Raw genomic sequence first — 72,089 nt, 5'->3', positions numbered from 1 at the left:
ATCCTCAACAGGATTTACATAGATAAGATTTGAAAGAAAGAAAAAACATTTAATTGTGACATCATTACACAAAATACTATAGGTAACCTATACAATTAAACTAAGAAATACTAATCACGGTCACGAAATGGTCCCGAATCAGCATAATGCCGCCCGTGCGAACGGCGCTGGTCTTCCTTTGGGACCGTGGACTGCATACATTTTACAAAAAAAACCGGACAAGTGCGAGTCGGACTCGCGCACCGAGGGTTTCGTACACATTTATAGGTAAGTAAGTAGACGGGAATCGTGTCTTGAAGATATTTCTCGCTTTTTCCGAGTGATTTAATAATCCAGTGTATGCAGAGCCCTACTCTACTAAGCAAAATATTGGTCATTGATATACAGACAGACGCCGCACGCCTTCGACCGTAAAAAAGGCGGCAGTCAGCGACACTCGGTTTTGTAAAATAAATATTAATTGCGATTATAGACATTGTAAATATTTTTGTGTGCAAATATTAACAAACTTTATTCGCCTTAAAACTAGCTAGTGAAGTGGCGGTGCAGACTATTGCGGCTTTAGGGACTTTAGCGAGCGTCATACATCAAAGTCAGGTTCATTGAGGAATGTTGTTCATGAATTGCTCTCTAGACATAATGTTGCACAGAAGAGCAAATAAGCCACGGCCTTGGTAACAGTCGCTATTCGACGGTTTAAGTAAAAGTCTGTATTATTGTTTTTTTTGACGCATACTGTCATATGTGGCTTTAAACGGCTAAAAAGGGGCTATAACAGAAGGGCCTGCCTATAGGAGCCCCGAAATGGTTAATCCGGTCCTGTTTCTGGTATTAGACCACAATACTTGACCTATCATCTAGAAGGTCGAGTTGCCGTACTAGATTGTTATAGTATAGTTACGTTATGTGTTCACTTAGTGATCAACCGCTGCCATAGACGTTATCCAAAGAATGGTTGCTCGGCGAACGACCATGTATTTATATTTTATACTAACTAGGAAAAATCTTGCCAGCGCGAGACAGAATTATAAAATTTTCAATACAGTGACATCTATTGGCATATAAAATCACCCTACAACCACCTTACATAACCAGCATTGGTAAGGGCCATATTATTTACCAAATAAACTAATTTTCCTAAAAAAACTAAAAATAAACCAAAATTTCCGATACCTAAATTGACGGTAAAAGTGATCAATTACATAATTAAAACTGGTTTTAAATAGGAGATATTTGGCCCTTTCCAGTCCTGGTTATGTAAGATAGTTATCTACATCGGGAATAAAGTCCAAATCGACACCACACTTCGTCCAACATCGTAACAACATTTCGCTGCTACACATTTACCGTTAGGTTTTTGTAGCCCTGTGTTTACCCACATGCTCTATTTTCTTGGCTTATGAACAATGCCTTGCCAACATTAATAATAGAAATAGGTCTAACATTGTTACTATTTCTTATAACAAGTAAGTGAAATATTATGCTTTTGCAATATTTGTCGAAGAATAGCGGATTCCTTTCCTAAAAGGTTACAACAGAAAATACCTCTATTCATTTGTAACGCCTTTTAGTAAGTTTGGCAAAATGTTAAAAATATGACTTTACTAGAGTTTACGCGTGGCTTCGTACGCGTAAATCATCAGATAGAGGAGTTGAATTTAAATTCCGAGATTCTACAAAATTCCCTTGGGAATTCCCGAAAATTACATCGTAGTTTTCATTGACATTGCATTAAAAGCCACTATTTGTCAAAAACTAAGCCCAATGGTTGTTATTTCGAGATTTTAACCCTATCCGTGGTAATATCGGGATAAAAAGTAGCCATGTGTTATTTTAGATTTCCAACTATCTACATACTAAATTTCATCCAAATTCATACAGCCGTTTTAGCGTGAAGGAGTAACAAACATAAGTACACACACACAAGCTTTCGCATTTATAATATAAGTAGGAATTCTCGTATTTATTTCTTCCTTGTATTTATTGTCATAGCATCATTTACCATCTACCGTTGTCATACTTTTTGGTTTCCACCCATCATTATCATCATCAGCCGGAAGACGTGCACTGCACTGTTGAATTAAGCTTCCCCCTTAGAACGTCATAATGAATGACAACACGCCACTTGCATTCATCGGTTGCCCGCACGGCAGCTCACGTGATGTCGTCAGTCCACCCAGTGGGAGGTCTGCCAACGATTCGTCTTCCGGTTCGTGGTCGCCACTCGAGAATTTTTCTCCCCCATCGGTTATCTGTTCTTCACTAGCCCACTCATTGTTTGGCAAATTTATTTTTAGGTCTCTACCCAAACTCTGAATAATTTAGATGTGCGAGCCCGGGTCAAATCACATGATCTGCTTGACCTTACGACAAACCATCTTCGATTGCAGAAGTCATCAGTTCCCACCAACTATTACCATATTAGCAAGCAAGGCAGCCCCGCAAACCAGTTTAATCTATACGGGAGCTATGCAGAGCGTGTCATGTGACATGGGCTGATTGTAATCCGTCTACAGTGACCATAGACAAGCGAATAGACTAGTAATCGAGATCGTGCCTTAGCCTAATTAATTAAGCTAGAACGTGTGAATCTAGAATGTCTATTTGTAGGGAAAGTGGAATTGCATTTGTGCTTGTATTCTGTTTAGTATTTGTTTCATCAGTCAACTACGGGTTGAAAAAAGCGGCCAAGTGCGAGTCGGACTCGCGCACGAAGGGTTCCGTACCATTATCTATACAACATTAGACATTACGCATTGTGTTAGACATTAGCAAAAAAACGGCAAAAAAATCAAGTTTGTTGTATGGGAGCCCCCTTAAATATTTTCTTTTATTTTATTATTTTTAATTTCAAAGTGATTATACAACTAAAGATTCTGTGAATAATTTTAAAGTGTCGACCTGATGCCGTTTTTAGTATCAAGCAAAAAACGGCAAACAATGACGTTTGTTGTATGGGAGCCTCCCTTAAATATTTATTTTATTCTGTTTTTGTCTGTTTTTGTTATAGCAGCTATAGTAATACATAATCTGTGAAAATTTCAAACGTCTAAATATTACGACTCCAGAGTTAGAGCCCTCTGACAGATGGCCGGACAGACAGACAGCGGTGTCTCAGTAATAGGTTTCCGTTGGCACCCTTTGGGTACAGAACCCTAAAAAGGAGACGGGGCAACTTATGTTGGTTAGAAAAGTTAAAGTAGCCTAAATCATAATAAATCAAAATATTATTTAAAGACCATATCCAAGTTTTTGAGTTAACATTGAGCGGCATAAGCAGATATTGCAATCAAAATATATGTACCTAAACATAGTAGTCGTGGAACATAAGGTGACCCGGGGCTATTGTAGCTTGGGGGATATTGTATCTGAGACGTCTGATGGCGTCTTTACGACGCTATATTCTTCTCGGCCATTTTACGTTGTGTTCGCCAGAAGACTGTCTACACAATACACATGAACATGGCGAACTTGGCGTCCTAAGGACGCCATCAGACGGCTCAGATACAATATCCCCCCAGCTACAATAGCCCCGGGTCACCTTAAAAAATACCTACTATATTATCTACTTTAAGTGAACATAGGTACCGTAAACTGCTTCAACTTTGCCCTCTGGCCCCAACATTGCCTTATTCGATTTAGAGTCGATAACTTTTAGCACTCTTATAGGTTTTAAACTTTTATATACACGGGAATTATTATTACGGGGGGGATAAAAGTTTAAAAAACTAGAAAGGTGCTAGTTATTGACTCTAAATTGAATTAGGCAATGTTGGGGCCAGAGGGCAAAGTTGAAGCAGTTTACGGTATGTATTTATTTTAGTTTCTGAATCGTCTACATCGTAATTGCTTGGATGCCTGCAAAAAGTAGGCCCTTGTTTTCTTTATCTTGTTTAGCTTTTATTCGTATCTTGTGTTCACTTCATTATAATGGGATTTCAAGGGTTCCAATTGAACATCCGAAGTTAAACAACGTTAATGTGTAAATATTTATTTATTTCAAAAAGTTTCGAAGTTTTTTTCGTGAATGGGCATGAATAATTTGAGGTTATCTATTATATTTATTGCACACAAAACAAATTATAAACATACTAGCTTTTGCCCGCGGCTTCACCCGCGTAGAATTCGGTTATCACGCGCTGTTCCATCGGGAACTGTGCATTTTTTTCGGGATAAAAAGTAGCCTATGTCACTTTCTGGCCAATAAACTATCTCTATGCCAACTCCGTGCTGCTCCGTTTCGACGTGAAAGATGGACAAACATACATACAAACACACAAACTTTCGCATTTATAATATTAGTATGGAGTATGGATGGTACGGTAAATCTAATCCTTACTTCTGTCTATTGTAAAGATTGCCTGGAAGAGATCACTCTGAAGCGATAAGGCCGCCTATTGCTTACCTTGGAAAATCTCTATATACCTGTGTTTTCTGTACTGCGTACTATGTCTTGGTAAATAAAGAGTCATTGTATTGTATTGTATTGTACATTTATGAGATGTCAGGCAAAAGGTCATTTTACTGTTCAAAACTATGTATGTGTACACAACATAAAAAGAGTGATTTAGAGAATAGCGTCAATGTTATGTATTTAGAGAGCGTGTATGTAAACTTGTGCGTCCTCAATTTTTTTCTCTTAAATCATTTCCCGTTGCAAACCTTTGCTGAGACCTTTTTACTTTAAACAGTTACAAAGGCACATGTAAGTGTTAAAAAGGCTTCGGAAGGCCTTCACGCATGATTGTGCCCGATATTGAATGAATTTATTCCATCTGCCCCATTTCTTTTGGTAACCATTCTGTTCAACCCTTGGAAAATAAATTGATTTTATTGCCAATTTAAAAGAAAAAATAACGCGTTTACATATTTTTTATTCTATAAGGGAAAGGGTTGGAAATTAAGTTGTTGACCATGTTTCTAGCCTTTCTAGAGTAAGTAAAAAAATGGACAGTGACCTTTTTGTCTACCACAGTGATCACCGTCCTTTTGGTGGGATTCAAAAGTTCTATATCGTAATCATTATCAATCATCAAAATCATAACCGCTACGCGGACGGAATCGCGGGTAATGAGCTAGTTTGAAATAAGTATGTATGTTAGCGATTTGGATGCTGTCCTAATTCCGATTTAGATCCGACTTTTTCCGATGTAAATACATTATTCCATTAATCATAACCTATATGCGTCCAACTGCGCATGTGCGCACATGCCTTATCTCAGAATAAGAAATATGTACATCAATATAAAAGAAAGTCAAAGTCAAAATAGCTATAACAAGCTCTTATGAAAAACTCTATCTGCCACACTACTCGCACAAGCTCTGTCTTTTACCAACTAACAAAATCACTAACATACTACGAAACGCAGTACTACGCCAGAACGATACAGAACTGTGAGGAAAGAGTTACGCATAGTTTCTTTCTCGATGCTAACATATTAGTTTGTAGCCAACAAAGTGCAAAATTCGAACTTCGTATCTTGCAGACCCGCTGACGCTTAGGTATATGATTTAATACGAGAATGAGAGGGTCGGTAGGTACGATACGAACTTCGATTTTCGATTTTCATAGTAGCCGCCCTAGCCCTGAAATCACACTTTAGAAAAAATACCATTAAACTAATATTAAGAAGAATATAAATATCATGCGAACTAAAAGCCTGAAGCACCTATCTGGCTGAAACGCCAGGTATGACGCACTAACTTCCAAACATGAGATTCTTCGAGTAAAATAATATTGTATCCTGACTCAACCACTAGGAGATTTTAAGGTTTTACTGATCAGTGTGTCTCCCATGAAAATGGGCGTTTTAAAAAAAAAGTGTACCTTTTCCTTTTTTTTGAATTTTTGGAAAAATGTGGTTTTTCCTACTCCGAATCAAGAGTATGAAAGTACTAAGTACTAAGTAAAGATACTACGTAAGTGTATGAAAAAAACGTCGCAAAACTGTATTTTTTTTAGGTACATTTTTTTTAACTATCGGAATCGATTGTGCTCTTAATTCTGAGTAGGAAAAACCATATTTTTCCAAAATTTCAAAAACAATGAAAGGGTATACTTACACTTGTTTTTGAAAATGCCCAAATATAAAAAGAAAAATAAGCCTTTGTGTTCTGATATCTAATTGGCGCGGCCATTGTGATCAAAAATATCGAAACATGAACTCTAATACACCCTTTTACAATAGAGTGCATATTATGTTGTATAGATTCAGGCGTTACTTTGCGGAGGTCCATGTTCAAATAAATGGAATATCTGTCTTGCTCCTCCGCCAAGTAGTAAGACCAAGTCGTGCGAAACAGCTACGTTTGAGTTGGAAAAAATGTTTTTTTTCATGCAATTTAACCCGCCCTCCCTCCGCATAAAAAACGTAAATAATCAACGCAAACGTAACTGAACCCACCACAAAAAGAACCACCACCACCACAACTATAAACAAGATCCCGAACACGTGTTTCGCTTCTCTCCGAAGCATCATCAGCGGTTGTTGACCCTACGACGCTTGGTTTGGTGATTGGTTGGTTTTGATTTTTCGACCAAGCGTTGTTGCTGACCAAGCAAGACAGATATTCCATTCATTTTAGAGTGCATATGCTTTTAATCACCTTGGCCACTCCGAAATTTCTGATGGCGGCTGTACAGCAGTAGCCTGACGTCGAATTAACTTTATTTTTAAGTATTTTACAAGACGTCAGTGCTTACAGACATGGTAAAGCTTCTGTGTACTAATTTCAAGTAGTTCTATTCGAAGACATACCTAACTCGCGCTTCTGTCACTCTCCGATTTACCAACGAAAATATTCAATTCACGCCACTGACACATAGACATACAAACTTTCGCTTTTATGATAAATCTAATCTAAAGAACTCGCTGCGAGCAGAAATTAAGGTTATAAAATATTTTGTTTATACTCGTCTCGCTTCTAAATAAAAGTTCCAAATATAAAACCAGACGAAATAATCATCGCTTAAAAATAATTCAAACGTTATTACGCAGCATTTTTTTGTATTTATCGCTCCAAACCTTTCATAAACAGTCATAAATGGAACGAATTTTATTACAAATCTCAATTGGGTTCTGTTTTATTTCAATGCAGCGAATTTCATTAAGCGTTAATTACTTTTCGTTTGTCACGACAAATTATCAACGCAATTAATTATCTCATTGTCGTGGTTACATCTCGACTGTTATCTGAATAAATGAAAACAAACTTTAGCTACGATTTATGTGAAAAAATAAAACACTTTTCTGGGCCAGGCGAGTAAAAAGATATGACAGCCTTGTTTGGTCTATTTCCTCTAAAGCTAAGATTGTAAGGTTTGAACCTGGTTTCAATTTTCAATAGAAGCTTAGGCCAATTGAAATAGGTATATCCTGAGCTTTTTGATGAAAAAACATCATGACTAAGCTCTCGCACACGCATGGTAAACGAAACCGAGTCCATATGTAAATAATAAATAGTTAAAAAACCTAAAAAACATGCTGTAATAGTAAACATTTCTTGACTGTTCTATTATAAAGCCCTGGATACATTATTCATCAAAATACATCCAACCTCTCTCACCCTCTGTTGTGTTTCGGCGTAGAGAATAAGACAGCCGGTGAAATTACTAGCACTTGAGGTATCCCATCTTAGGCCTCTAGGTTGGCAACGCGTCTGCAATACCCCTGGTGTTGCAGATTTTTATGGGCGGCAGTAATCTCTTACCATCAGGAAACCCACTTGCTCGTTTGCCATCCAGTCAAATAAAGCAAATATATATATAATTAATAGTCGCGTAGACTCGCAAAATAATATACCAATAATGTAACTTAACGCGCTCTGTATATAAAATAACGTTCAGGGGGCCTACCATGATCTTTTCATAAACGATCCAAACGCAGAGCAGTGCATGAAAGACCGATATTGTCTCTGTTCCGAAACTGAAACGCTAAGTCGCGAAAGGGATGCCGCTATATGCAAACCAAATATTGTATACTAAAACCTCTTTATTTTGGAAAACCATAACTCTATGTCATTCCGTGTTCTTAGCAACCGTTGTGTTGATTACAAATAAAATGTTTACGCTGTCACTAATCCACGAGTCTCTTTTCTCACTAAAAAATTAGTTTTATCAATGAAGAGTTAAGAAGCACAATGTCGTGAGGTACCTATGAAAAATTATAAAACTTGAATAAAAGTTTTAAAGTTATGTAAATTTAAAAATATTCCAAGTAAAACACTTAAAATTCCAAAAGAATTGACAGAATGAGTAACTTATACTGAATCGCTAAATTTGACACTGAAGCGATTCAATTCCCACTCAAGTTAAGCGTCATGGTACGAAAACCGCTTGAAGTAAGTGAATGAAAATGTCTGTATCGCTGTCGCTGAACCGTGCTTGAACAGAATCGCAAAAGTAACGTCGTGGTACGAAATAGCGATGCAGTTCAGTTTAGAGCCTAAACTGAATCGTATTAAGAGAGCGTGGTAAGCCCCCAGGTATTTTCTTCACAGGTTTCGAGCTTATTGCCGTTTCCCAGGTCTCTACCCCTCTAAGAAACTAAATAATAGGAAGATTTTCGTGACACCTCGGACATTTTCGCAAAGGCCGAACGTGTCATCTGCAAACAATAGATGGCGTTTCAAGCATATTGTTAGTCAGGAGACACAGTTAAGAAATTCTTTGAAGAAAGGTTATTTCGTAAAATCAGGCAACTGAATACTGACCGATGCGATTTATGATAATTTTAACAAGCCTATTTCTTACATGACTGTGCATACAAAAGAGTGTTTAGTGCATTTAACTGATACTCGTATGTTGTACATAAGTAAAATATTGCAAGCTAAATTAACCATATAGTGATACGCAACATAATATCTAAAATTCTTAATACCGAAAGCTATGAAATGGCAATATCCAATATACCGGAATGGTAAAAACTAATTTCAGACGACCTAAAGGACAAAATCCAGAGAATTAAAAAGTCTAGTAATTAAATATATGTAACATGTCTTTAGGTATATTGATTACTAATTATCGAGATTATAGATTTTGGATATAATTATGCTTTTGTTCAAACAAACTTTCGAATTTTTAATTTTCCTTCAAATAAACATAAACATTTGGCGTTTCAATATTCGTACTTTTGTTCAATTGGTCTCGTGAAGTTTGGTATTATGGCGCGTACTATTCAAATTACAAATCATTTATTCAGTAAATAGGCCGCAATGGGCACTTTTACACGTCACTTATTGAACTATCAGCGCTTTCGCAAATACCATGATTGCCAAGAAGAATGCGCCGCAAGAAACTTGGCAGAAAGTCATTTTTTCATAATAAAATAATTACAAATAAAATACTTAAAAACTGCAGTACTTATACAATTAGAGAAAAAATTACAAAAAATAATAATAATAATGTATGGGGTCCCTTAGTTACAAAACTAAACACTAACTATAATATCTACGTTCAGTGGAAGTGTAGAATGCTTCCATCGTGATAAATTAAAAATAATAATAATAATAATTTAGTTCTGAAATATACATTTCAGGTCAAGTAACCATTAAGCTTTTGGATTCCGAAGGCAAGCTCACGTCTGCCGCCCCCATAGTTAGCTCACACGCACTCATATCATGCTCTGAAAGCAGATAAAACCCACCTTCGCACCTTCAAGTAAATAGGTATGTATGTGTATATTGGGCGACAATGTAAGTCATTGAAAAGAACGTTTAAAAAAGCTTGTATTATTGAATTCAAAAGATGTCTCATTACAAAAAAAAAGAATGTTTTGGTTGAATAATTACGTAAATATTAATAGTATACAAATATTAAAATTTCAGCAGCTACTTATAGTTAACGCAAAAAGTATTTATTCAATCAAATATGAAATAAGTAATCCAAAAACTACACAAACAACATACTACTAAAACGATAACCTTCTCCACTTCTCCTATAGAGCAAATGTCCCAGAAACCACTACATTTATAAGCGTAAGATTTTCCTTTGTATGAAAACTTTTATTGACTGTACGGCAAAGACGTGTCCCTTAGGATGACTAGCGTTATCCAAACTATTCGAGCTTATCCCTCATTAATGGTCACGCGTCGACTTGGCTTCTCCATCTCTTACTATCACAGTAGTTAGTTGCTGTAGGAGTGAGACGTAAACTTGGAATCGATAAGAAACTTGGGAAGAGAATGAATTCTAAGTCGTTGGGAAGGTAAGGTTGAATAAACATTGCGTTCCTTGGGGCACTTCTTGCTTCGTTCTAAGTTTTATGCACCACCCGCCATATATAGCATGTTCATTTCTAATCCGCTTTTAGCAATCTGTAGCTAGTCTTATAAGGAACCCTCATAATAGTTTGATTCGTCATGTTTATTTGATCGTCCATTTACGGCTTAGCATAGAGACTGCTAGTGCTAGAAAGCAGTAATTTTGTGAATGTATTTCATATAACTAACTTAAGAAGAAAACTAGCACGCTGAGTTGTTTTTTTTAATAGTTGATCAAAATTTAGTATTGAATATTTGCCTCATCTTAGTGTACAGAACCCATCACTCCGCGTGGCGCGACACGCTCTTAGCCAATTATATGGTATTTTTTACTTTCTAGATAGAAAGGATTTGGGTTGATAAAGGAAAACAGATGTAGGTACCTACTATAAAAAATATATTCTAAAGTGAGAATGAAATGAAACTGAAAATATTATTACCGCTACAAAAACTTAGCTAAAAGACCACTAAGCTTCTAAAAGTTTTCTATGAACGTTGTTTTCTAAGCTTATGATTGATGCAGGAAATTTGGTACTTGCGCGAGATAATATTACTATACTTCATTTTAGATACCCAATCCAGCTGAGAACATTTTTATCTGACGCTTACTTGTTACGTTATTTAGGGTTGCGACGTCGAATTTTTCTGTTAAACTGTTATCAGCATTTGGATCATATTCTAATCCTATTCTAAGCAATCGCGGAAAAATATCTTTTTCAAATTGCCTCGTCGTGATCGTCAATAGTAGAACATTACAGATCTTTGTACTTGGTGGTAAAAACAAAACTAAGCATTACTGAATCAAAAAGTTCAATTTCAAATATTAAAGATTGCTCACAAAATTAAATAGTCTTCTTGAAAATAAAAGTAAACAATGTATATTGAAAGAACTTCTAATAAATTTGAGTACATGTATAAATATATTATTCTGCTCGTAAAGTTTTACTTCTAACTTTTTTATGAGTATTATGCCAGTAATTTTTTAAACATCCGTTTTAAGCGCTTTAATATACTTGAACAAAAAAAAATTACTTAACTCACCCACGACCTTAGATAGCTAAGTTTATGCAAGATCTGCGTGTTCATGCAGTTCCTCCACCTCCACACTGTAAGAACACACACAAATCACACAAACCCATCTATCACCACACCAGCACAATACACTGACGCGTATCGAACTCAACCAGAGGTCATTTTCAGAGCAACACAACTGTACACCATACTACCACATGTTAGCCAGATGTTAGATTACCAGTTTTTCGGAAATTGGTAATAGTTTTCTCTGAATCGTATTTAATCTGTAACATATTTTTTCTGTTTCCTTTTCATATTTTGTTACCGGCTCCAGTTGTACTATAATTAACAGTTTATGACTAAAAAAGTCTGTTTTATTGAGGCGTTTAGATACCAATTATTAAGAACCGTCAAACAATTGAACTCTCATATAAAATAAAAATAATCTTGTAGCGTACCTACATACTGTTTCCTTGTGTCGCTTAGCTGGAAAAGTTCTAACTGAACTTTTAACCATGTTGTGGCCAGTTACTCACATATATACTTACAGTTCAGATTCATAGTTTAAAGAAAAACTATCCAAACCATAATTTCATTTAAAGCCTGTTCAAGGCCACTGTTACTGAACTAGTAAGCTACATCTACGGCATCGCTACTGGCAAAACGTTAAAAAGGGAAATTAAACGTAAAGTCTACCAAAAACAGAGTCCTCAAGCATGGAGTCGGTAACACATTAATAAACAATATTAGCAACCGTTTTAAAAAAGCTTTATTTAACAGACATACGATATGTTTTCTTTTCATTGAATCATCATAACCCAGAAAAACATTGTGAGAACTCCCTGACCCAGTCTGCATTTCCTGGGTGGTTTGCGCTTGAAATGGCAATGAAAATCATTAGATAATATTCTGGCGGAACCCAATATTATTTTATTCTCATTATATTAAACAGAACATGAGCACTGCGTGAGGTTCCGTGTGTTCCGATTCACTTGACCATTAGTTTTCGAGCGATTGAGCTCGAGAAGGCTAGCTCGAATATACCTTAACGAGGTCGTAATGTTTGGCTCACGATCTCTTTTCCGCTATAAATATATTGTTGAAAGATGTGTTATAAATATTAAACGTGAAAGACGTTTTTTTTTAGTCTACATTTCAGGTAAAAATACGTTTATTTTTGCATTCACGTGTAGAGAATTAGGACATCTTGTAGCTAATACGGGCTTTATTGTAAATTAGGTTAAAACGTATTGTGTCTAATTGTATACGATAGCGCCATCTGTTATGCACTGCCTTAACCTCTATGAAGTCATCAACTTAAACCATACATTACTATTGATCTGTATCGTTCCATTTGTAAGCCTGCGAGTTAGTTTTTGATCTTTAACACAGATAGCGTTATTATATGTAGATATAAGTAGAATTTCATGTACCGGTGAACTCAGTTATATTAAATTCCCGAACAAACCAACAAGCTTTCTTTAATCATCTCCATCATCTCTGCCGCCGCTTCCACGAAGAAACAGTAAGTGTTATTATGTGTTGATAAATTAATTGAAGTAATACCATTAAGGTTCATCCTTGAATAGCCTAAATATATTCAATTAAATATCATTACAAATCCAACGTTCCATATATTTTCGTTTCATCGACAATTCATTTCACCGAACATACGGCCGATTTTTAATTAGTTGATGTGTCAGTTTGGGGGTGGATTATAATACGACATGTACTATCGAACCAGCTGAGTCGTCACGCACTGTGGAGCCTTTTCGTAGAAAAAGTCATAGTGACAATGGATTGCTTGACAAGGGAATTCATTCAATCATTTACTGTGAGAATGTTCTACGGTGGGTCAGGAATCAAATGGTTCGACTGGACGTGGCATAATTTATAACTATTTAAAATCACATAACACATAAAGTATACACATGTAAATACGTCTCGATAGGTATGTAATATACTTCAGCGAAGAATTTTTTTTAATGCATACTATTTTCAAGGCTAACGTTTTCTTTTTCGCACGGTATTATTCTACTGATTTGATAAAAAATATAGTTTGTGAAGATGTTTATCGACCACGCAATAATGCCTTAAATTAAATAAAACTTAGTGTACAGATATAGACAAAGACCTGGATGGAGATACAAGATACTTAATATCCCAGTAATGAGTTCCGGTGAACTATAAATAACACTAGGTACTCGTACAGTAATTCAATTCGCTCCTGTCGTCTGTACTCGTCTGTAAAGATGGATAAAACCCTGGAGTTCTTCAAGCTAAAACGTGTAGGCTGTTACAGAACCAAATGCTATACACCTTTGGCCTAATCTGCACTTTCCATCAGATGATAGGGGGCAATCACGGGTCGGATTTATGTAAAAAAATACACACACAGATTTTGGCATTTATGACACCTATATTAATGTAGCAACATCGATATATTGAGAATTGCGACCAATCGGTAGATGCAAGTAGCGAGTAGTCGTTCATTGTGATGTTCTTAGTGGAGGCATTTGTTCAGCAGTGATGATGATGATCATGATGATGATGAAGGAAAAAAGTAAATAAGCTAAGCTAACACATCTCAGTAGCCCAGCAGACCAGCGCCGTTCGCAAGAACGGCAGATTGCTGACTTAGGACCATTTTGTGAGATGTACAACTATTTTATTTTTTATTTTTTATTCATTCTTCCCGTATTTTTACGAGTAAAAATGTTTTCTTTCTTTCATTATTAAAAACAATATTAACCCAAAAAGGTATATATCCCTGCCAGTCCATGCATCAGAGGCCCTCGGTTAAGATGAGCCTTCTTTATAGGGCATCCTAACGAGAGAGCCAAACGGACCGTGAAGGCCCCGTTCTACACAAATTCATATTCATATAATATAAGTTTTTTTTATGAATCCCGAGTCGGGCTTCTTGTAGCGTTCAATTGTTTTCTTATGATTGCTGGCAGCATATTTGTGACTTCGCAATGAGGTTACGATCTCTATTTAATTTGATCTACTAAATCATATTAAGAAAATTAAATTTTACTTCCAATATTTTTGTGAGAAAAACCCTAAGAAAGAACAATCAACAAAAAGCTTAATCATTGATGATTAGTGATGACTAAGCAGACTACTATCAATTAATAGATCTTGATTGTCTGAATAAATATAAATAAATAAATATTTAAATTAAATATAATTAATATGTTAAAATATATACGACCGAATGACGACCGGATGGCCAAGTGGTTGGAGAACCTAACTACGAAGCTTGAGGTCCCGGGTTTGATTCCCGGCCGGGGCAGATATTTGTGTGAATAACACGAATGTTTGTTCTCGGGTCTTGGATGTTTAATATGTATTTATCTATATAATTATGTTTATCCGTTGCCTAGTATCCATAGTACAAGCTTTGCTCAAACTGAAAGCAAAGCAAATTTGTTGAGAGAGAAGAGAGAAACCAACTGAATCGCGACCCACTGTGTGTGTGTGTGTGTGTGTGTGTGTGTGTGTGTGTGTGTGTGTGTGTGTGTGTGTGTGTGTGTGTGTGTGTGTGTGTGTGTGTGTGTGTGTACTGTGGTACCTTTTCGTAGAAAAAGCCAAAGTGACTCGCATTGCTTGACAAGGGAATTTATTATGACACTTTCTGTGAAAACGTTCTGCGGTGGGTCCAAAATCAAATGGATCGACTGTACTCCCCAGTCATTGGTGGTGTTAGATTTTGAAATTATGACGGTCGCAGTTACAGTTGCAATTAAATATTTCACACGTTACCTAGAATGCTAAACGATATACAAAACTTAGCTTATAAACATCTACTATATGGACACGTCTTTTTCTCCAACATACCAGTATCGAAAAAATCGTAGGTACAGTCGCGGAATGAAAAGGTTGACCACGTTAAGGTCTGTTTTTTCTCGCTCAGTGCTTCATCGACCGAGTATGAGATATTCCATCATGATGTCATTCAAAAAGGTAACATATGCCTGCAACGTGTCAACGAATTTCTTTGAAAACTGGTCAACCTTTTCACGCCGCTGTACCTTACTTTTAAAATCACTTCTCTTTCAGTAACTTTCAATTACACGACACTATTAAAAGTAACATGCTTCCACAAGAACTGAGAGAGGAAAATCAATTGCCGTTAAACAATATCCCGATCACTTTCTATTCAATATTGCCAGGACAGGACCGTAGGTGTAATTGAGAGAGCTGGATTAATTGAAGCAGAAACGTATTATGAGTGCAGGATGGTGGCGCAAAGCTACGCAGGCGCGGTACGCGTGACACATCGCAGTGTTGGCTCTACGGACGTGAAAGTAACCCGCAACCATCACCTCCGTACCCACGAGTTCTGCTAGCCATTTACGAAAAAAACTCGTGTTTTTACCATTTCGTTTTTCGTGCCAGTGTTCCGAGTTCCAAACTTGAAAGGCAAACAAAAGACTTCTCGGCCGTTCCTTTGTTTCTGTTATCTTTTGTGAAGTGTTCTGTTTTGTCGCTGAAGTGTTGATAAGAAATTAAAACCTCTGGAGTGTGAGGCCGAAGATTGACGCTATGGTAATTACCGACCTCGATCTTTGCCGTTTTTGTTTTTCAATGTCTCAAGCTTTTTGAGAGCGTTGATTTTGTCTCGAGTTGTAAAAGTTGGGCCTTTTCAATTTCTTTTGACTTACGATGACTTTATAATTACTTGATGCTTTAAAATTGAGGTTAAACTGTCCTGTAAGAGGATGAAATTGATCAGATATAATAAACTTTGTTTAAAGCATGCCAATCAACGTTTGTGCTAGCCCAACGCATAAAAAAATTAACCCAAAACGTAACTTTCTGTGTATTTCTCAAACCCGCTATTTTTTTTCTTATGAGATAAGTCAAGACGAGACCAAAGCTTTTCCACACTCCACCAACTGCTGAAATTGCGATGTGAAACTTTGCAGAGAGTACTTGAAACTTCTATTTGGAACGGAAGGAGCTGTTGTAGCGAAGGAACGTATGAGCAACTTCATTAGTGAGGTTTTGTTCTAGAAATACCTACCTACCTACATTTTTGTAAACCCCCGACACAAAAAGAGGGGTGTTATAAGATTGATCACTATGTGTGTCTGTCTGTATATCTGTGTTTCTGTTTGTGGCACCGTAGCTCTTAAAAGGGTGGACCCATTTGAATGCGGTTTTTTTACTATTTTAAATCAGATTTTCTAGGAATGGTTCTTAGACATGTTTAATCAAATTTGGTTCAGCCGTTTTTGAGATATTGAACTTTGAAGTGACAAAGTCGAGGGTTTTCCAGCTTTTTGTTGATTAAGTTATGATTTTTAACTTTAATCTTGCATTTTACATTTTAATCCTATTTTTAAACCCCGGCGCAAAAAGAGGGGTGTTATATATTCGGGTATCGTAGCTCTCAAACGGATGGGCTTGCGATTCTTAGTTATGTTTCTTTAACATTTTATCGTTTTTGTTTGATTCAGATATAAGGTAAACTTTGAAATGACAATATCGGGAGTTTTTCAACTTTTCTAAACTGGCTAGGTTAGTTTATTCATTCTTTGGATACATCATTAATTTATCACAAATTAACCCTTCGTCTATGTTTGAAAAGGATCAGTTCTGAAATTTGCAGAATTAGTACTTATTAAAACAAAAGAGACTAGAATGCAGTATTTTTATTTTCCGCAGACAAGGGGTTAAAATGGTTTTCAGAATAATTGTTTTATCTCAAAGAAAATATACGAACTAAGATTTTTAAAGAAAAATCTAGTGTTCGTTATCGTTAATTTTTAGGGTTCCGGAGCCAAAATGGCAAAAAGGAAACCCTAACAGCCTTATTCATAAAAAATCCTTAATTGAGTTTGATCGGTCTGTTACTTAGCAGACTGATTAAGCTTGTTAGACGGTTGTCAAGAAGTATGATTCATAAATGCTTGCTAGCAGTCTGCTAGTTGTTGAGCTGCTGATAGACGGATTAGACTCGTTATGTTGGCAATCTTGACAAATCAAAGACAAAAAATGGCCTCATCGATAATTAAAAAAAAAATTGACAGCAGTGACAGCAAATTAGCAGGAAAAAAAAGCGAGATGTTTGTTTTCCCGCCATTTTCGATCCGCATGTTTATGTTTAAGTGCAAAAAGCCGTAATAATGTTAATCATCCTAATTTTTTTTTTCATATTTATTGTTTTTAAAGTAGCAGTAATTTTAGAGGATTTTTAAATACAAATTCCTGAAAATAAATTTTCCTGGTTTTTTTTAATCTTTGCGTAACTTCACCCTTCACTAAAAATATCTTCGGTATGGTTTTTTGCTCTTGTCAAAGTCAGCTGTTCAAACTTGTGGCGGCCATTTTGTGACTTAGCAGGGAGATATGGAGGGTCTGACTACGGTCCTCTAACTTTAGCAGAGCCTTGATCGACTGATTAGCGCTAACAGACGTTTATATGAATCACGTTTTTTAGCATCGGGCCTTCAAGGAGCCTTAGAGGAGGCTCTAACTTTTTATGAATAAGGCTGTTATAGTTTCGCCATGTCTGTCTCTATCTATCTGTCTGTCTGTCCGTCCGTCCGCGGCTTTTCTCAGGAATCAATGCTAGAAAGCTGTAATTTTGCACGAATATTTATGTAAACTATACCGACTAAATGGTATAATAAAAATAAAAAAAAAAAAATTGTGTATCTTCCATATACGTAAAGTGGGGGTGATTTTTTTTCTCATCCAACCTTGTAGTGTGGGGTATTCTTGGATAGGTCTTTTAAAATCATTAAGGGGTTGCAAAAACGATTTTTCGATTCAGTGATTTGATTGCAAAATATTCAACTTTAAAGTGCAAATTTTCATTAAAATCGAGCGTCTCCCCCCCCCTCTAAAATCTAAACCGGTGGGTGGAAAATTTTGAAAAAATTTAGAATGATAGTAAGTATATCAAACTTTCAAGGAAAACTATAACGGCTAAGTTTTCTTGAGAATTATTAGTAGTTTATAGTTGTAAATAGCAGCCTAAGGTATAAAATATACCTAAACTTGGATGATTCCGTATAAAATACGAAATCCTTAGAAAAATATTACTTATTTTTTTCGTAATGGCTACGGAACACACGACACGCTCTTGGCCAGTTTTTTAGGTTTTCGTATCTCAAAAAGAAAAATGGAACTTATAGGACCACATTGGTGTCAGTCTGTCTGTTCGTCCATTTGTCAAGACCAGTTTTCTCGAGACACTCATACACGCTTAGCCGGTTTTTTACATTTTTTATTTATTTATTCTGCCATAATATTTCCTCGTAGAGATCCGTAAGATCTGAATTAAAGTAACGTGAGACACATACATTATTATTAAAAATAGGTAAGGTCCATGAAACACGCTGACGTATGTCCGATATGCTTCGAACCAGTCCATTGTTCTTTTTTAAGGTGAAATAGAAATAAATTGATGTTCTATAGTGATATTAAGAGAAGTCTCTTCGTTCCATTCTCCATACATACGTATTCCCAGTCTCATTTGAAAACTAGGCAACAGAAGTAGATGAAATTATGTAAGTATGGACTAGACGTAATTATCTATGCCTGTGGTTTTTCAGATAATATCAGAATTACAGGAGCTCAAAAGTCGACAAAAAAAAAAGATGTCAACTTTGCACGAGAATTACAGACTAATAAAGCATTGTTACAAAAATCGAAAAAACCACAGGCATAGAAAATATAATGAATATCTTGATTCTAAAATATCATTGATTTCTGTGCTATACTTTTCGTATAATATGAGAACAACGAAACCCAAAATTCAACCGTCCAAATCTTGAAAAGCCTACAGCTATCTCGATATAAATTACGGACGTCGTTACGGAAGACATGGGGGGGGGGGGGGCTGCGAGCGCTTATGTCACGAGCGATAAAGTCAGCCAGCAATATCCCAAACGAATACATAACGCGGCCGCGCGGCCGGCAGGGAAACTTCTCTTAATAATCTCACATATGTGGCGGTGAAGTAGCAAGTTAAAAAAATATAATACATCAATGATGATCCTGATAAATCCAAATATCAGATCCATTCGCAAAATAATTACTGATCAAGGTATACACAAAGCTTAAACTCACGAGCATTTTCAAACATTGATAATTTAATTAAATTATGCTAATTTATGTTCACCATTTTAAACCAGAATCGCTAATTAGTTAAATTTGCATTCTAACGTTCATCAATTTAAAGGTTTCAAACGTGAGCGATTGTTTGTGGTAATTTAATATTATTTCGAATAACGTTCAGCAAATTCGGATTTAGCTGAATTTCTATTCAAATGTTATTTCGGATTGAGTGAGAATTGTTACTTTAAGAATTAATTAAAGAATTATTATTCTAAAAAGTTTCTAAGAATTACGTACATTTTTTCATGGTTAATAATGTGTCTTTTGTGATTTTTACAGGCCTTTATTTAACTTGCAATGTTTGTTTGCATGGATCAAATCTTGTTAGTCAAATTTCACTCCCATTTTTAGTGATCGGATCAACCTGGAAATTGATACGGATAGGAGGTTTGGATGACAATGCATGTACAGTCAGCAAATATTTTTTAACAATTTTAATATTTTTTTTTGCCATCGCATGTTAAAGCTCTGTCAATTAAGTCAAAAGGACAGCTTGTATCAAAAACGGCCGGATGGTTAAGTGGTTAGAGAACCTGACTACGAAGCTTGAGGTCCCGGGTTCGAATCCCGGCCGGGGCAGATATTTGTATGAATAATATGAATGTTTGTTCTCGGGTCTTGGATGTTTAATAGATTAGATTATATTTATTTATTACCTTTTGAAAAAATACATTATAAACACATGTCAGTTAATTACAAGAAATTCACAAAAGGATCGTCAAATGTATACAAAAAAATAAGTCTTATTACAATAATTGTCAGCCAGAATAAAAAATAAAAAATTGAATTTATTTTTAATTAATATGTATTTAAGTATGTATTTATCCATTAATCTAGTGTCCATAGTAAGAGTTTTGCTTAGTTTGGGACAAGGTCAATTGGTGTCAAGTGTTCCATGATATTTATTTATTTCATTTAAATGCTGAATCTCTGTAACGTAAAACAATAAGTAATTCAAAAGCTATGTCACAAAATCTCCCTTATATAGCAACCACAATTTGCATTGAACATTGCATAAGCTACAACGTACTTTCAGCATTGAATCAATTCATAATTTTACATCCAAAAATAACTAACGATTCAAACAGATACAAAAGAGCCAAGAATATGACTAGCAAAACCTCATGTCCATTGTTCAAATCTTGGCACCCCGCTAAAGCGCTACGCGGGACTCGCTCCAAGACTCTTAAATATACATAAAATACATAAAACTATTCCAGATAACATCAAGAACGCATTACAGGGGTATGTAATAGCACTATGAATACGAACGATAAGAGTGCAGTGTAGACGATGGGTCAATATTTTGTAAAGAAATTTACGCAACTGGCAGCGCAGTTTTTTTTTGCATAAATTACAGACGAAAGTCCTTGGTATATCCTTTTATTTAATGATTTATCCTATTCTACGCCAAGCTTTAAGGCGATGGAAATCTGCACAATCCTGTGAAGAAATTCAATGGTGTGTGAGGAGATCCCAATTCGCACTGGGCCCGCGCGGGAACCACGGCCCAAGCCCTCTCATTTCAAGAAGAGGCCTGTGTCCAGCAGTGAGACACATAGAGACTGGGATGGTGATTTTATGGTTTCGTACCTTAAAAGGGAAAAAAACCCTTATTAGATATGAAGAATGACTTCATTGTCTATGAGTTTGTCGAGTCCCTTTCTCTGGTTTTATTTTCAAAGAAAAGTGGTTTATTGAATCAGGCGTTACTTTGCGGAGCTCCATATCAATGCACTAAAAGAATTTCTTTGCTCACCCGCGATCCAGCGGGTTCAAAGAAAAGTAGGTAAGTAATCAAAGCGATTAAGCTCAAAGCATAACATAACGCAAACGGCCAAAACACGAAAAACCTACTTAATTCCCTTAGAGACAGCTCTAAATTCTATAAAATGAGTCAAGAAACTTGCAAAGCGCGACACTAAAAAGGTCTATCACACAAAACAAACTATTTGCTATCTGCTAAAGCTAACAATCCATTTTCCAAAGCGAAGCCAACTATAACAACACTTGGCTCACTACATAAGTGTTCTTAATGAATTGCCTGAAGCTACACAAGACAAAAGTCAAACAGTTCTCAAGGCTGTATGTATAATTGAAGAGGATGTTAATTATTCACTGGATGACCCTTTAGTTCGAAGAAATCCTATCCTACTAATTGTACTTATATTATCCTACTAATCCTTCCTACTAATATTATAAACGCGAAAGTTTGTGAGTGAGTATGTTATACTATTTAATTTTAAGTTCTCATAATGTGTGAATTGTAAATTCTTAATGAGAATAAATGATCTTTAAGCCAAACCATTATACACTTACCTTAAATTTGATTCTGTCAAATAAACTGGAATGTTCTACTGTACACTATTATATTATCATGTTTGCTTTCGGATACTAAACAAGTCTTACTTATGCCTTTAAGAGGGTAAGATTACACGTAATTAAGATAGGTCCACAAAATGATTAAAAGTAATGTCTTCAATAGTAGATTGTACAACAAGAGCATAAATCAAAACGATCCACTTTACCCAAGACGTTCATATACTGGGTGTGGCCTGTAATATGAGCAAAAAATTAAACATAGATCGTCCTCGTCAATCTGAACAACATTCAGCAACTTTTAAAAATAATGGAGTCTTTAAATTTTCTTTTTTTCATACAAATTAAATACTGCTATCAATGTACGCCATCCTAGAACACAACTGACGTCGCCTATCACGCTACAAACTTCAAGCATTTTGCTTTACATTACTTCTTCGAATAAACTTAAAAGTGTAATAAAAATTAAAAAACTAATTATTTTTAAAAGTCGCTGAACTAATGTTGTTCAGTTTGACGAGTATGATCTATGTTTTCATTATTTGCTCATATTACAAGGCCACACCCGGTATAGCCACCCGAGCCGGCACGGCGAGGTTGGATAGAGATTCGAGGGGAAAATGGGTTTAATGCTCGAGTTTTAGACTTTGTTTTTCACTTCGATTGCGAGGATATGAAATAGCAACAGTGGAAATAATTTTTCACTTACTATGTAACCTTTTATTTTTTATGCATTTCTTAGTTTTAAAAATGATTCAAAAATATGTAGAAACTTTTTTAGTAGTAGCTGTTGACACCTTAACCTTGGTCTTAGAGAAAGATTTTACTTTATGCACTTGAGCAAAAAAAACTCATTTTATGTCGCCTACATCGAGCATAAACACGAACTTTACGAGCATGAGAAGTGAAAAATAAGTAACAGGATATTAAAATTGATTTTTGGAATGAACTAGTTTTACGTGTAGGCACTATTACTTTTTTATTTAGTTACGACTAAAATTAATAAGTACAAATTAAAATTAAGTACCAACAATCTCATCTATCAATGTTTTTACTAGGATAAGTCTAAGCTATTCATAAAAAAATCGTTCAACATTACGACTTGACCGAATAACACTAGACTGTTTTTTTTTCTCACTCAAACATTTGCTAAGTCCTTTATACCGCCCATTAGGACTCCCCTAGAACATAGAAGAAATTAACGACCGAGCGCAAACAAGACAGATTATTTCCACCGCGATCCATCATGTTTGTGGCCGTTCTTATAAATAGAAACGTAGTAATCAATTTGTCCTTTCTCGGCAATTAGGGAACACTAGCTTTTGTAAGCGTTTGCTTTTAGTTAATTATGTGTGTATGTTTTTTGCTATTTTACTAAGCTATTTCCTACAATATATACTAATATAAAAGCAGCTTAACTTAATCAGGATGTTGACTATAAAGTAATGAAATTTGTACTTTATTTATTACTTAATATTATAAATGGAAAAATACGCTTCAACCGCTGATCTGAATTAGATAGAATTTGGTATGGAGGTTTTTAACATTTTGGGAAGGTTAAAGGTTATACCTATACTTAATTTTTTTTGGCATTAGAAATAAGATAAGCGATATTGACGTGTTTTTTTATTAAAAAAGCACTCTTGAAAAATAAGTCACAGCAAATATGTATGTAACAATTAGCAAGGACATTAAATGCTAAGGCTACAAAAACCGTGTCGGACACGCCCAGGATAGGGTTTTGTAGCCATCACGAAAAAATCAAGTAATATTTTTCTAATGATTTCCTATTGTGTACGGTATGTGTGTGTGTGTGTGTGTGTGTGTGTGTGTGTGTGTGTGTGTGTGTGTGTAGGTATGTTTTATACCTTAGGCCACTATTTACTTTTAAACTACTAATAACTCTTAAGCAATCTTAGCCGCTATAATTTTCCTTGTAAATTTGATATATTTACTACCACTTTGATTTTTTTCAAATTTTTCCACACAATTAATGAAAAATTAAAATTGAATATTTCCCAAACAGGTAACTGACTGATATGTAAATATATTCATGCCAAATTACAGTTTTCTAGTACTAACGGTTTCTGAGCTTAGCCGCGGACAGACAGACAGACAGACGGACAGACATGGCTAAACTATAAGGGTTCCTAGTTGACTACCGAACCCTAAAAACGAAGTATAGAATAGTTTTTATCTCGAAAAGCCTGGCTTATGAATTCACGAGGACTTGAATTTTGATACCCGGTCACATTTCTCTCCCCTTTCGCAGTGTGTTCTAATTACAGATATAAAATAATTTCATTTATTCTTGTTATGCGAGGATTTTTTAAATTGTGCTAGCTATTTTTGCATTTTACTGCAGTGGCAGATTTCATGGTTTTTCTCTTTCTTTTTCGCTTTCTCTCCCTGTCGTCAATACTCAACTGAATCACCTATGCTAGATACTTGACAACTCCTGGATTTACCATATTCCACAGGGTCACTGGTAATTCGACCTATTCTTTAAAAGGCGTCATTCTATATTGGCAATGTTTTTAGCTTATTTAATCAGGGGTCGAAATTCAGTAAGTAGTTTTCGAGTTATTCGGAATTGAAGTTTTTTTTTTGCGAAGAAGCAGCCTTCCGACCTAAAAGCTGCTATTGTAAAAAAGTACAATACAAATTAGGACAGCAAATTTTTTTTTCAAGTAGCTCTACTTACTCACAAGAAATTATCTCAAAAATTTAGTAGGCTTTAGAATAAAATGTTAATAAATCACAAGTTATCAAATTAAGGAATATGTCCAGTCACCCCGTATACCTACAATTGTTATGAAAATTTCAATATACCGCAAATGTTTAGCGAATAAAAAAATAATTCCGTTGAAAATTTAATTTATAGTGAATTAAAGAAATATATTCCGTTGAAAACACTGTGCTATGCAGTTGTATACTTGCGTGTGACATCCGTCACATTTTGTGACTTTTCTGTCTAATCTTGAATTTCAAACATTTAAATTTGTTATCTGTGAAGGTAGTTAAAAAAAATGATTTTCCGTTCTATTACACGCATTAGCAAATTTAGATTTATAAAATAAATAACAAACAGTCAAATACTGTTGTATCGTATGTCCATTGTAACTGTTTTGTGGGTAATGTGTCCAAAGAACTTGAGTATTCACGATCTCAGATTAAGGTAAACGTACGAGTGCTCGTCGCTGTCCCAGTAGTTGGCATCTTTAGTCTTATGTCATTATCAATTAGAGATGACAGCAGGGTGTCATCTATAGGGCATTAGCGTGTCGAGCAGTCGGACGTTTACGTTACATATACTTAATTAAATAAGAAACTTTAGTCTCACTATAAAAGTTCTTATAAGATATAGTTTGTTTTAGTTCCTAACAGTAATAATTATTCTCCAGCAAATACAGCAGTGCGGTAATGCAAGCGCAAACAAAAAACAACTTAGTAAACACTTTACTAAGGCTGTCTTTACTGACTGTGGTTGGACAACTAGACGGTAGAGATCCCTTAAAGGGATAAGTTTGCCTTTGTACATATAAAATATCTCATTGTTTGTTAATTGTGTTTGTTTACTTATTTTGTACAATTATGAGTTTCCATACATACATAAACTTTAATAGGGTTTTATGATTTAAATTCGGGTTTTGTTCCGCGTACCTTGATTTTAGAGAAGCTCGATATTTCGGCACAGTTGCATGCGCCATGATCACGACACGAGACGACTCAATGACGAGTCGACTCGACGAGTCCCGACGAGTCGTCTCGTGTTCATCGCGCATGCAACTGTGCCGAATTATCGAGCTTCTGTAAAATCAAAGTACGCCGAACAAAACTCGAATATAAATCATAAAATTAGTATTTAATGACTTTAATAGTGTTTTTGTTTTAAAAGTTAAACGGGAGGGTATTAAATAATATGAAATAGTGACGTTTTCTTCAATTTTCTTTTAAAGAATGAGAATGTAACACAGGACGATTCGAGAGACGTGAGCAAGACCAAGTTTACACACTCAGTAATTGATAATAAATCGTTTTCAATCATATTTAAGTAAAATTCCCACACTTTTAACTGCATATTGACCATGCAGGCGAAGTCGCAGGCAACAGCTAGTAAATATTCACACCCCTTTAATAATACTCATTAATAATAATAAATATTATATTTTATTGCATGCCATTTTTTCACGTAGCCAACACAACTGAAACAAAAAATGTGTCTATCATTCTTGTTTACAGAAAATGTTGTCAAATTCCGTTGCATAGTAGCAGTAAAATAGTATTAACTATATTAATATAATATTAAACAGGGTATTTATTTAGGGCAACATGATAAATTACAGACTAAAAAACTAACATTGACTATTAAATTTTAATTTTGCAATTTCCTGGAAGTAAACGTCAGTTAACAGCCAATATTAAAGTTAACGCTAAATTAAAATGCCGGGTGTTTGCGTGCTATTATAAAAATGTGATGCATGTCGTTTAAAAAAATAGTTTAATGATCGGTTTCAGAACAATGCACGACATTACAATAGAACTATGAGCGCACTACAACAGCTATATATGCATAGTTTTCCAACCTCCATATTTTGCCGAGTTCCTACTCCTAGTTTCAAAAACAATAAAACCTATTATTAGACTAATAAAAAGAAAATAAGGGCCACTTGAGTTTTATTGGTAAAATTAAATCAAAAGCATATTTGCTTTTTCATCTGAATACATTTCGTTGTACGAAAAGTACCTTTGTGTATTGTGCAATGTTGTATTATGTACTTAAACTTTTTTTTAGACCAGGAATGTTCTTAAATCACTGGAATTTATTAGTATTTTCGTTTTACCAATGAAACTCGCATTTGGCTCCCATTTTGTTAGAAAGTATATTTTTATTAGCCTTTAATCCACAATTTCACTAGAATAGACAAGAGATAAGTAGATTTTAGTGGGGGAACGCTCTATTTTTATGAAAATTTGCACTTTAAAGTTCAATATTTCGCAAACAAATCACTGAATCGAAAAATCGTCCATACAACGATACCCCACACTATAGGATTGGATGAGAAAAAAAAATCACCACTTTACGTCTATGGGAGGTACCCTAAAAAAAATTTTTTTTTAGTTTTTATTGCACTATTTTGTCGGCATAGTTTACATATACGAGTATATCCGTGCAAAATTACAGCTTTCTAGCATTGATAGTCCTTGAGCAAAGCCGCGGTTGGACGGACAGACAGACAGACAGACATGGCGATACTTTAAGGGTTCCGTTTTTGCCATTTTGGCTCCGGTACCCTAAAAACTACGCATAATTGCTAAGTTTTGTATCAGTTGTGTTTGTGTTTTGTAAGAAGTGGGTGCAAATCAAGTTGAAAGTTTCCTTTACATTCATTGTTAGTTACATGTAAAAAGATAGTAAAACGTGTCAAAAAGTATCTTATGCGTTTTATCCGTAATCTATTTATCTGTTTACCAATTTTATCCAAATTTATGATAGAGTAACAAACCTGTTTGTAATCAGATGAAACAACGTAATTCTGGGCAAGCCGTTAACCATTTTACTGGCCATTGCCATTGGCCTTTTCTTAACATTTGTTAAATTCTCACAGTCAAAGATCTTCATGAATTAAATTCAGGTTTTCTTACACGTACCTTCATTTAAGAATTGCTCGTCATGGCGCATGCAATTTAATTCATAAAATTAGTATAGTTCTTAATATAGTCAAAGATCTTATTTTCTTTTTTATCACCCCAAAAGACATAAACAAAATCTAAAGTGATCGATCAACACAAAAACTCACTGAATTCCAAAGAAGACTCGCCGAGGAGTAATAAGCCTCGAAGCAGTAGCTACGCATGTTTTCAAAGTAATTCCGATACTCAGTAATTGAACAGCAAACATACGAGCTCGCAGTTCGGCGGTGCCGAACATTACCGAATGAGGAAGTCCCGAGCCAATCTTCAAAAAGGTTTTCTCTATACAAATTTCACTTTATGTGGGACTTACTTAAGTTAGATGCAGATGGGTTGCGTTCAAATAATGACTAGGCAGAAAATAAGTTGAAATTTTGTTTTTTTTTCGCTGCCTCGTTAACTACTGTCTTTGAATCTATCTCTTTTTAATAATTAGGTCGCTATTTTGTGTGACTTATGAATAATTCACTACTCGGCAAAGCCTTAGAAATCGAAAGGGGTTGCAGTTCCCACAAAGACCTAATGTGGATTGGCAAAGTGATGAAGCGCTGGTAATTTACAAAAATGACGTATAAAAGAGCCCATTTCAGCCTATTTACAGAATTAATGGTTTGAATTTGAATTTGATTCTTAAATAGATAATTTTCATTAAGTATTCTGGCTGGAATATCATCGATATCATTTAAATCCCATTTTAACCCTATTACGGTATAGCGTTTTGTACATGAGCTCAGACGCCCTTTTGAATGAAAACGTATGACTATATTGTCAATACTGTAAATAACTGCCTCATGTCATGTATTCTCGGTATAGGTAAAAAACTAATATTATAGTAATATAATGTTGTAGTATGTAGATATAGATAAAAGTCGACGTTCCATATTCGAAAAATAACTTAAGTCTCGTATCAATTAATTCTATACCTAGACGTGGCTTTTAATTGAACCGCTATTGACTCTAAACCGGCATTTTATATCCTTCTACATCCATCTCATCACTACGAGTGTGACGGCATAAAGAATGTTAGTAAAACTTAATATTTAGCACAATGAATTCCGTGCTCCATTGCAAATTTTTATCGTGGTCAAAGTCCCCTTCCCCATCTTTTCAGTGCAGTAGCTTAACGGTGGGCTTAAAATTTAAATAAACATTTGACGGTAATAATAATTATGTAATTCTGTGTATAATTAAACCATCACAGCTTGGTGGACTTTAGAAGTTTACGAGTAATAGAAAGAAAGAAAGAAAATGTTTATTCGGCGGCATATAAAAAAAACAGTCAATCAAAACATAATAGGTAGTTACTGAATTTTTACCGCGTATCAGTACGGCACATTGTGTGATTCGATACAAACTTGGACGCTTTTTACAAGTTTGATGCGTTATCTTTACATTATTATAAAATAAAATCATTGCCCGCCGTTTGTTTGCTTAGATCTTTTAAACTAAGCGGATGGATGCGGAGTTAAATTCATCATCAGTTACATAATTTTTCACGGATGATTTGTAAATATGATACATAAACGCGCTCCGGCTTTGCCCGGGTGTAATTTTTAAGAAATAGCGCTGAAAAATGTGAAGTACTAGAAAACTTTGATTTTTTTTTTCCTAGCAATGTCATCCACCTCGATTTTGCTAGTATTACATAAACTGTTTGTCTTTTTATTACTTTCTACAATATTTATTTAATTATAACTTCAATTTCTTAACAAAAGATCTCTAAGAAGCTTCACAAACACATGTACAAGTTTCGCCAGGAAGTAAAACCCGGGAGTCCAAGCGGTGAAGCGAAACAAGTGAAGTTCTAAACTTCCCTTGCCCAGGAGTCTTAAAACTTTAACAAGTATTTGAGGTTGAAGAAATACCTGGCCGATAACACACTGAGGCTGTCTTAGAAGTTGGTGAATAAAAAAGTTCTTAGCTGTTTTAACGTGTGGTGCGTCGGAGAAAAAAAACAAGGTTTCGAAGTGATTCTTGAGTGCAAGATCTTTAAGACTTTTTTCAATTAGTTTACTTTAGGTACCGTTCATTAATCGAAAAATAGTTGTTTACAACTTGCCTTGCATACAATGGTAAATTTACATGATCCTGGAAAAATATTATGCTCGTAGCTAGGTAATATTCCCTGATACTATATTATAGCTTTCTGAGGCGATAGAAATTTACAATCGATTTTTTACTTTTTGAATTGGTTATAAGAAATTTACACCTCTAAAACTACAATGACATAATTATCGGAAATACAAACTGAGACATGGATGCACAGAAAAACCAGAAAAAGAGACCAGTCGTTTTTCACGGGATACCCGTAAAAGTAACAAATTTGGAGTTGAAATAAAAAATACAAAAAGACTGGAGTTTGGAAAAGCAATCATAATGACATAATTTTTTTTTTTTTTCAAAAAAAAAATACCTGATTGAGAGAGAACTGTTGAAAATCCACATCACATTTATTTCGAAAAGATGAAAATTTGAATATACGAGTACGTCAGTGTTAAAGAATAAATATTTAGTACTTATTTGTAAAATTTGCACCATTAATAAAACTATTAAACGGTGCTAATTCTACAAAAAAAATCATTGTTTTTTTCTCTCTCTTATATACTCGTATGTATTAACTCACAAATAGACTAACTAATAAAAGTGAACACAAGCCCCATGGTGTTGTATTATTCACTTACCTCATATAATACAAAACTGTTTTAATTTTTACATTAATTTATGGATACGATGGTAAGAATGTTTGAGTCATAAAAAATAAGTATTTTTCAGACATAAATTCTATTGTTGTCCTCAAAATCTTAAGACTGTCTGTTACTGAAAACCTTTTCGACTAATCCTGTATTAGGTATATTACTAAAAGGATTCCAGACAAAAACTATTTTAAGATAGTGTAATACATCTGACAGGAATAGCAAAAATGTACCTACTTTTTCGAACCTAAAATACGCGGCCTAAAATTTTCCAGAGGTTTTGCAGAAAACCATTTTCTAGAGGTCAGACCTTCACCTTAAATTAAGTATGCTGAAAATTGTTCAATGACTTTGAAATCACAAGGGTAGAAGTTCAATGTTAAGTATTCTGAGTTAATTTATGCTCTTGTTCGAATATTAGTAAAATGGGGAACAATATACTATACACCTAAAAGTTCAAACGTTATTTCATTTATCTAATTGATAGATAGATTCAGGCATTTCTTTGTGGAAGTCCAATTGATGAACTACCAGCTATCAATTGTTTTGCTTCCGCTACCAGTTTTAACCCCTGACCCAAGAGAGGGGTGTTATAAGTTTGACGCCAATGTCTGTCTGTCTGTGGCAGTGATTAATTTCGATGCAGTTTTTAGCTATGTTTCATTACAATCGGCTCAGCCGTTTTTGAGATTTTGTACCTTGAAATAATAATGTCGGGGATTTTCAACTTGTCTAAGTTGGTTCGATTATTCAAGTCTAATAATTAAATAACTCAAATATCTTTAATTTTTTAAGAGCAATGTGAACTTGACATAATTTTCACATAAACGTAAAATATGAAGTCAGGTACTTTTCCACTAACGTGCTGAACGAACATACGCATTAAAATAAGCATTTTCTTCTCAACGCGGTAAATGCAATGCTCTTTGTCTTAACTCATCAAAAATAAGCTTATGTCACAACAAAATCCCGCCTACGTTGACTCCGAACCACTTCCTTTCATTACTGCCATGTTTAAAAACCGGCCAAGTGCGAATAGGGCTCGCACACGAAGGGTTTCTTACTTAAGTATTATAATAGGTACTTCACTCGTCAGAATAGACATTTTTCCAATAACACCGATTTCAGTAATAATACTTAAGTGACCAATAATAATATAATAAAGTTCAAAAAAATGTCGAAAAACATTTATTTTCTATGGTTTGAATTTTGATTTGAATCTCATATGTAGACTTCTTTGTCTCGGGATATTACAAAGAAGTTTACTCAAGGGAATCAATCACCGAAGCGGAACTCAGACAAAAATTAGAAGAAAGCAAAAGGACAATAAAAAAAATAGAGATGCATTCCCGAGACTAGGAGCGAACTTTTTAAGGAGATGTAGACTATGTATCGAAGTTGACGGCCGAATATTTGAAAATCTAATATGAATAATTAAAGTGTGTTGTTTTATTTTTTGATCCACGAACATTCACTACCTTAGTACGTTTGAAAGTCGAATCCAGCATTAAAACGTAATAAGTGTCACTTTTTGTATTATTCTGAAAGTTTTTAAAATTACTTCTGGTCATTGAATTCTGAGATTTTTAGGTTTTTTTTACAAAATCAAACTTTCACTTGCGGTCACTTTTATTGTAACTTGCGTCGAGGTTGGGAAGCTGATTATTATATGTGTAAAAGTGCAGTTTATGAGGATAATGTCACAAAAAAGTTACATGATGATAAACTGCTCGGCCCGAAAATTCTTAAAAAAATAAATAAAAATTAATTACTCGAAAACTACAAAAAATCGGCTAACATACATGGGGTATATTCGGATAGCCCAGATGTGAGGCATCTCAATTTTTTTTAGATGTCAGTCTTTGTGCCACCCTGTAAAAATGTGTGTATACATGTATGTTTGTTACTCCTTCGTACTAAAACTAACGGGTTTGGATGAAACTTAGTAGGTATATAAGGACGTTGAACACATAGGCTATTTTTAACCCGATATTCCCACGGAAATGGGATAAATTTGTCGAAGTCACCACTGTTCGGTTTAAAGTCATGAAATTTGGCATAGTTGTTTTTAATGCAATGCCGATGAAAATAACGATGTACCTACTTAATTTTTGGGAACTTCCATTAAAAATTATTCCACCTCAAGTGCCAGTAATTTCACCGGCTGTCTTACTCTCCACACCGAAACACAACAGTGCACGCACTGCTGCTTCACGGCAGGATTAGCGAGCAAGATGGTGGTAGCAATCCGGGCGACCTTGCACAAGGTCCTACCACCTGCAAAACATCACTAGTATGAAATGATACACTTAGTAATGAAAATACGTAGCAGACGCTAAGTACGTTTCAAAAGATACCACCCTGTGACAAACGGACGAACAGGCAGCGGAGCCATCGTAAATAGAATCCCTATGGAACCATTTACAAACGGAACTCTAAAAAGGGGTTATTAAAAGATCCTTTTGTTTCAGGTTCAATGACCCCGCTCCGACGATGGCGCGAATCATGGCTGTCTACCTCTTTACAGTCCATTTTCTCTCGTACATTATAGGTGAGTGTCTTGACAGATTGATAAGTGTTTTGTAAGCGCCTCAAACGATTTGAAGCTTTATGAACCCTGATTGCACGTACTTGACCTAAATTGTTGTTGAAAGTGTGAAAGGGTGACGGAACTGAATGAATGGCTGATGGATGAAATAGAATACAATACTTTTGTATTTATGGAAAATGATTGAGTGCCTGTGTGAATTGAATTTCAGAATTTGAGAGCGACTTTTATATTCAAAACGGTTGTATGGGAAAATTTTAGTTTGAAATAGATAGATATGGTATTATGTTTCCGTTAACTTGGACTAAGTTTGAATAAGTTTTTGGCCAAATCGTTTCTTTTTTCCATTATTTGCATTCTTTCTTAAACAGTCTGACATGCTCGTACAGTATGAGAAAATTGTTTCCGGCCAGCCAACTTACACTTTATTACTAAACCACAAAGCATGAAATTGAATGGTATTATACCTACTCTTAACAACAACAGCGATACAAACAGATAAAGTTGCCAAGTAACGAGTAGGAAGTAGAATACTCCATAATAAAGATAGTAATAACATTAGTCAGACATTAACTAAATTATGAGTGTATGGAGAACGAGGTTTATTACGTAGGTCGTTAAATTTCGCAAAACACGTGGCAAAGTGTCCGTAAACGTAGATAGGGGTGGCGAAGGAAAGGTCATTGTGGAGTTCTTGGGAGAGGCATGGTCCAGCAGTGGACGTCTTATCAGCTGACGACGACGATGACGATGATGATGATGATGATGATGATGGTGATGATAATGTAGTATAAATGGTTTTTGACTCTTAACAAAAGGTCACCCTAATAAAAACAGATAAAACTGCCAAGTAACGAGTAGAAAGTAGAATATTCTATGATAAAGAGATTAAGATCAGTCAGACATAAACAAAATTATGGGTCTATGGAGCACGAGGTTTATTACGTTGGACATAAAATTTTGCAAAACGCGTGGGTTGACATAAAACGGTGTTGTAAAGCCTTCCGTCCACGGGACAAAGCGAGGATCATAATTTAAATTTTAACACTTAATCAAGCTTTGGCTGACAATCAAGATTTACGTCTCCACTGGGAGCGTTTCATTTTCCGCACCATTTCTTTGAGCTGCTCTTTAAGCAGATAACGCGATTAATTTTTAATCTGTTCGTCGCGACCATTAATCTAGTCACTGACGCTTTTCAATTGTGCGCGGATTCCAATCGATGGAGGTTTTGATAGGAATGATTATGAAATTCGGAATCTTATTCAGTTCCAAGACGTAAACACATCACGGACATCACGGTACGAGTAGAATCGAAATTTACTGCGCGTAATGTTCGTGTTTTATCAAAAGGAAATAAGTAAAGCTAAAATGAAATAAGACCGCTTACTTAAACATACTAAAGCTCAGCCTGCTATTTTATAAATTTGTCATTTAAAATCTCGTTGTAAGTACCTACCTATAGCAAGTAGGCTATGTCTTAAATGGCCGTTATATTTTTTTATTTTAATTTCATTATTAATTTAGTATTAAAGTTAGTTTCATAAAAAATGAAAATTAAATTGAGGTAAAATCTTAATCTACAAACTTAATGTAATATTTCTAAGTTTGTGAACTATTTTTTAAAAAATAAAGAGAATAATTTACAGGCCAACTTTGAATGAATGAGCGCTCTTTATTCTCTACAGTGTAGTTTCTAGAATAGTTAGAAGTTTTGGGTAGAGCCAATGTAGTCTAAACAAGCTATCGAAGTCATAACAAACAGATGTCGAACTATCGATACATTGAGTAAAGTTTTGGATAAGTTCTTTGACTTTGAATCTTTGAAGAATCTTGCGGTCATTTTGAAATAGCAATATTTATCTAAATATATAGTTGAATTTAAGTTCAAACGAAATTGATTTGCTTTTGCCCCCAAATTGATGTCCTCTAACTCTGTGCCCCCGGAAATTTTGCCTTTTTGCCGGGTTATAAGTAACCTTTGAAAATTAGTATGGTGATGGTGCTGGTGTTGTAATAAGTACCTAGATAAATATTTTCTAAATCATTTTACTAGTTTCATGATAAGGTTTTTCTGCATTCAAAAAAGAATGGATACTGAAAATGAAAACAACGAACGAAATGAATCGATGTAGGAGCAATGCTATTCTATTAGGTACTTATTACAAACACACTAATTCTTAAATGAAAACAAAAATTGATAAAAATTACCGATAAAATACAAAGAGCGCAACAAGAGTAAAGGATTATTTTGATCTACCCCAAAAAGACGTTCATAAGGAGTTGAACGCGTTACAAATATTTTAACATTTCAATTTCAGAGAATAACAAGCTCGTGACAAGCTTCCCCTTTTTCCAGATGAATGAAGTTATCGTTTTGTTTATAGTAGACTCGGAATATTCACAATTACGCGTGATTTACGATTACGTTTACTTAACGAACAAAAGCGAGTTTAACTCAAGTTAATTTCGTTATCAAGTTTCGTACGAATTTAATGTTCACCGCTCTTTTGATAGCGTTACAATGTTCGACGCCGCTGATTTCAAATGAATATAGGTACCTATCTTGTTTAAATATTTTAAATTGATAGGTACTCCTTTTTTGAAGGTCCCCTAAATGAATAAAAAAAACCCTTATAATAACTACTTTGCTAATAACAAAACAAATACTTAATTTTGTTTTATTTTTGCCTTTTGGCCATGGATCTGTCCTGAGATCTCAGAGTTTTTAATAAAATACAGTAGCTACATTTTTTACGCTCTATCCATCTCCACTACCTCTGAAAATCAAGATCTTTAATGTAAAAAATTATTAATAATTTATGAATTTTTAATTGAATAGTTTATTATGTTTGAGAGAAAAAAATCTGGAATTATGCAAAAAGTAAAATAATATTGTCCCGCGCGTGTTGCAGCAGCCGCCGAGTCGCGTTGCTCCTAAGAAGAAGGGCTACGGATTAGCCCGAAACATGTCGAGCTAAACTCGATTTAAGACGTGAGTTATTCGGGACAATATTATTTAATATGAGTGAGTCTCACGGTAGTTTCATTTTGAAAATTATGACAAATGCTAAAATTTCTCGGAAAACTTTTTCCCGGTCTTTAAAATTTTTCATATGGTAACACCATGAGTAAAAAACCTTACCCCGCGCCTCGATGCAGTTGAACATTTGAAAACAAAACACATAACGAAACTTTTTTTTTCCAGTCTGCCGCCAAGATAGCGGTAACAACAAGCCAAGGGATCAGAGCACAGTATCGGAGTCTTCCAGAAGGTTCCGAACAGAGTTCTTAGAAGACTGGCCGCAAGTCCCTGGGGCGCCATACTTCGACCCTAGCACGCCTGACAATGTTACCGGCCTAGTGGGATACCCCGTCACTCTGCTGTGTAAAGTGAAGAATCTTCAGAATAGAACCGTTCGTACAACTACCTATAACAATAACAAATGAATCCCTGTTTCCATAGTCACGCACTTGAATAGAACTTTACCTACCAATTTTACACATTTTTTTATTTCTAATACTTTGCAAAAGGTTTTTACAGAAAAATAAAATGAGAAAGTTGCCCGGAAAATCAGAAAATTTAAGAAAACTTTTATATAGTAACTTTTCTAATGAAACCTTGGAGTATTAGTGCTGTTTTTCATGCTACCTTAATGAAATTCAAGATGTATTTTTTGAAAATTCTCACGGGAACTCTTGAAACCTTCCGAAATTTTGAACGAAGTTTGGTAAGATAGCTGAAAGTCTGGAATACCATATAGGCTACTTTATATACCAACATTTCTACAGGGTTTCCAAAATTTCAATTGATTACAGACATGAAATACTTCAGTAAGAAATACTAAGAAAACATACAATGCTTTTGAAATCTTTCTTTGAACTGTTGTTATAAGATAAATAAATCTAGAAATTCTCAATAAAATTTTATAAGCATTCCAATGTCTGACTCAAAGTTCATAAATAACTGAACACTTTATCGCAGCAAATAACAATGCTAGGGCAGTTTGAGCTGTTTGGAATTACTGAAAGTAGCAAGATATTAAACTGTTCACGTTATTTTTATCTTAACTGTATCCAAATAACGTTTAACTAATTTTTATTAAATACTCCAAGTTATAACAAACTCTTAACAGGTGATTTAAAAGCGAAAATGTAAAATTACGATTTTCGAACTGTTGAAAGTATGTGAGGTAAAAGTTTGTAGTGTTTAATACGCTATAATGGACGAGACACTGCTTTCACTTCTGTTGCTAATAACATAAACAATATGCTTTTAAAGTTAAAACAGTTCCCGCAAACTAATATCCCCTTTTTATATGACAAAAATGGAGCTCATAAGTTTTAATTGCACCAAATTTTGCACCAAAACCGAGTGTGAAAACGTTACATGCTGAAACAGTTCAATCTCCGCTCCATAAGCGTTTAAATTTGAGCGTAGAACGTTCCAGAACATTCCACGGTACGAAATACGCTCAAAGTTTCAATTTCATAAACTCTATGATTACATTATGTTTGGGAGCGCTCACACGTATTTAGAAATTAAGTTGCTTACTTGTTTTGCTTTTTGTCTTCCGACGGGACGAGTTGTAAGTAATTTGATTTACATGTTTTACGGAATTTTTGAATCGATCGTTAGCTTTGTTAAGTATATCGTGAATTGTAAAAAAAAGCAACAATTATTATTCAGTGGTATGACGAAATATGACAATACCATCTAGTATCACTGGTGGGGTGGAACAAGTTGGTGGTACTACGAGGAAAAAGGGCAAAAAATAATTATGTTTTTAAATCGAGCTTATATAAGACAGAATAGAAATAGATATACCATTTTATACTTACTTTTCAAAAATATTGGTAATCTTTTACTTTATTTAAATAAAAGAAAGAAAGAAAATACAAAATTTAAGACGCCACCACTTCAATAAAGTCAACTTATTAAAAAGTTCCGCCATATATTTGTTTTAAAATAAATTGACGTCTCAAAAATGTTAACTTTTTCGTTCATAAGCAGGCTTTGTTTACATTGTAATATACATTGTAGATTATGATTAAATTTACTGATGTAGTTCCATCGTATTTTTGCGAAAAGTTGTTATTTATCGTGGTCTCTCAATAAGCTTCAGAACCGTACATTTTTATGGTTCCGGAGCCAAAATGACAAAAACGGAACCCTTATAGTTTCGCCATGTCTGTCTATCTGTCTGTCCGTCCGCGGCTTTGCTCAGGGACTATCAATGCTAGAAAGCTGTAATTTTGCACGAATATGTATGTAAACTATGCCGACGAAATGGTGTAATAGAAAGTTTCAAAAAAGTTTTTTTTGGTGTACCTCCCATGGACGTAAAATGGGGTGTTTTTTTTTTCTCATCCAACCTTGTAGTGTGGGGTATCGTTGGATAGGCCTTAAAATCATTAAGGGGTTGCAAAAACGGTTTTTCGATTCAGTGATTTGTTCGCAAAATATTCAACTTTAAAGTGCAAACTTTCATTATAATTGAGCGTCCCCCCCCCACTAAAATCTAAACCGGTGGGTGGAAAAATTGGAAAAAAATCAGAATGGTGGTAAGTATATCAAACTTTCAAGGAAAACTATAACGGCTAAGTTGGCTTGAGATTTATTAGTAGTTTAAAAGTAAATAGCAGCCTAAGGTATAAAATATACCTAAACTTGGAAGATTTTAGAAAAATATTACTTATTTTTTCGTAATGGCTACGGAACCCTATTTTGGGCGTTTCCTACACGCTCTTGGCCGGTTTTCATTTTATTTGACGCTGAATAATAAATTTTTCATATTAATACGAAATTATCACTCATTTAGTAGAATAATGATTGGTTGCCACTTCGGGTGTCGTCGTATCGGATTGAGATCCGACTTTTCCCGATGGAAAACCAAACTTTTCGACTAGGTACTTTATCCCAGAAAATAAGATAAGGGGCTTTTTCACCACCCATTGTTTAACTTTATTTGAAGGATAAATGTGATGCCGTCTCCGTCTATTCAAACAAAACAATCAGGACGGCATCACATTTATCCGTCAGATAATTTTAACCCCCTGTATTTGCATGCCAGTTGTATTTTTTGCTCATAAGCACTAATACTAATGACCATTTTTTGCCATATTATTTACTAGCTGTTGCCCGCGACTCCGATTGCTATCCTGAGGTAACTATGCAATTTTAAAAAAAAAATAATTTCCTTCCCCGGCACTCAAAATATCTGTATACCAAATTTCACCCAAATAGGTTGGACGATTTTGACGTGAAGTGGTAAAAAACAAATGAACAGACAGATTTAGTGGGATTTCATTGTCAAATTTTGTTTTGTTGTCCAGGTGTCATGGGTTCGTCACCGCGACATCCACCTGCTGACAGTGGGCCGCTACACGTACACCTCGGACCAGCGCTTCGAGGCGCAGCACAAGCCGCGCTCCGAGGAGTGGGCGCTGCGCATCCGCAGCCCGCAGCGCCGCGACTCCGGCCAGTACGAGTGCCAGATCTCCACCACGCCGCCTGTCGGGCACGCTGTCTTCCTCAACATCGTCGGTGAGACAATATTTAGGTAGACCATCAAAGCTGTACCTACAGCGAAGAGAGTCTGTCTTGTTTGAGTGCCAGACCTTCCACGCCACCTGCCGGGCACGCTATCTTCCTCAACATTGTCGGTAAGACATGTCTAGTTAGACTTATATGAGTGCCAAATCTCCACCACGCCGCCTGTTGATCACATTGTCTTCCTCAATATCAATGGTAAGACCTTTTATTAGTTAGACCACAACCTGCTCTATAGTGAAGATAGTAATTTTCCTGCCCTTCCCCTGTTGGAAAAATACAAAAAATAACGCAAACGCACTTAACCCCCAACTAAAACCACTGATAAAAATAGTCCATATAAGTGTCTCACCTCTCTTCGAGGTATCATCAGCAGATCTTTATACGCCGACAGTCAATCGGCCGTTTAAAACATACAACATACTATCTATGTAGTTTAACCATTACTTAACATACAGTTAGAAACATCCTACGCGTAACAATGTAATTTTATTCACAAGTTTAAATAATCCAACTAAATCATAAGTGTGACAAGTTACACGGATATCAAGTGGCGAGCTTACTGCAAACGCCGGCTTAACTGGAACGAGCTAGTGCAAACCGGATACGACTCCAATTAGAAGGTCGTCAAGTTCGGTGAAGCGCCTGTCAGAGCTCCATTGCTCAGAACAGTGTCGTTTTAATCAATGGACTGGCAGTACGACTTAGCATGGCTTAGCTTAGACGATCTCATGGCTATAGTGCAAACAAGTCAAGAAAAGGAAATTGAATGGAAATGGTTTTATCCTTCGCCGTTATAAAGTATTTTATTGACATTATTAGGCAGGCACTGTCTGATTTATGTAGAAAAAAAAACTGAAAAATGCAAGTCAAATTCGTTTAGAGAGGGTTCCGTCAGAAAAATATTTTAATATGTTATGTATTTTTAATTGTGCCCCTAAATTAAACCACATTATTTCTTAGGAGTTTTCCTGTAATCTTTTGGCAACGAACTCATCATAGTATTTTTTTTCAAAATTTTGAACCCAGTAGGTAGTATCCGAAATATGGGGGGAGGGACGACAAATTTTCGCCATTGTATTATCGTCAATTAAAAAATATATTTTTCACACCTCTCCTTCAGAAAAGTAACTTTTCCTCCCTGACGAGAGGAAGCAAAGTACAACTTTTCTGTTCAAGGCTTTTCTAAGTGTTTTATTGCAAATGCCATTTTTTGAAGGTGATAATTGTAAAGCTACGCCATTTTCTATGCTGGTTGTTCTTTAATAATATTTAGAATTTATTTTTCTCAAGTTTCTTAATGCTCGGTGTGAAAAGTTGTATGAGCGACTCGGGAGCAAAATTATTTTCATCTTGGGCGTTAACACTTGAATCCCTCATTACGCTCAGGATTCTACTTTAGAATCCCTCGCTACGCTCAGGATTCTATTGCAGTATCCTTCGCTACATTCTGGATTCAATGTACGCCCTCACCGTAAATACACCATTTTGCTCCCTTGTGACACAAATAACTATATGTATAACTTCAAAACGAATTGACGTTTTAAACTATCGTTATTTTCACTCATAGTCAAAATACTACAAACGGGACTTATCACGCTAACACACACTCGTGACCACGGCCAATGTATGTTGCCAAAACGTCGAGGTAAATATTACTCGTCTGTGTTAGCGTGGTTATTCATTTTGAAGTTATTAAAAATCTCAGATGCTCACAATATTCCTTTTTATTTAATACAAATCTACTTTCTGTATATATCGGCTGTAACAGACAGACAGACGCGCAAGCCGCACAGTTCCATTTTTTCGTTTAGGTACAGGAGCAGGTAAAAAAATGTGATTGAGATTTTTAAAAACATACACAAAAGCGCGAAATAGCTGGAGCAACTATCTCTTATGTCCTTAATTTATTCCCTTATCAAAAACCTTTGTTAAAAACATCTTATATGAAACATTAAACATCACCTATTTTATATTATTTATCTGCAAAGATTCAAGACGTAGCGTGGATTATGTTTCGCAGTCGTTCATACGTCAAAGGGAAAAGTGGAGCGAAAAATTGAAGGGAAAGTAATTCCTTAATGCCTTCGTAATGTACTAGAGGCGAAGTTAAATGGGACGCTTTACCCGACAGGGCATTGTTTGCTTCCACTCTGTCACCAACATGCCGTGTTTGCCTATGCGCTCGTGTCAAAGAGCTAATCTTACATTTGGTGTTTGCTCGGAAAGATTGCAGATTTTATTTAAACGTAGCAACTTAGTATGTTGAGTTAGATTTGAGTAACTTAATTTATTTATTTGATTCTTAGGCTTCACGGAAAACCAGCGTTGCTGCACATATTCAAGGTCAAAGTCAAAGTCAAAATATCTTTATTCAATTTAGGCTATAACAAGCACTTATGAATGTCAAAAAAATGTACCACCGGTTCGGAAAAACCTCTGTTGAGAAGGATCCGGCAAGAAACTCATCGAGGTATATATTTTTTACTAAATCCTAATTAGCTTGAATTAGCAATATTGTATGGTAGGTACTGTTATTAACTTGTGTCATAATAGAGATAATTTAATTTTTTACTGATTCACGGTACCGTCAATTAAATTATCATTAAAAAAACACACAGAACTTGTCGAGCTATTCATCATTTTTTGTTGTGTCGACAAAAGAAAAATGACGTGTTCAATATTTTGTATAATTTTAATAATGTAGCCTAACACATTAGAGAAATACGTCTTACATTTTTTTGTTCCACACTCCACAGTATACACTCGTGTGTTTGTTCTCAGCACCAGAAACGGAAATCCTAGGTGGACCAGACTTGTTCATCTACGCGGGTTCAACGATAAATCTTACGTGTATAGTGAAGCACACTCCGGAACCCCCCAGCACGATTAATTGGACCCACAGAGGGAAGGTAAGGGTTAAGATATCTTTGTCAATTTAACAACTACTCGTATGTCGCTTTAAAAACGTTTAGCTCCTAGTTTTTGCAACTAGAATCAGTGAGATACACACCTTTATCATCTGCACTTTATATCACATAGGGGTCAATCATGGAGAGTTTTAGTTGAAAAAAAAAATAGCTGTACGCGTGTTACAACTGCATTGGAACTGCAATAGTCTGTCTCTCGTATTATGGTAGGTATTGAGCCTTCGAAGGAAAAGGTCGTGGGTTTGAGCCTGGACTCGCACCTTTAAGTTTTCGGGATTTATGAGCGTAATTATATTTGAAATTTACCACGAGCTTTACACAGTGAAGGAAACATTGTGAGGAATGCATACGCATGCGAAGAAATTCAATGAAGTTTCCAATATATACTGGGCCCTCTTCTTCCTCGCTCTTTTCATTGCCGTGCAGTGCAGTGGGGCATTATGTTGGTATACAAAGATGATTATTACAGAGTTATGTAACCATCTGTATTTACTTCTCATGACCTACTGAATTGCTATTATTGTTTGTGAAAAGCATTAATTTATTTGAAACTTCAATTTACGTATTTCAAAGGAGCAAATATCTAACATCCTAAAGTATACTCGGAAGGCAGAACCGAGCTGACAATGGTTTATTCCACCGCGATTCAAGTATTCATTGCTTTGCGGAACATCAATCGTAGTGCTGTGAGAAAATCGATAGATTATCAATGGTATCGATATTTCACTTTAAATTAATATACCCTAATACTGTCAATATTGTCGTGAAATACGACGCTGATTCTTATAAGAAGAATTGATAGTGTCTGAAAAGCTCATGTTTGGATTCAGTTTTAATACTTAATTTTGGAGAACTTTATCTAACAAGTACTATCAAATAAATCTTCATCCATGATCCAGTTTATTTATTTGACGACCGAATGGCCAAGTAGTTAGAGAATCTGACTACGAAGCTTGAGGTCGAATCGAACTGGGTTCGATCCCCGGCCGGGGCAGATATTTGTATGAATAATACGAATATTTTTTCTCGCGGTCTTGGATGAGTATGAGTATATATCTGTATAAGTATGTTTATCCGTTGCCTAGTATCCATAGTACAAGCTTTGCTTAGTTTGGGACTAGATCAATTAATGTTAAGTGGAATAATGATATTTAATAGTATTATATATTACTTGTAACTACGCAATTTTTCAATTGGCATTGGTCTCAAAAAAGCAATGTTTTTTTTTCATACATAAAATAGACGAATTTAAGACGTCTGTTTGAAGGATTTTGGTTTTGGTTGGGTTCTAAATTTTTTATCCTATTTATAAGTTACCGAAATTATAGCTAACCATAGTTGCCAATGGCGTTCAAAACTACGTTTATCTTTGCCCGTCACATTTATTTAAAAAAATGTAGTCACGTGACCTGTCAGTGTTAGGATTAGGCGGTTTAGTTATATAACGTTTATTTACGATAAAGGTCAGACAAAGTAAAATAAATATACACACGATCGTTTAGTATTTTTTATATAAAATTATTTAATAAACGTATTCCTCGAAATGGTTTTGTAATAAGACCACATAGTAATAAAGTGATCAATGCCAAGTGTTTTCGTCTCTTTTCGTGTAATAATTTTATAAACTCCTTTTATTTAACCCAATGATATCATAAAAGTGGGCTAACCTATTCATAAATTGCTAATATATTACATAAATTTATCTTTTTTGTCACCTTTAGTAAACGATAGTATTAATAAATTAAGGTCTTCTTCGTTGATTTAAAAATAAAATATTAGATACATGAAAAAAATTCAGTAAACAAAAAAATACAGAGAAAATAATATTTATAATATATTATAGACTTGGCTAAAAATTTTGAACATGAAACTACCTTGAGACTCACTCATGATATTGCAACGGATAACTCACGTCTTAAACCGAGTTTAGCTCGACATGTTTCGGGTGGCGCGTAGTGTGCGTGTTGCTCCTGAGAAGAAGGGCTACGAAATAGCCCGAAACATGTCGAGCTAAACTCGGTTTAAGACGTGAGTTATCCGTTGCAATATGATTTAATATTGGCTAAAAATATTTATATTTATTATTTTACATGTGAAACTAAAACAATGTTTGCGCTTTTGCTTTTTTAGACTACAGAACGCGTAACCTTAAAAGCGTAGGGAAATTTCATCGATACTTTTAATCGTCAGTTAAAATCTCCACAACACTAAACGAGGGATGCGGATAGTATTGGCTCGCATGGAATATATAATGAAGTCCCTGTCGAGCGTGCGTGATGATGGTCGAATGCGTTTGGTTTACACGGGGTTTGCCGAATTGAGCCGCCGGGACGCCTGTTGGCTTTTCGTTTTCAAGCATAATATTTTGTGCTTGATTAGTTTCAGTCATGACATGAACATCATGGTCAGCTTTTCGTCAATGATGAAAGAAACATACTAGTACTAGTAGTGTAAAATAATATTTACTTATGACCCATTTTTAAGCAACATGACTACGAGTAGACTGAAGAAAATCCTCATTCTTGCGAGTCAACTGCGTGCATTCTCGCAGCCATCAGCCGCGTTTATACTTAGAACTCTGTACGTGCGTCTTCTGAGGCTCTGTAGAATAAAAAGCAAACGCGTGTCATCATTATAATATAGAGTAAAAAATGAATGTGTTTACAATATTAACGTTAGCAAAACTCGGGAATTTTAGGAGCTCTGCTCAAGACCATGACGCCGCGAGGGTTTAGCCTCGTTTTCTTGCCTGGGGGGCTACTACGAAATTGGAAAACAGAACAAATTGGGATTCGAAGTTGGTATCGTATTCTACTTACTCTCGTCACCTATAATAAAATATAAGCGTCAGCGGGACGGCAAGATACGAAATTCGAATTTTGCACTTCGTGTAGTATAGGGCCTAGTCATATGGGTATTTCGAATTTGCTGCGCAGTTCCACGCGCTGGTGTCAGATGTTTCAACTCTATTTCCAACGCAACGAACCAACTGCGGCTGGGGGAGTAATGATTCTATCTGGTCGCTACGACTCAATCCACACATTTTCCGCGCACTCGAAACGGATTTTGGGCATGATTTACATAAATATGTTTAGGGAATACCATATTGAGATTATTGAGTGTTTCCGCTGTGTTAAGCGGGTGCAAGGCGCAAGCGGCCACGCGGCGTGCTGTTTCATGTCATCTAAGGGCCTACGCTTGGCGCGGGTGCAGCGGGGTTACTACGAAATTCGAAAATCGAAGTTCGTGTCGTTCCGTTCCTCTGACAATTCTCGATTTTCTTCGATTTTCAAATTTCGAAGTAGGCCCTCAGGATGCGAACGCACTGGTAAAATCCGTCACACGCGACGCGTGTACTTAGCCCTGCTTATATTTTTCAATAGGCATCCACCCGCTCTGTGCAAACCGTGTCAGCTAGCTCAGGCCCTAATAACGCATTAAGCCGCATTCACATTTATCTGTCGTGTTGTGTTGTAATGCTCTCTGTCTCTCTCTCTCGATAGCTTTCATGCGACACAACACAAGCCGTCACAGCTTGTTCTACACTTTCTGCCAACAAACTGCTACGCAGTTTGGCAGAGGTTTATAGTTATAAGTATTGCTGTACTTCTTTTGTTTTTTTATTTGAGTAAATAAATAATTAAAAATAAACATCACATTGTATCAGGTAAATGTGAACGCAACCATATAAAATGTATGAAACCGATACCGTCCTGATGCGTCACGACACAACACGACAGAGACAGATAAATGAGAATTGTGCTTTACTGACGCCCGCGACGGGTACACACTTTAAGCAGCGGACGCACGCCCTGATCTTTGATACTTTTAAATATATTATATTTATTATATTATATTTTCTGTGTAACAGACGATAAATTTCGACTCCACGCGCGGCGGCATATCACTGGTGACGGAGAAAGGGACACACAGTAGCAGTAGGCTGCTGGTGCAGTCAGCGAGAACTTCAGATGCAGGCTCTTACCAATGTGCGCCGGACAACGCACTCTCAGCTACTGCAAGAGTGCACGTGCTTACTGGTAAGCGTTGGCGAGTTAGAAATTATTTACTGAATGAGACTTTGCGGATCAATGAATTACTTATAAATAATCATTTTGCTCACCCGTGAACTTGAAATAGTTTATGCAACAAATTCGTGTTCATCCAGCTCCTCCACCTCCACATCTCAGATCTCAGATGTGGAGAACATTTGTTGCATAGACGTAACTATGGTAAGATCGCAGGTGAGGAAAGCAATTGTTTACAATCCATATTAAATTAACCCTTTCTTCTATTTCTCATGCCTGTAACTTTCTCTTTTTTACATTAATCTGTAACGTGCCTATGTCTGTTTTTTTTTTGGGGGCAGTCTCGAGAATTTCTCGAATAGTCTTGATAAAACCATTGAACTCTTCTTGGAAAACTGCTTTATTCTAGCAAAATGTGATTATCAAATTACAATAAACTAAAAGTTGCATTTTTCTGTCATTATTTAGGTACATTGGAAGTATTTTAATCTAAATTGTTAGGTATTTCTCAAGACCCAGACTGTTGAAAAATATTTACATATGTATAAAATTCAGTTTTAACGCGAGATAGACACTCTCAACCGTTTATTACGCTTCCGTAAGATACCCTTCTTTAAATCTTTTAATTTCAACTTTTAAAACGACTCCAGCATTATTGCATACAAATGAAATCTTAAATTACTTTTCAGACGGCTTCATTAATATTGCTTTTTAGAAAACGGGATCCAATCCAAGTCATTTGGTTTCTTGCAGTAATCGTGAAGTAGCAATTAGAATCGTTACTAGTTATTCCCAGGATGGTTAGGTACGTAAGGAGAAACATAGCAGTCAATGTAAAATTTTCGCAGCTTCTCATACTCCCTATACTCTTGTCTGTCACATTGTCCTAACAGGCGAGATTGCAAGTTATTGTGTTTTTTTTTTGTAATAAATTATTCAGGTTACTTCTACTAACATTATAAATGAAATGTTGCTTTTCACGCTAAAACTCCGATTCGTCTCATAAAATTTAGTGCGTAAATAGCTGGATCTTGGGAATAATACAACACTTCTTTACTGTTTTAATGTTTCCGCGAGATCTCACGTAAGTGTCATAGATTTCAAGAGTAAAATCTCGAAATCTCCGATACATTTGCAAAGGATGTCCTTCACAACATAAGTCAATCTCGATGTCATGTTTTGGAAATGTCCTTGGTAATTTTGTGAAATCAATTAATTTCAATTCAACTGGTTCCTAGTGGTGCGCGTGAGCAAAAACGCATGTAGCTATAGGTTAGTTTTGTTTTTGGTGCTAAAATCATCCTTTATTTCACAGGTGAAACCCCGGCAGCAATGCAAGGAAGCGCGCAGTGGCCGATTAGTTTACGACTACCAGCCCTTTTCTTCTTAACTGTGTCCCTAATCAAAGTGACTGTGTAATATTCAGTACAGTGTGGTATAAAAGTGTTAATTGCCAAACAAGCACATGTTAGTGTAAGAGTGTTCTAGGTGTAAATACGGTTTTGTAAAGTTTAAAATTCTAGTGCTAAGCGGGTGGATGTGAGACATCAAAAATGCCGAAGGCCTGTGTCAATGCAAATATATCCTTATGTCAGGGTAATTTGTAAATAATAGTAAAATTATAAGAACATTTAACAAAGTTTATTAACATAATTTTTATTTTTACAAAGTATGTTTCATTTAGTGACCATCCAAATTCTGGTATTTGATTCGGTATCGTCAAAAGAATACTTCGAATTATTTGTACTTGAACATGACAAATGAAATTTGGAAGGTGTGTAAAAATCAGCTCGTATAAAATGTATTAACAAGATATCAAGTGTGTATTTATTAACAAGAAAATAAATTTATTTCGTTTTGATTAATTTAAACTGATTATAACTGCTGATGTAATTAAAACAATGTGAAATGTCTTACTATGTATAAGAATTTCTATCAATCATTCTCATTATCTCAAAATATTGTACAGTACGAAGAGAAACAATAAATCAAATTGTAGTTAGCTAATAAGATTAGTGATATCGATTGTTCTCATATTTGAAGTTGATGTAAATAAAAAGATTTTGTAATTAAATTATTGTATTTTTTTACCAAAACGTGGCCTTTTACAGTAAGTTTAAGGTCCTATACTAGCTGACGTAGTTTGCACGGAGCGAATGGATACCTATTAAAACAGTATGAGCAGCGCTAACTGCACGCGTCGCGTGCGACGGATGTTACCAGCAGGGCTACTACGAAACTCGAAACTCGAAGTTCGTGTCGTGCGGTTCCTCTGACACTTATTCTATTTAATACGAGAGCGAAAGGGACGGTACGATACAAACTATGAGTTTCGAGTTTCGTATAGCCCTGCTGCACTCGAACCCGCATGCATGTGCCAGCTCTGTAAAGGTCACAGCTCATTAGATCCACCCGGCACCCGATCAGCACCACCTCGCCGCGAGCGGTTAATACCTATTCTTTATAATGGATTTGTACAGGAATGCGCTCACTACATCAACGCCGTAGCGTCACCGGATCGCATTGCTCGAAAGATGTCCACGCGCGGACGGCGAGTAGACCACTCGGTGATAGCTAGCTGCTCGTACGCTTGCCCCGCGTGAACCGCGCGCGGTCAGCGTGGCGCTCCCCAGCCTCATTTCATAATCACTAGGAAATTTGTGGACCACGCGACGTCCACTCGTTGACCACGCGACGGCCACTCGTTGACCACGCGAGGACCACTCGTTGTCAACGCGGCGTCCACCCGTGGACCAACTGTCAACAACGAGTGAACGCCGAAAGTCGAGGCGGTGCTAGTCGGGTGCCGGGTGGGTCTAATGAGCTGTGACCTTAAACCCGCGCTAGTTAACGTAGGCCCTTCTGAGAAGACTCATAATTACTCAGCGACCGATAGACAGAGCTATGCTTAGAGTATTTACTCTAGCTAGATATTTATCACTGCAAGGATCGAATCAGCAAGTTATTTGTCATTTTTTTCATTTTTTTTAAATCATGGCCTATCAATGCGTATCATCGGACGGACAAACAATTTAAACTGTACTCAAAACTGAGTTAAAATGGTTTGCAAATCAAGATTAGATAGAGCAAGACACACTTCACACGCAAGTACAGCTGTAAGTACTACTAAGTACATAGAGAAAAGCATTTTAGAAAGAGACATGATAATAGATTTTTTAAAATCACTAAATTAAATTTTCAATCGTTTTTTTGTTCTTCGCTAAATATTGGATGTATAATTATAGTTTCTGAATAGAAAGGATATAGGAAATCAAAAAGTTGTCAAATACATAAATAAATACTTAAGGGTTTTAAGGAATAAAATATTATGTACCAAATGTCAAGTTTCTATAATAGCTACTCAGTTCGTATAAAAAAAATTTTTTTTTCTATTTCTTATCCCGTAGGAATTGCGAAAAATGCCTTCTTTCATAGTGCACCTTTAATCACTCAAGAAAAAGTATCTCAAGTTTTAAGTCTCTTATTCTTAGTCTCGTAATTTCGGCTACGCGACAATGAATTAGTCTGACATAGTTTGTTTGTTTTACATTGAATACCCTAATATATATAAATAATTCTATATTGTAATAAATATCGCAATAGTTCCTCGAAGCTGATAACTCTTCATTTTTAATTCAATCGAAAATGATAAAATTATCAAGGCTATTTACCATAGAACTTTGTCACACATGTCATGTCATTCTAATACACCATTACTACGTTTACTGTGAAAAGGTTTCACAAAGGCGCACGTACGTCAAAAACACTTGTAAAGCCAGTAAATGTATCCCATTTCATTGTCGCTGAACTTGCGCCGGCGGCAGCCACGGTTGAAAGGAACTAATCGAAAGGTAGTCCAATGGAAAAGTGCTTTAATAGGGCGACCGTCAGTTCGCGTTGAAATAGGACTGTAGCTTTCTAAAGGTTGTTTGCTGGAAATAGAGGTTAAGCTGGCTGTGGGGAAAGGAAACGTGCAGAGGTAAAACTTTTGTAACCTGTCATTTGAGGACCGGATAGACTTAGTGCTGCTTTGAACTGCAAGTGCCAGTTAAATCGTGCCAGTATCATTACATTGCGGGGTTATCGAGTAACAAGTGATTCATCGACCGCCGCAATGGTATAATACTACTGGCCCGAGGTATAGTACCACTTCGTCTAAAAATCAACTGGTCTATGTAAGTACCAAGTGGTCTAAGAAGCAAATTGTCTGAGTAACAAGTGGTCTAAAAAACCAGTTGTTGTGTTCCTAACCTGTTTCACTCGGAAACTTGAAAAAAGTGAAGGTTAGGTTAAAGTTGCGTCAATGTATTTATCTACATAAATGCATACAATTATAAGCATGTGTTGTATAAAATAAAGTAACCATTTGATATTAAGATACACGTACAAAAATGGACTTATCCCTTTGTAGAACTCGTGGTAAATCATGGTATCTCTATTCCGGTGTTCAAAGGATAAAATTAACAGCGCGACATAAAAAACCGGACTGTTTAAAAATTACATAGCCGTGAAATAGGAACGATTCATTGAGATACAGTGAATTCTTCTTTGAGCAATTATTGTACTACAAATTACACGAAGTACCTACTTATGAAGAAGTTGTGTTTGGCCTTTACATTTGTGGGTCATAGCTATAATGGTGGGTAATATAAGACATCTTTTACGAAAGGAGGTGCATACTTAAACTAATAAAAATAGAATGATATTACTAATAAAGGAGTATGAGTATGAGTCCATCCATCCATCCCAGCCTTTATATGTCCCACTGCTGGGCACAGGCCTCCTCTCAGAACAAGAGGGCTTGGGCCATATTTCCCACGAGGGCCCAGTGCGGATTGGGAACTTCACACGCACCATTGAATTGCTTCGCAGGTTTGTGCAGGTTTCCTCACGAGTATGAGTATGAATTTATAATGTACCTACATACATGCTGTTAGTTATAGTTTTTTGTGACTTGTCTATTTAATTATCATCACAAGTTACTATGTACAACATAATTAACATTATAATTCCTTGAGAATGCTAAAAGCAGGAGTTGTTATTAACTAAAATGTGTTACGTGACAGCAATTTAATAATTATTACAGCTTACAATTGACTACAATTAAGTATGTTTAATTTTAAATTTGAACGATACCCAGCAGACGTGTTTGTTTGGAAATAAACGAGCAATGTCAGATTTATTGCACTTAAAATCAGGATTTACTCACCAAATAGTAAAAGCCAGAAGTATTTTAAATACAACGTATATTATCTTTATTTTGAAAATATCGTCAAAGAATAAGCCCTAAAAATACCTAAAATACCTAGATTACTTATCTAGACATAACATTTTAAGAATTTAAATAGATATAGACAAACAGTATAATAGTTTAGTAAAAGTTAAAATCTTTCAAATATTTACGTTTCAATTAATTTACGAGAGGCCAGCATCTCTGATTTGAAGTTTCGTAAGAAAAAATTTGTTGGCAAACCACCTGCTGAAATATTCCCAATTAACATTTAGACACCTTATATGGAGCTAATACTTTATAATAATTACTTAACAGAATAATTTCTAGTCCTAAAATAGTTTTTCAAAAGCAATTACTCCCCCGTTTTCACTAGGTTAATGATCGAACAATACCTGCGATATTTCATTGAATCACGTTCCGGTCGAACGGTTTTATTTAGATTCCGGCAGCATTATAAATTCCGAACTTAATTACTTCGGCCTATAATCGACGATTTATGACTTGGGAAAGACATTCGCACCCAATCGGCACCTCCTTTGTGGTGCCTTTGTCGATTTGCTCTTTGAGTTTTCTTGTTACTTTTGTTAAAAAGTAACAAATTATCTTTTTGAATAGAATGTTAGTGCTGTTGCTAACTTAATAGCGTCTACAGAAGCGTCTAGTAACAACAGAGGTCCGCCGAAATTTGACATTAACGTGTTTCTCGCGGGCTCATCGTCTACAAGATTATAAAGCTTAAGTTAAAATTCATTTGATTCATTGTCCCCATTACTGGGCTGGAGCGTCTCAGTATCAAATACTTTCATTTAACGGCATTCAGCGAAGATCAGTGCCCTATTTCACGAAGCTACAAATAACAATTTACAAACGGTACCGTAGTCTTTGTTTAACAGTATGTATTGAAAAGAGACTACCGCTTGTAATTGTAGCTTGTAGTGTAGCTTCGTGAAATGGGCAACAGATGACCCGCCTGCTCGTTTCCCCCATACCAAATATTTTAAAAAACACTTCATTGAAATTAATTCCTAAAGGAAGGTAACGAAAAATACCGTGTCAATAAACTTTGGATCCCCTGAAACATTCATGTGTTTTAGCATTTTTTTATTTTCGCAATATTAATTTAACTTGTTTTATTTTTGTGTTTTTGAATCATAAATGTACAATAGAGTACTGTGAAATAATTTCAAGGGGCAAGTCTAACAGGTTGTTGTAAATAAGTATTCAGAATCAGTGTCGAAATCCTTGAAAGTGTGATGCAATGTGATAAGTCACATGTCATTGTGTCACATGTCAAAGTTGAAGATATCCGATAGTACTATTGATATTCCAAACAACCTTAGTAATCATTCCAACACGAGTTACCTCGTAGCAGAATCCATCTGACGTCACCTGGAGATTTGCATACAGAAAGATTTACGATTTGACGGAAATACACTACTATGATATCGGCAAGGTAAGGTACATATGTGTGGTATAGCTAACATAAGGTTTGGTTTGGGTTTGTAGATTTTTTTTGGAGTTGAGTCGCCTCAAAGATACTAAGTAGGTGACTGCTTTAGTTTATTTACTTGTTTTACCCCCTGTTTCACTATCCATTGATTAAATTTATCTGACGAATAAATGTGATGTCATCTCTGTTTGTTTTGTTCGAATAGACGGAGACGGCATCACATTTATCCGTCAAATAAAATTAATCAATTGGTAGTGAAGCAGTCCCTTAGTTTTAAATTTGATATGAGATGCTTTATACAATAGGAGATGGGGGCATACAGTTGGGAAAAATCCGTTTTGAACGACTGGGAAGCTTCCTTGGAGCTTAATACGGGAAGGAGAATGTAGGAGGGGCTTCTGATCTACTCTCAAAGTCTTGCTTCTATGATATAAAAGCTTGGCGTCAAGTTCTTGAGTGGAGACCGCAAATCGGCAAGGTGGAGCGATGATCTTCGCAGGTTAGCTGGCAAGAACTGGGTGAGACTGGCCGAGGATCGTGCTCAGTGGCGTGCAACTGGAGAGGCCTATGTCCAGCAGTGGACTAAGATAGGCCGATGATGATGATGATGATGATGGCGACAAGTGTAAATTTCGCGCCAAGCTCTTCTGTCATATAAATTGTTAAATGTTACTAAAAAAATTATAACTTTGGGAAACCTTAAATTTATTTTATTATTTTTAGAGCATTTAGCCACTGAATTGCTTTTAGTGAATAGAGTTCAACTCCAAATTCGAATCAAGTGAGTGGATAAGTACCACTTTTAAACATTCTCTGAATGTCAATAATTTACTCTATGTTGTATTTTTGGCGAGGAAGAATTCAAATCCATAATTTACGGATTCTTTTTAAGATCGACTAAAGTGTAGGTGTATATTTTGAATCTTTAAAATAATCAAGAACGGTTTTTCAACTGCAGGAAGAAAAAAGTTCAATATCTCAAAAACGGCTAAACCGATTCTTATGAAACATGTGTAAAAACCATCGCTAGAAAACCTGCTTTCAAATAAAAAAAACCGCATTCAAATCGGTCCACCAAACTTATAACACCCCTCTTTTTGCATCGGGGGTTAAAAATTGGTTATCTTCAGATAAACTGGCCAAAAAAAATAATAATAATAATAATTTATTCAGAAAAAATGCGGTACAATTTTAAAAATACAATCTTTTGATAAAATCTACGTAACACGTGTGCCTGAACTAAGGTTACTAAGTAAACCCTGTATCTCAGGCTAACGAGCATATTTACAAAAATAAAATAATCACATAGTAAATAAACAATGTAGGTACACGGTATATGGAACTTGTTAGATTAGCAAATTTAAGTACTAGAAATCCAAACAATTAAAATTAACAAACCAAAATATGTAAAACATATTAATATTTAATAATACTTAATATTTACTAGGTAATGATATGCCTATGATATAACTGCGTGTCAGTGGAATTTTTACTGGGTCAAAGACTCGAAAGTCGATACTAAAATTGCTGACGAATTTCTTTACACTTCTTACCTAGTCACTTATTTGCTTTATTAAAAAATGGCAGTTAAAACCGCAAGACCCAGGTAATAAATTTTAAAAATAAACCTCGCGATAGTAAGTCAGGCTGTTTTTGCGAAGTACCTGCTATATTCGATGTCACCGTTTCGTATGGAGAAAATATAATATTTCACGCTTGTCTGATCCGGTTGCGTCTTGGAAATGTAAATAGCCTACGGAGGTGATATAAATAATCTTATGCAACCAAGATATATTGACATAAAATACACAAATAACTTTTTTTTTATGCAAACAGAAGCAAAATAGTAAACGGATCGCCTGATAGTAAGCGATTACCGTCGCCCATGGACACCTGCAACACCAAAAGAGTTACAAGTGCGTTGCCGGCCTTAAAGGTCATAATTATCGGACCGGGAATACCTAGCTCAGGCGACGGTATATCATTCCGGAGTTTTGCTGTGCGAGGCAGAAAATTTCTGAAAAAACGCACTGCAGTAGAGGACTGCCAACCATCTAAATGGTGAGGAGGATCGCGTAGGGCGGTGGCGAAAGGATACGGCAGGGATCAACCCGAACAACTCCTCGGAGCACTCCCTGTTGTACATGCGATAGAGAATGCACAGTGAAGCTTCATCTCTACGCAGCGCCAAGGAATCAAAGCAATCAGAAATTCGTTGGCAGCCGACTATTCGAGTTTAAGCTACCTTTACAAATAACAAAGTTATAAAGGTTTGAAATTCAAGATTAGACAGAGAAAGACATACTGGCATGTGACGTCACACGCCAGTACCGCCATACTTGCTGCATAGAGAAAAGCGTTTGAGAAAGAGACAGGTATATCATCATCATCATCATCCCAGCCTATATACGTCCCACTGCTGGGCACAGGCCTCCTCTCAGAACAAGAGGGCTTAGGCCATAGTTCCCACGCGGGCCCAGTGCGGATTGGGAACTTCACACACACCATTGAATTGCTTCGCAGGTTTGTGCAGGTTTCCTCACGATGTTTTCCTTCACCGCAAAGCTCGTAGTAAATTTCAAATGTAATTCCGCACATGAATTTCGAAAAACTCAGAGGTGCGAGCCGGGGTTTGAACCCACGACCCTCTGCTTGAGAGGCGATGGGTCAAACCACTAGGCCACCACGGCTTCCACGGGTATATAGATTTTTCAAAAATCACTATAAATCCAATTTTCAACCGATTTAAATTTTCTCTTCGCTAAACACTATCTGTATATCTATATTTTCATAATAATATTAAGATATGGCAAAATCAGGAGTAGTCAAATACCGTATTGTAGAAAATATTGGACACATAATAGGGATGTTGAAACCATTAAAAAAATTATTCGAAAAAAAAACGCTTATTTTAGCCCTGAAAAACAGATTAATTTTCGATTAACTGCAAAATTAGATTTTTTTGTTGCTTTAAAACCGTGCGTTAAAACAAATAAATAGTTAGTTGATTGAGTTGGCGAACAAGTGACGTCATAAGTTGCTATTTCCATTCAAACTCTATGGGAGAATTGTGTTTTGACAGCTCATAAAAAGTACGTCGGTTGATTGGATGTTGTCTTCGTCGCTACCCTAAAACGACGGAACACCACACCCTCCGGCCAGAAGTCAGAGCCCAGGAACATTTGATGGTGCTTAGCAGGCACATGAAGTCTAAATGAGCTGAAATTGTTAGTCTGTCCTTTCTGATAATCAAAATGACGGATTAGATTATTTAGGTCTCAAGCAAGCCTATTGTAGCTGAAGAGAATATAAATCGGTTGGAATGCAATATTTAATAATTACTTAATCATTATGCATTTGCGCAAAAAACCTGCTCACAATTTCATTCTATTAAAGAATTATAATAATTTCTTTCATGAATACGCATATATTGCATAAACTTAGCTATCATAAGGTCGCGGGTGAGCAAAGGAATTATTTTTACTCGTGGGTCATTGATATGGACCTACGCAAAGTAACGCCAGATTCAATAAATTATATCATTATATTAAAATTCGCTACATGCCAAAATGAGTCCACAGAATTTGCTACCCATGTCAAAACGAATGCCAGATCAGATTTGCGGTTTTCAGCGCTAGCAAAATGTAAGGAGGTGCTTAAGTAAAAATTGGCTTTAGCACTGAAAATCCGCTCCGATGCCTTAGTTCATAATATACGAAAGCTTTAAAATGCTCGCTTAGGTAATCTTCTAAACGATAAACGAGTTAAGTGCTAAAGATGTTTTAAGAGCATAATATCATAACGTTTTTCCTATTTAAACCTGAATATAAAATAGCGTGCGTTCGTACCGTGCACGGTTTTAGAGATGGACTCATCTCTTTTCGTAGATGTCGTAAAAAGACTAAGGAATCTGTTAGTTCACACGTATTAAGTTATCAAGTAGTTAACTAAATTTTAACTTAAACAATTAATTTAGTAATAAGTTATAATTAAGCGTGCAAGCAAGTAAGTAAACAAGTTAATCAGAATTTTGACTATTTTTCGGTGAAGTGGGTGGGCATGAATTATCATTTCACACGTTTACACAGGCATGATTTAGTTAAGAATTAGTTAAGTGTAAGTTTGGCTTAGCGGTCGCGTTCGTAATTTTTTGTTTGAGGAAGAGAGAAGAACAAGATCTTTTTTGAAAAGATGAAATAGTCGTGATCATTATTTAAGTGGTTAAAGACTCTACAGTGAAGTTTATTGAAGAATATATACAGTGCGATTGTTTATGGAACATCCCTGACTATTTCATCTTTTAATTCATCTAAAACCTTACTTAATACGAATTTAATTACTGAAATAATAACTTGAATGCGCTGTTGGTCGTCCATCTCAGGCTAACAAGAACTTAGCTGGTGGGAACGTGTAAACGCTTACTTAAAATAGAGTTATAATTTAGTTAACTACTTGATAACTTAATACGTGTGAACCAGCCTTGAGAGAGTGGGCAGCTAGCGCTCTCAATTACTAACTAAGAACTCCGGACGATCTTCACTGTGGTGTGTGGTGGTGTCCCCTTGTCTTTCCACGATAGTGATGTGATAAACGAATAATTTGTTGACGAAGTCGCGGGCAATAGCTAGATCGGTAATAAAAAACCGGCCAAGTGCGAGTCGGATTGGCGCACGAAGGGTTCCGTACCATTATCTATACAAATGAGACATAAGCAAAAAAGATACACGTTTGTTGTATGGGAGCCCCCTTAAATCTTTCTTTTATTTTAATTTAACTATTTATTTTTAAAGTGAATATATTCACTTAAAATATTATACCTATTGCCGTTATTAATATACAGCAAAAACCAGCAAAAACATATATTATTTTATTCTGTTTTTAGCATTTTTTGTTATAGCGGAACCAGAAATACATAATCTGTGAAAAGTTCAACTGTATAGCTATCACAGTTTATGAGATATAGCCTGGTGACAAACGGACAGACGGACGGACAGCGGAGTCTTAGTAATAGGGTCCTCTTTGGGTACGGAGCCCTAAAAACAAAAGCACAAAATGAAGCTTCTTTAAAGATTTCAGCTGTACTTGGTAAATATTCAAATTTGCAAGCTGTGAAATTTGACTTTACTAGCCAATTGCGTCTAAAGCAAGGCCTGTCTTCCAAATTACCGCCATTTACACTTAATCCGGTATTATCCGCGAACAAACGCACCGACGCCGGCAAAACAGTTTAGAATATAGATTAAACTTAACGATGTGATCCCTATTTAGGCTCTAGCGGCTAATAATTTAATGCTGAAGTGTTTAACTATCAATCAGAACTAGCATCTATGGCATTGACGCGAAGATTCTAATTCGGCTTGAGCTGCTTTGTCCCTAAGAGATAAGCGGTAAGCTACTGGGAACGAGAGGAAATAGTGAAGTGGGATTAAAAGCAGCTTCCAAATAGTCGAGTTGTAGATCTGTCAACAGATGGCGTAGTCAATGTAATGTGCAGTTGATTTCGCACAACCTTTGTATCAAGTGAGCGAATTGACTGAGGCATTTTATTTGTTGCGAGTAATTACTTTTTAATTAAATGCCGTTAAATTAGGGATAGCGTTTAATTAGAGTAATTAACAGACATAGGAATCCACGAGGCAAAGTTTTGTGACAGATAGTGAGTTCCTATTTCGATAATCTTAATTATCGATGCTTGTTCCATATGAAGGGTCCACGGAAAAAACACATGTCTAGTCACTTTTTTTTGAAATTGAGATTTTAATGCCAAAATGTAGAGCTCAAAAAGTACTATGACTTACCATTGAATTAAAAAAATCTGAAAACAATATAAAATATTTTTTTTTCACTTTTGAATAAATGGTAACCAAATTGTTTGTGATGACTGACTTTCAAACCGCTATAACTCAAAAAGTTGCTTAGACACGTTCTTTCCGTGGACCCTTCATATACTAGTGATCACTCCAAGTTTTGTTTGTAAAAAATATGTTTTTATTAAATTTAACAAAATAATAACTTTTTCTTTTCTTTTTTTAAAACCATTTTTGATACTCATCATATTTTTTTTTCTTAATTACTGTCCCATCTACTGTTGTTAAAATAAATGATCAGAATTTGTTCCAAATTTTCGGGCGTTAAACGTCTCCGTCTTGACTGATGAATCCATTTCAGGTGGGTGAATGATAAATAAATAAATAAATAATGTCATCATCCCATCATCATCCCAGCCTATATACGTCCCACTGCTGGGCACAGGCCTCCTCTCAGAACAAGAGGGCTTGGGCCATAGTTCCCACGCGGGCCCAGTGCGGATTGGGAACTTCACACACACGGAAAATAAACCGTTACACATTGAATTGCTTCGCAGGTTTGTGCAGGTTTCCTCACGATGTTTTCCTAAATAAATAATGTAAATATGCTTTTTGTGAACTTCATACTCGTCATCAAAACAATACTTAAAATGTACACACAATACTGGGGGCGATTACTAGTATATGGGACAAACATCCATTATTGAGATTATCGTATTTTTTCTTTCAAGCAAGCAGCTGAGTGGTTAGGGATTTGGTATAATACCTATTCGAAATCAAATGTAAGGGTTGAGTAGTGGGCAGTCAGGTCCCTGGACTACATAAATTACAAAAGCAACAATCAAAGTCAAAGTGAATTATATATTTATTAAACACTCTGACTTCGCAACGTAATAACAATGTTGAAAAAAATTGAAAATTCGTCAGTGTGTTTGTTTACGGATTTAAGTGATAATGCGGTAAGACATTACCATCATCCCAGCCTATATACGTCCCACAGCTGGGCACAGGTCTACTCTCTGAATGAGCAGCCGTAATAGCCGTAGCTGAGAACGCCATAGTTGCGGATGCAAGTAAAATGTAGCATGACAATGTATAGATTGTTCACTATGTAAATTTTCATGTGAGATATACAAGTAGAGTACAAATCTATACACTCATGATGAAATATAATTACGTGTGTATCTACTAATACAAAACTGTCATTTGTGTTGTGTAGTTTTTGTTTTGTTTATTTTTACTTCAAAGAAGTAATCGTAATGTAAAAGTGTAGTGGTTTACTTGTTTACTGCTTGATAATTTCATTTTTTTAATAATGTTGAGGAGAAACTGAAGCCAATTTTAAGCCTGTTTTATTGAATTACTAGCCCTTAGCCGCGACTTTGCTCACGTCACTCGCATAATCCGACAGCTGAACAAAATTAAATTAAAAAATGCTTTTTATATTGCTTACTTCAAGCTAAAGACACTTTTGGTTGACTTTATTTTAGTCGTCACTTATTTTGCTTGCATAAATAAAATCTCAAGTCACTTGAACCACTAGAAGTAAAGTGGGAGTGAGTGAGTTTAACTGCCAAGATTCGAATAAAATATACTTCAAAAGAAACCCTCTAATAACCCTATTTCGAACAGTCGGGTAAAAACAACAACAATTCAGATATTAAATATAGGCTTGTTATAAACAAACTTTGCGCTAAATAAAGGCCTCGTTTACATTTAATTCCTTTTTTAACTTCGTTATTTTTCACCGGGATCATTAGCAACCTCTAATTCGTTTGTCCCCGGACATAATATAGGCTTCTTTAATCTCCTTCCACTTTCTTTTATAGCTTGCTTGTTCATTAAACCTAAGCTTGGTAAGGTGCCACAATTCATTGACCTATCTTTTTTAATGAAGATATTTACCATACCTTTTCTTTCTTAGCATAGCATCGTTTATAAAATCGAGTATATTTAAGTATTTCGGAATCTTGATTATATAATACGTGTTGTTTTTAGAGAAGATCCTTCTGGTGCTTACAACGCGTGTTTCAGGGTTTGTTAGTCTGGTACTAGCATGTCATCTGCCAATATTAAGGTCATGAGTAAAGGGCGAGTTATATATCGAAGAATTACGCAATGTATTTTTCATCACACTTGTGTCGTAACATGCAGGCTACATTGGTTGCAACCCCCAAATAAAACCCTCGACCTTAATGTGCTTATCATGAAACCCAATGTCGGTAAGTTAGTCATTGCCCGTACTAAATTTCTCGTCATGAAGTCCAAGCAGAAGGACCACATGCACACGCACGTCAAGCGCATGCTGCGACAGGGGAAAGGCGGCGTTGCCAAGAGCGCAGCGTAAGGTATCGGCAATTTTTTGAAGAATTATATTTTTTCTTTTGCAAATATAAAATTTTACTCGCAAATGTGATAAAAAACGCTGTATGTCGCACGGGCGGTACTAGAATTACGAAAATCGAAGCCCTCAGTCTTCGACTTCGGGCGTCTAATAGACTCTCGGTCGTAATTCCTTATTTACCGCCCTTAAGACACAATGTACTATTTAAATTAAAGGGGTCTCTTTCAATAAATTGCTGGTTAGTTTGTCTGAAGAACTCTTGTTGGTATATTATTATATTTTTCAAGCAGGTGAATTAAAAGACTCGCCGTTTATTAGTTCTTTGTATAGACATCTTATTAAGACCTTAAATCGTCCATATTTATTTAAAATGTAGGGATCCTGTAGGTACATTCTAATATAAAAATCAAAACCTTGAATTCATAGAATGTCTTCACTTAAAGACGTGACAATTGACAATAGCAGCAGCGTTTGGTTAAGAAAGTAAACTCAACCCTCAAAGAATAAGATTATGGTAAGTGGAGAGGGTTTAATACCCGCCTGTGTTATATTTGAGTCGAGAAATTTGCTGCGGCAATAAAGCCTGATCATAAAAATTTGTTCGAGTTTAATCGGTCGTATAAATAGGCTCCTAATAAAGTTGATACTGACTTTCTCTGGGATCGAATTGGGAAACCGAAGAATCCAACAAAACAACAGCGCAAATACAATTTAAGCAAGTAGTATTTCTATTTTAGGGTATAATTCAAACAGTTGTGTATACACTTTAAACAGGTAGTAGTGTACGAAAGTTTTCCGTTGTGACACGAAAATTTATGATAAAATTTCGGCCTTCACTCTTTTATATGGACAATCTTCGTATTGCCATCGTATTTGTAACAGTTGCTTTTGCAGTTGTTTTATAGAGATATTTCAATTATTCAAACTACTAGCATTAAAAAATGGCCAAGTGCGATTCAGACTTGCACACTGAGAGGCAGTTTTTGTTATACTGGTTTTTTTGGAGTCTTTTTGTCTTTTTTATTTTAATTCCAAATCTGTTACTTTTACGGCTATCCCGTGAAACCATTTCGAAAATACAAACTGAGACATGGATGCACAGAAAAACCAGAAAAAGAGACCAGCACTGGGAATCGAACCCAGGTCCTCAGCAATCCGTGCTGCGTGCTATAACCCCTACAACACTGCTGGACAGGAATCTAGACACGATTTTTTCCTATGCATACATATCTCAAGTTGCTTATTTCTACTATGCTACTTAAGCAGCAGCACTAGCGACATCAGAATCTATGTTTCGTCGAGAGACGTCACACTTTCGGAACTAACCGCTCACCCAGACAAAAAATGTCTAGTGTAGTGCTGCTGCTTAAGTAGCATAGTAGAAACAAGCAACCTGAGATATATATGCATAGGAAAAATTCGTGTCTAGATTCCTGTCCAGCAGTGGTGTAGGGGTTATAGCACGCAACACGGTTTGCTGAGGACCTGGGTTCGATTCCCAGTGCTGGTCTCTTTTTCTGGTTTTTCTGTGCATCCATGTCTCAATTTGTATTTTCGTTACACATTTGACCAAATCCTGTGCCAGCAATTTCAAAGACAGCGACAAAATTTGGTAAAGACTCTTTACCTTTCGTCTTTGTAGTAACGAATCATACACAGAAACACTTATCTATATCAGGATTAATTATCAATATATCAATCAATAATAAGAATAAACCACTTTTACGGTGTTACGCGATGCGGACATCTGTTAGGGCTGGCGACGTGCATCAATCAAGTTTAAGCACGTTAGTAACATGTGACGGTCCCAGATCGCAGGCATAAATATTGACCAACCCTGAGATTCAGACAGTTAATGTCAGTTTGGAGTGCCACTCTATTTTTACTTTAAGGATCAGAACGAAACAAATATTATATACTTTTTTTACACTGAAAAAAAAGGATAGCTGAACTATTTTGACTACTTGACGTTTAGCCAAAATTTACTAATTATCAACCAAAATTATGCTATTGCAAAACTGATTTTGTAAGACATCTAACCAAACCTAACCTAACTTTCAGCCTAGTTTTGTAGTCACTTAAGTTATGTTACAAGCAACATTTTTTTTGTTACTGTTAGCTAATTTATTTATTTTTTCAGTGTAAACTTCATCTAAGTACATCATCATCCAGAACACGTCCACTGCTGCTACTGCTACTGCTGAACAAAGGCCTCCCCCTTCGAACGCTAAAATGAACGACAACTTGCCACTTTCAACCACCGGTTGCCTGCAACTCTCAAGATGTCGTCAGTCCACCTAGTGGGAGGCCTGCCCACACTTAATCTTCCGGTTCGTGGTCGCCAATCGAGGACTTTTCCCCCCCATCAGTAATTTGTTCTTCGAGTGATGTAGCGAGAGATGTTTTTAGGGTTCCGGAGTCAAAATGGCAAAAACGGAACCCTTATAGTTTCGTCAAGTCCGTCTGTCTTTCTGTCCGTCCGTATGTCACATGCATTTTACTCGAAAACTACAAGATGTATATCAATGAAATTTGGAGTACAGATGTCTTGTCAAAGCCGCTATTAAGTTTTGTAGTAACTCCAAACACGTAACAGAAACAGATTTTTTTTTAACTCCCATCAACGTGTGGCACATAGTTCGACAGCTCTTTTGAAAAGATAGTAAGGTTTCGCAAAAACTTTTTTGATTAAGTGAAGATCTCCGGAAATAATCGCTCCCAAAGTAGCAAAAATTGTGTCTCCCCCTCTATCTTGTAAACCGTTTGTCCAAAAAATATGAAAGGTAACGCTTAATAAATACTTTGAACGAAAATTGGTTTCAACATGATCAGATATATACCGTTTCTAAGTTATTGCCGAAAAAATGCGCTTCTCAACAAAACGACGTAAGTGCCGTGAAGATACGCTCTTTTTCTGGCAAGTAATAGATTTTAAGGCTGTAGTAAGTGTTTTGTGTGCGCACATAATATTACTTGATTTTTTTCGTAATGGCTACGGAACCCTATTTTGGGTGTGTCTCACACGCTCTTGGCCGGTTTTTTTTAACTTGGCGTCATGGTATTCAATTTTTTATTTATTTTTGAAACGAGTTAATATAATAAATAAATAATAAATAGATAAATATCACGGGACAATTCACACCAATCGTTTACCCCAAAGTTAGCTTAGCAAAGCTTGCGTTATGGGTACTAAGCAACGGATAAATATAATTATATAGATAGATATATACTTAGGATATATATTAATCACCCGAGACTCGAGAACAAACATTCGTATTTTTCATACAAATATCTGCCCCGACACGGGAATCGAACCCGAGACCTCAAGCTTTGTAGTCAGGTTCTCTAACCACTAGGCCATCTGTTCGTCAGTAGGCCATCTGTTCGTCACTAGGCCATCTGGTCGTCACTCACTTAAATCGGTTTTAAAAATAAATATTTAGTGTAAATTACAAAAACATTTAAAAAAAAACAAAGAGTTTGCGAAGAATAATACTTAATTATATTTTACTACTTACAGACAGACTCAAGATAAATAAATATATAAATTATATATATATAATATATATATCAGCATAAATTAATGGCATAGTCTTCAAAACTTGGTACGGATAATTATAGTAGCTTGGGTGACAACGTAAGTGCAGTCAACAAAGAGTGCATTGCACAAAAAAATACTTTGAAATCTTATTTTTATTTAATAAAATGAAATCGCACGCCAACTTAACATACTATCCGCAAAAAACCAGAGTGAGAGGGAAATTCAATACCGATCAAACTGAGATATAAGACGAATAAGACAAGGCAACTTTCTTCCCGCGGGATTTAGGATTGTACCCAATTTGATTGGATTCAAAACATGGCCCCATTGTCAGGACGGCGGCCCTAAAGCCCTAGGGATGACGCTGCAGCAATGTGTGTGTGATGTTAGTATGATTTAAAAATATAAATATTGCCGTGAATACACAATTGGCTGCGTAGTTGAACAATATTTTTTTAACAAAAAGTACAGGGATACATTTATTCAGTAAATAGTAACATGAAATTAATAGTAATTAAAAAGATGACAAAGAAAACTTACCTAAGAAACCTTAATTAAATATATCTATTATGTATTATTATGTTACTATAAAAATAAAAATTATAAAAAAAACACCCCGTCCAAAAGATCTGCCTGTGGCAGGGTTCCCATGATGCCGGCCGCATTACCCCTTTGGACCGCAAGTGCGATCCGCTGGGATAAATACGTGCCAGCTCTTGGGTCCCCAGAGGTGTCGACCAATTATATACAATATAATTGAAAATTGTATATAAAAACTGTACTGGGATGAAGTTAGTAAAATTATATTTATCCTTCAGCCCGTCAGTCCATCTAGAGTGAAAGTGGCCTGCCAACGCTTCATCGTTCAGGTCGTGGTCACTACTAGAGGACTTAAGCGGTTATCTATTCTTCGAGAGACGTGGCCCGCCCATTGCCACTCCAACCTTGCATATTCTTTGAGCTACGTCTACCTATGCAAGGAAAATGCCTGACTTAAATAAATCATTTAAGTATGGCAGCACTTTTTCCCCCTACTAGAAGTATGGGAAATATACTAACGGTCACATTTTATTAAATAAATAAATAAATATCACGGGACAATTCACACCAATTAACCTAGTCCCAAAGTAAGCTTAGCAAAGCTTGTGTTATGGGTACTGACAACGGATAAATATAATTATATAGATAGATACATACTTAAATACATATTAAACACCCAAGACCCGAGAACAAACATTCGTATTTTTCATACAAATATCTGCCCCGACACGGGAATCAAACCCGGGACCTCAAGCTTCGTAGTCAGGTTCTCTAACCACTAGGCCATCTGGTCGTCGACTGGTACAAATTGTTTTTCAAAAGAAAAAAAAATACTCCTTTGCGGAGGTATGGCGGCCATTTGGAACCGCCAGAAAAGTATGGCATGGTGTATTTCATGCCTGGAACAAATGGTTGTTTTTTTTTATATTATTAATGTATTTGCGTCGGTATGGTGGGCTGTAAGCCACACCGGAGAAGTATGGCATTACGCTACCGCTTACATCTTTTTTTATCGACTATCGGAAAATACAATTATTTATGTGGAACAAATCGTTGGACACTCGTTATTTATCCGACACGTTCGATTAACGCCCACGTGATTGGGCCACCGATACCAGCGCTATGACCATCGTTTTCTTTTTGTCATTCCGTAATTAGACCCCTGAAGAACCGCCATACTGGAACAAATCATTTAATATTTTGTGTCACCATCTCCCGGTCTAAATGGGAAAGTTTGGTCTAACTCTTTGTTTATTTTATTTGTTACCTCTTCCCGTCTCAACCGCTGCACTGATTAAAATTAAAATCAGCAGCATGTAAATGGCAGGTGGTAGGACCTTGTGCAAGGTCCGCCTAGATTGCTACCACCATCTTGCTCGCTAATCCTGCCGTGAAGCAGCAGTGCTTACACTGTTGTGTTTCGCCGTGGAGAGTAAGACAGCCGGCGAAATTACTGGCACTTGAGGTATCCCATCTTAGGCCTCTAGGTTGGCAACGCATCTGCAATACCCCTAGTGCTGCAGATGTTTATGGGTGGTGGTGATCTCTTACCATCAGGAGATCCACTTGCTCGTTTGCCATCCAGTCGAATAAAAAAAAGTACAGATAGTTTGAGTCCCAGAAAAGGACAAAGGATATTTTTATCCCGGAAAATTGCTTAGTTCCCGCGGGATAGCGATAAACGAATTCAACGCGAACGGAGTAGCAGCCAACAGGCTAGTTACTAATAATATAAATTATTTTGAAAACAAAACAATATTTCTACGTGTATTACAGCCGTAATGATTTCCGTTGATCCCAGCACAAATCGAAAAACTTTTAATTTGATTTACGTCGAGCTGCGTGCAAATTACACCTTATCTACAAACGAACACGACTCAAGAATGTAACTTTTAACGGAAAGCTGAATGACAGAAAGTTGAATGGTTTTGGAAACCAATTTGAGTTCTAACAAAAACTTAAATAGTTACGTGATTTAAAAGACTTACAGGTTTTGAAAATTCCATGCTTGAATGGTGACAAACAGTTTAGAACCTTAAGAATGCCCCAATGACCTTCGATCTGAATTCCTTACTTGTCTAACGTTTTTTTGTAGCTTATTATATTAACAACAACGGTTTTAAGCAATATAGTATCCCATATTTGGCATCAAAGTTGAACAATTTTCCAAAAAACTGGTTTTCTGGCCATAACTTTTCTGTAAATTAGTTTCAAATGAAAACCCTAGACACGTTTTAAGATACGTCAAAGACGAACCCAAATATGTAGATTTCGTTTGTTAGATCATTCACGTCAGAGATACGAAAAGAGATACGAAATAAGTGTTTTATTGACAATGTTTAAAAAAATCATAAAAATTTAATCCGGTAGACAAAAATGGAGATAAAAGATTGAAGGACCGGTAACCGTTTGATTTATAATTCTATCTGTAGTGCAAAAGTAGGAGATACGATTCAAAACTTGTCAAAAAACGTTGAAAACCTCGAGTTCCCCTTAATAATGTCGCCACTAAGACCGTCTTTCAAACTCTAGAATCATACGTTAAGTTACAAAAAAGACAAAACATTTCGATACCTTGAATGTACCGCGTCAAGTGAAAAAATGTTGTATGTAGAGAAACAACAGATTATTTTTAGGGTCTAAGAATTTTCGACAATTTATTAAAATACTAGTGTACACCCGCGGCTTTGCACGCGTAAACCACTAGATCCAGCAGTTGAATTAAAATTTCGGGATTTCATTTCATTTTCCATGGAAATTTTCCAAAATTTATAATCGTCGTCTTCATTGACATTGCACTAAGATAAGAATAACTGTGGCAAATGTCATGATTCTTAAACCCAGCAGTTAAGATTTGGATTTTTATTTCAATCTTGTGGAAATATTGAAAAAAAAAAGAATTACCTATAAACCGTTGCATACTAATTTCCACATGTTAATAAATCGTGTTACAAAAGGCCTCATCGACTTTGATATGATAAAAAGCAAACAACCAAATTAAGCTCCATCTAGTCCTAAATTGGACAAAGGGAAGATAAAACCTATAACCCTTTTACCCTAAAACTCTTTGTTGAAGAAAGAGCTTTCTTGAAAAAATCCGGATCTTCTAGGTATCGAGCAACGTATGAAAATAAAAAGGTTGCTGCTAAATTCTCGAAAATGATCCCCTTAGCACGCATTATTTAGATGGATAATTCCACTAAATTAGCACATCGCTGGAAGAGGTGCAGAGGGATTTATCACGTACGGTATTATTGTAGTAGCTGGTGGACGTTGGTTCAAGTCACTAACGACGTGAAACTTTTCTATCAATAGCGAACAGTAGATAATATTTGCATTAATCGTAAGCAATAGGAACATTAAAGTTAACAAATTTAGATGCAATATTGGTTTGAAAATCAATAAATTATAATAATAAATATCACGGGACAATTCACACCAATCGACCTAGTCCCAAACTAAGCTTAGCAAAGCTTGTGTTATGGGTACTAAGCAACGGATAAATATAATTGTATAGATAGATACATACTTAAATACATGTTAAACACCCAAGACCCGAAAACAAACATTCGTATTTTTCATACAAATATCTGCCCCGACACGGGAATCGAACCCGGGACCTCAAGCTTCATAGTCAGGTTCTCTAACCACTAGGCCATCTGGTCGTCTAATTACTACTATCGTATCGTTAGTAACTAGAATTTAGTCAGCTTATGTAACAATTTCAAGGCAGGAACTATTTAATTAGTTTCTAGTCTGCCTAATTAAGTTTTTCAGAAAGAGTTCAAGAATTAATGTTAGAAGGAAGGCCGTGGAGGGCCATTTCAGACCAGTGATCACTGCTCGTGTACCATTCTGGTTAGTGTAAACTATGACGTAATTTTGAGCAAAAAAAAAACCGGATATAACCCCCGACCAATGGAACTAAGGTACGAGTAGACTTGCTTTTTACCAGACTGCCCAAAGGCTTATATTTAGAGCCAGTCACGATTTTGAATGGGTCCCGACTGTTGAACTTACTTCAGAGATTCTATTAGCCTCATCATCATCCCATGGTATTTATAAGATATTCTTAATTCTAGCCAGTACAAACATGGACCCTACAAGGGCGTAGTAACATTCATATTTATATTTTTAAACATAATTCTTTTAACACATTAACATATCTTACATTTATTATACTTATATTATTTTATTTCTTCTTTTTAGTTTTTTTTAAGGCAGTCGAGACTTTTGTTTATTTTTACATAGCTTTGGGATGGACGAGACTCTATAATTGTCCCGATACGGTATGTGATGACGAAGGTAAACTTAAAATTAGTTTGTAGCCAAATCTTCCGCTCATTACTTGTCCCAAGAGCAGAGTTATCATGCGACGTAGAACTATGCCAAGCCATGTTAAGCACAAGTGGCGAGAGCTCGGGCAGAATACCATAACGCCGGTCCCTTACCTACGTAGATCTATAACGTGGAGCAGCGTATTTATGTTTGGTGCCGTCAGTCAGGGAGAAGCATTATGCGCTTTGATGTGTATTATACCTGCGTAATAATATCTATGATAATATTAAATTAAGTATAGTTTAGCAAGTATAAAAACCGGCCAAGAGCGTGTCGGACACGCCCAAGATAGGGTTCAGTAGCCATTACGAAAAAATTGAGTAATATTTTTCTAAAACTTTCGTATAATGTACCTACGTATATTTTTCTTTGTAAATTTGATATACTTAATACAATCCTGAATTTTCAGCTCGATTTTAACACTTGAGTAGTCGCTTATGGGTCTACAGGACCCTGTAGCACTAATTTTAAACATTAACTCGTTCGTTAGACATCACGCGACGTTGCCATTCCTTGTACCTTCGAAGCAACGTACGACGCGTCCAATCGTCTATTCGCCGGTCAGTCGCAGGGCCGCCTTCGCGAGTGACGGATGCGCAAGGTGCGTATGGGTCAGTCAGACCCAGTAGCGACGATTTACGTATGTAGTAATTATTACGTGTGGGTTTACTGGACCCGTTAGCGACTTATAAAATTATGCTGGACTTACGTGTTTGGGAACCTTGCGGAAATATAAAAAAGAGATACCAGAAGAGTTTACGAAGACAAAAGATAGAGAAGAACATTCCACATTCTTTGGTTTTCAACCAAAATACACTTTACTGTCATATATACCAAAACCAAGAAAAGTGGTGGTGGTTTTAGTAGCGTCTTCTATGCACCATGATGCCAATATTGATACACGTACTGGCGAAAAACGTAAACCTGAGATGATTACCGACTACAATTTATTTAAATGCGGAGTAGATACGTAGTTTTTTTATGGTATAGGGGGCAAACGAGCAGGCGGATCGCCTGATGGTAAGCGATTACCGTCGCCCATGGACACCTGCAACGCCAAAAGAGTCACAAGTGCGTTGACCAAATGACTGGAACATATTCCGTGTCTCGACAAACGAAACGTTGGCCGATGTGCATTTTTTGGCATGTTGAATGTAGGTGCATTGAATGCTCACGTAATATACAAATTCAATGCCGCATCTGAAAAAGTAACCAGGAGAGATTTTTTAAAAACGTTGGCTATTTCGTTGATTAAGCCACATCTTAATGAAAGGCAGCTCATGTTAAATCTACCGATTGGTATAAAAAATTGCATTGAGAACATTGTGCCTAAACCCGAAGATCCACCTTTGCCACAACCACGCACAACCTAGCACTACCACAACCAACCTACCAACCTACAACCAACCAACCTAACCAACCAACTAACCAACCGCAACCTTGTACTACTGCTACTGCTGCAATTGTAATATTGCTATTTGTGGCGAGCATACAAAACCAATTTGTGTTAATTGTTATGACGTGTCACAGTAAAAAATTAAGCCCCTTGTGTTAAATTCAGGGTGCATTTACTGATTTTTTTTTAGTATATCATGTGATCTGTTTATGTGATTTCTAATAACTCAATAACCGTAGTTTAAAAAAATATAATTAAGAAAACAAAGTACAAAGTATTAAGAAAGTTATTAGCATTAAATATGAAAATGGCAAAAAAAATGTTGAAAATGTAGTTATATTTAAATAGTCATTTATTTTTGCAATATTTCGCCAAAATACATTGTTGATTATTGTAACGTGGTTGTATTATTTCCTTATTTTAAAAAATATACATTTCATCCCAAATATTTCAATAGTTTTTATTACATGGTCACATAATGTACCGGGTCCAGTTGACCCCGTAGCGACTAAAAGTGTTTGAAACCAGTGCGCGACTACTCAAGTGTTAATGAATATTTGCATTTTAAAGTTGAATATTTTGCAAACAGATCACTGAATCGAAACATTGTCTTGAAAACCCTCCCCGTGGTTTTAAAAGACCTATCCAACTATACCCCACACTGTAGGGCTAATCGAAAAAAAAAGGAGTTTTATCACTTTGTCAGCGTGACTGATAATATGTATATTTATGCCAAATTACAGCTTCCTCGGACGGACAGACAGACAGACAGACGGACAGACATGGCATGACATTAATACATACGGTAATTGTACGTTTATTGCTATCCAAACTACATTTTAAATCGAATTTCAAGTCAATGCATTTAAATTCGATGCGCAAAATTCAATCTTAACAAACACACAGACAAAGAAACCAAAGTTCAATATAATATTAGTAAAACTAATTCAAAGAAGACTCTTTTATACAAGGATCTTTTCTAGTGCTTTGATAACTATTTTCAGTAAATTTCGATTGCGTATCCCTTTGTTATGCATAGTCCAACACACTCTTGGCAACATGTTAAATCCTACTTTATGTTCGCAGTTACAAATATAGGTAATTTTTTACTGCAAAAGCGTTAAGTATAGTAGAAGATACGAACCTAAATAGACCTTCACCGGTCTGATAATAGTATGAAACGTATTTTATAATAAATTTAGTACTGACATGTATTACTAAATATATTCGAAATGGGTTTCCCATTCCCATTTCCCGTTCCCATT

General features: G+C 35.9%; 1 protein-coding gene across 2 annotated transcripts; it reads left to right on the top strand.

Annotated features, from left to right (window-relative positions):
* The first annotated feature begins 12,709 nt into the window (after positions 1-12,709).
* Positions 12,710-48,249, top strand: LOC141432176 (cell adhesion molecule CEACAM1-like). Of its 2 annotated transcripts, none has more exons than XM_074093655.1 (7): positions 12,710-12,799; positions 32,588-32,667; positions 35,873-36,081; positions 39,001-39,211; positions 42,002-42,129; positions 46,019-46,187; positions 47,491-48,249. In XM_074093655.1, exons 2-7 carry the CDS (start codon positions 32,610-32,612, stop codon positions 47,592-47,594), a joined length of 879 nt encoding a protein of 292 aa, XP_073949756.1. In that variant the 5' UTR covers positions 12,710-12,799; positions 32,588-32,609; the 3' UTR covers positions 47,595-48,249. The 2 variants fall into 2 exon arrangements, with proteins under 2 accessions (XP_073949756.1, XP_073949757.1); XM_074093656.1 differs by lacking the exon at positions 12,710-12,799 and adding an exon at positions 15,575-15,828.
* Positions 48,250-72,089: the final 23,840 nt, after the last annotated feature.

This window comes from Choristoneura fumiferana, chromosome 10, assembly GCF_025370935.1.
Source record: "Choristoneura fumiferana chromosome 10, NRCan_CFum_1, whole genome shotgun sequence".
Lineage (NCBI taxonomy): Eukaryota > Metazoa > Arthropoda > Insecta > Lepidoptera > Tortricidae > Choristoneura > Choristoneura fumiferana.
The sequence above is the reverse complement of the archived record's forward strand: the minus strand, read 5'-3'. Positions and strand labels throughout refer to the sequence as shown.

Excerpts from the sequence above, each read along its gene's own strand:
- LOC141432176 (XM_074093655.1), top strand. The coding sequence starts at position 32,610 with ATGGCGCGAATCATGGCTGTCTACCTCTTTACAGTCCATTTTCTCTCG. Across the intron at positions 36,082-39,000 it reads AGAATCTTCAGAATAGAACC|GTGTCATGGGTTCGTCACCG; the intron begins GTTCGTACAACT and ends TTTGTTGTCCAG. Across the intron at positions 39,212-42,001 it reads TGTCTTCCTCAACATCGTCG|CACCAGAAACGGAAATCCTA; the intron begins GTGAGACAATAT and ends GTTTGTTCTCAG.